Raw genomic sequence first — 65,573 nt, forward strand, 5'->3', positions numbered from 1 at the left:
TCTTTCTTTTTATGCGATGTATCTTTTTTTTTTTAATATTTATTTTTTAGTTCTCGGCGGACACAACATCTTTGTTGGTATGTGGTGCTGAGAATGGAACCCGGGCCGCACGCATGCCAGGCGAGCGCGCAACCACTTGAGCCACATCCCCAGCCCTATGCGATGTATCTTAAACTGAAACTGACCTCGCTATGGGCATCAGAAACTGTTTTCAGCAAGGAGGAAAACAATGAGCCAACTCTCTGGGAGCCATGGGGGCACACCCATTTGCCCTACGGTGGCAGGGCACTGGAACCTACTGCCTCCCAGGCCGTGGGACCCTGAGGAGCTCCTCAATTGCCAAAGGTCTTCAGGGGCCAACCCTGAAGGAACCTCCCCCAGGGCCAGTGCAGGGTGAGGTCATAAGCAGGCCTGCAGGACCCTGAGGACAGGCCAGAGGAGGCACATGGACCAAACTATCATGAGTCAGGACTAAGGTGATGACTCTGGCCCCCCTAGTGCTCTGTCTGAGAAGCTTCCCTCACTACTTCTCAGGACTCATGGCATTCATCCTACTGGCCAGGACGTGAGCTGCCTCCCCTCATCTTCTTTCTGGTTTACTCCCCAGTTCCCCTTTTTCTTTCTGGACTAACTTCCTTTCCAACTCTACCCCTCAATGACTTGGGGTGCCAAGTGATCCTCTGACAACTTCTCAGTCCTTCCTTTTCTCCTCAGGTGTTGCCTCTGCTGTGGAGAAGGTAGCTGTGCCCCAAGACCCAGGTGTGGAAGGCTTGATGTCCAGCCTGTGGCACTATTAGAAGGTGACAGAACCTTTAAGAGGTGGAGCAAAAGGGAGGTCTTCAGATCACCAAGGACATGACCTTGAAGGGGACAGTGGGACCCCAACTGCTTCCTCTTATTTTAAATGTTTTCTTTTTTGGCCCCTGGCCACGAGCTGAGCAGTTTTGCTGCACCATTCCCACCTGCCATGATGTGCTGCCTCATCCAAAGTAATGGGGCCAATTGATCATGAACTGCAACCTCTAAAACTGTAAGCCAAAATCAACCTTTTCTCTTTTTAAGATGATTATCTCAGGTATTTGTTATAGTAAGGGAAAGCTAACACAGACTCTGATTGTGCCTCTTGTCTATCTTACTTTAAGCTCTTGAGAGAGACTCTGATTTCTTTGGTAAACCTTCTCAAGTGAAGGCTGATGGGGTCTTTGAGAAAGGGATTAAAGGGCTGGGGTTGTGTTTCAGCGGTAGAAGGCTTGCCTAGCATGTGAGAGGCTCTGGGTTCAATCCTCAGCCCCACATATAATAAATAAAATAAAGGTATTGTGTCCAACTACAACTAAAAAAATAAGTAAATATTGAAAAGAAAAAAGAGGAGAAGGAAGAGGAGATGAAGAGAAAGAGACTGAAAAGGCACTCAAGTCCTCAAAGATCTAATCTCATCTCCATCTGTTCCTCTTCTCCCTGCTGACCAAACTGTTTTTTTTTCTTTTAGGCACAGAGATGGTTAATACACCATCACAAATTATTCCTACTCTGGTTTTTAGCTTAAATTCAGTGCTCAGTTTCCCAAACTTTGCCATTCAAACAACAACTCATCTCTTCCAACATTCCACACACAACAGAGGCTCACTGGATTTCCAACTGTGGTCTCAGCTGTGGATTTTGAAGCCTCTGCACTGAAACTTCTTTGTTGTGGGCCAGAGCTTCTCAGACTTCTACTGCTACTATAACAAAACATCTGAGACCAGGTAATTTATAAAGAACAGAGATTTACTTTTCATAGTACAAGACTGAAAAGTCCAAAGTCAAAGTCCTTCTTGCTGTGTCATTCCATAACAAACGATGGAAGGACAAGAGAGCACAGGGGTGGGGTAGGGAACCAGGGCCAAGCCATCCTTTTATCAAGACCCACTCTCAAGATCACAGCATTCATCCATTGGTACTTCACAGGTGAGTGAAATGAATCCTTACTTGAAAAGCAAAGTTCTAGGAAATTAAGTAACTTGTCCAGGTCACTTGACTCTTGACTGGTAGAATGTGGATATACATGCTAACCTGTCTGCTTCATTCTGGCCCACAGAGTCTACTGTGAAGTTGAATTAGCATAAGATTTGATTGTCACTGGCAAAACTGCCACCACACTATCTTGACATGGCAGGTGAAAAGTGTCACCTGTGTGTACAATGAACAATGTTCACAACACACATACATATATACATCTGTACACACACCTAATGAATCCACTGTCCCTCAGGTTAGGATCCTGGGATTAATGTGTCTGAACAGGCAGCCAGAGCAGCCCAGCCAGGAGAGATGTTCTGTGCCTGGCCCTGACCCTACTCACAGTCAGAGACCCCCTACAAAAAACAAGACCCCCTGGGACTAAAGGATGAACACTGTCCAGGGGACATAAGACAGCCACACTAGCTCTCAGTTCTATGAGGTTAGAAATTAGGAATTAAAAGGTGTTCCAGTTTTCAGGGCTATGGGCATGAGCTAACTCCTCAGGAGATGGGAGGCTGGGAAAGTCAGCTCAGCCTTCTGAGATCTGGTCAGTGGAAATGGAAAAGCAGGGTTTGCAGTATCCATAAAATATCAGAGATTTTCCCAGATGATAACGGCAATTCCAGGAAGTGAAAGGCAAACATATGTGTAGTCACCAAAGTGACCTATGGTTACCTTTAAAGCATTATTAGCGTAGCAAAATGCATAGTCCTGGGTGGACTTAGGATGGTTATGAGGCACGGCATATGAAGGAGCATGAGGAAGAGCAGCACAGGTATGTCTGAAGTCCCACTCATATATGTGACACCATCAAGAAACCTAGGTTCTTGACACCCTCTAGATGCCATTAAAACTATTCCCCTTTGTTCAAGTCAGTCTGGGGTTTCTGTCCCCCTGTGGCTCAGGCAGAAGCCCCCATTAATATGGACTTGGCTGTCCTTAAACTCTGTCCAAGTCCAGTGTTCATTTCTACAACTTTTGATTCAAAACCTAGATTTTGGTAACACAATATCCTAGCCAGGACTGAGCTAGTATACTACTGACTGATCAAGAATCTCCAGCTAATTACCAAATGTCACAAGGAGCAGAGTGTTAGTACAGTGATTCTCAAAATTTGTCCCCAAAACAGCAGCATCAGCTGTACTTGTTAGAAACCCATATGCCTGGGTCCCAACCCATACCTCTTCAGAGAGAAACTTTGCAATCCATACTCTAACATGCCTTCCAGGAGATTCTGAGGCCCAGGTAAAGTTTGAAAATCGCTATTTTTTGAAAATCTACTGCAAGAATTGGCCAGTAAACTCTGCCTCCCTTGGTGACAGCCCTGCCCTGGAGAGGATTTAGGCCAGGATAGTCTTGTTGCTAGGATACTTCTTGTATTGTCAGGCCCTTCCTCTGTTGATGGTGGCCATCCTCAGACGTGAGGTAAACCCAGTATCTGCACTCTGCTCCCCAAAGCCTCTGAAAGTATACTTGTTGTCACTGCCCAGGTGGAGTGAATTATAAGACCTGGCTCAACAGGTCTTGTTGATGTGTGTCTTATGATGTTCAGTGATTTCAAATTTCTTGTTTTGGAGAAAAAAAATAAATCAAATATTATAAGTAGGAGGTGGGGTTACTTTATACAGTAGAGAAAAGTGTAAGAGACTATTATTTTAAAGTAAGATAGCATCCCAATGAGGGGTAGCTTTTTTTCTTTTCTTGCAATATAATTCACAGACCATAAAATTCACTCTAAGTTATTAATTATTTGTCAAGAGAAACTGCTCCTTAGCCCTTATACTCATGTTTCATAGTTCAGGAACATAGGTTAGTGACAAATGTCTATGGAATTCAATCCAAAGAAATTCTTTGCATTCCAAAATCATTGGACTTAACTTTCTGACAGACACGAGTTTTCTTTATCTCTGCAGATCCTCTCATGGAAACATAATGAGAGAAATCTATGTGTATCTTCTTGGTTCAGCCACAGCAAACTTAGGGTGCCCAGGAAGGTTCCTCCAGCATGAAAGTGTGGCCAGAAGGCCATGCACCTAAGGCGTGGAAGCCATGACGCTGTCCTCAGTGCCAGGTTTTCCCTGGCTGATGGAGAAATGCTGATGGTTTTTCATTTAAAAACCAAGAGATCTTCCTGAGTAACAGAATATTTTGGCAATTTGTTTTTGCATGATGGTTTCATGGGTACATACAATGATCAAAACCCTTCTTTGAACCAAAGTATTAAGATCTGTTCGTTGTGTCTGTTTTATTGTATCTAAACTACATTTTAATCCTAACAACAATAATTTGAAAAGAAATTTGAAACAATTAAAATTTGAGGAATGTTTAGTAGTTGACTCAACAAAATTGTTTTCAAAATGATAAGAAAACAATAGGTCACATTTGTCTTGCAGTACTATTTTTTTTTTTTTTTTTGTACCAGAGATTGAACCCAGGAGCACTTAACCACTGAGCAACAACCCCAGCCTGTTTTTTTGCAGAAGGTGGTGGGCTGGGGGGGTGGGGGTTGAGGGATTAAATTCAGGGGCACTGAGCCACATCCCCAGGCCTATTTTGTATTTTATTTAGAGATAAGGTCTCACTGAGTTGCTTAGCACCTCACCATTGCAGACGCTGGCTTTGAACTTGCAGTCCTCTGCCTCAGCCTCTTGAGCTGCTGGGATTATAGGCATGTGTCACAGCACCCAGCTCTTCTATTTCCCTTTTTTGTTGATAAAGAGACTTCAGGTAGGTAAGCAAAGATATTTTTTTAAAAATTATTTTTCAGTTGTAGTTGGACACAATACCTTTACTTTATTTGTTTTTATGTGGTGCTGAGGATCGAACCCAGGGCCTCTCACGTTCTAGGTGAGCACTCTACTGCTGAGCCACAACCCCAGCCCAAGCAAAGACATTTTAAAACACCAGGTTAACTTGCCCTGCCCTACCAAACACCAAGAAATAATAGCAACTTCATGGAAAAATCACATTACTTGACGTAAAAGTAAAAAAAAAAAAAAAAAATGGAGTTTAATTTTTAAAGAGTATACCCACTCTCCAAATGAACAATATTTTATTATATATTATTAAAATAGGTAATATAATATATATATATACATATGTGTTAATAATATGAGATGTATAAGCAAGCTGGTTTTAACATTTTTGTAAGAGTTATAATAAAATTTGGGGTTATCCTTAATTTCATTTTAATTTTCATTTTAAAACTAAGGCAAATGATGCAAAAACACTACCAAAACCAAAAATCAGCCCTAGTTATAGAAAAAAAAATGTATATAATTACCTGGGGCAATTCTTTAAGCATAGGAGGAAAACATTACAAAGGATAATTACAGGAAAATTAATTTCATTATTTTTTCCAGTGCTGGGGATCAAACCCAGGGTCTTATGCATGCTAGGCAAACACTCTACCACTGAGCCACATCCCTAACCCTATTTCTACTCTTATTGCTATCTTAAGTACATACATTTAATTTCACTCTCCTTCCTGATTCAAACCACATAATAACCCTTTTGATTCTGAGATGTGTGTAATGTGCTAGGTGAATAACTGAAACATGAACATTTGCTTCTAAGGACATACATGTAGGTACAGATCCATAGATAATAATTTTATTACCATGTCTCTTCTTCATGTGAGATCATCTACAGTGCATATATGCAGGGTTTCTTATATTTTGCAAGTTATCTATGTAGGTGAGAGTGAGTGTAAGAAGCTTTTATCTACAAGCCTGTACATGTTCTCTTAAAGGCTCATAATCGCTACATTGTAAAACAAAGGTGAGCCAGGAGTCACCAGAGGTAGGTATGTGTGAATTGGAAACAAGCATTGCTCCCACTCTCATAAGAATTTAATCTTAAATACATTTAAGAGCTTTCTGCTTTATAGTGCTAATCATCCTTTCTTTTTTAAGAAAAAATGAAATATACATTGAACAACTATTACATGTTAGATACCACATTAGGTACTTTACAGTTATTATCTCATATAATTTTCACAACTAACCTGAGAGGTACTAATTAACCCAGTTTTATGGAGGAGAGCTCTGAGGCTTCTCTAAGCCAGCACTGTCAATGGCAGAGCAGTCTGAATTTATAGCTTGTAATTTCATTCTCTACCACAAAGTCTTAACTACAATGTGAGAGATTTTCTTCAAGGAAAATAAACAATGATAAATGAGTATTAAATTGGACCTCACTCCAATTTTTGGCCACCTGGAATGTGATTTTAACTTATTTATTGGGAAAACTTAATTCACATTTTATTTGTAGGTAAAAAGAGAATTATAGGTGTGGGGTTTTTTGCTTTATATTTCTTTTTTTTCCTGGTGCTGGGGATCGTGTTTGCTTAAGGCTCAAGCCATAAAGTTGAATGGTCTCTCTGGCTTTGGTTTAATTGCAAATTGTACCAGTCTCCCAACAGGGGAGAGCATTTCCTCCTGTCTGGGCTCCACCGGGTGGGTCTCTCTTGGTTCTCCTTCTCCTTCAATCCCCAGTATTCTCTTTCTCTGACTGCATCCTACCTGTTGATGTGGCTCTGGGTTCAGTCTTCATTTAACTACAGAAGCCCTTTGGAAGTGATCTCATCCATGTCCCTAATCTTACCACCCTTTTAAACTCTCTCAAAGTGTAGTTACCTATGGAGCACACTAGGCCTAACCCATTCTCTTCTTTGTCCACCCACCACCCACATTGTATTCTTTTCTCCTTATCTTTCTCTCTGCACCACTGCCCACCAGGCTATGCAGGTGAGAAATCTTGGTATCATTTTGGACATCCTCCAGCTATATCCAGTAAGCCTTGAGACTTTCTCATTGATTTCTCCTCAATTACTTTCAAATGCATCCCCTGGATATTGCTTTGATTAATCATGGCCCTCACTACCTGTCCCCTGGACTATGGGCAGCAAATGATCTCTGGTCTCCAACCAAAGTCCCTGTCAGTAGGAATCCCCAACCTCCCCCTCACTATAGCCAAAATCTCCATAAAACCTGTTCTAGATCCTTGGTAGTGGCAGAATAAGAGCATAAAAGACCCTACACATTTCTCCTACTAATTTTTTCATCCACCTCTCCCATCTCACACTCCAGTATTTAAAATTCCTTGCATTAAATTGCTTTCAGTCTAAGCATGAAGACATCATGCTATTTTATGCCTCTCTGCTTTGATAAACATGTGCCTCTGCTTCATTTGCCTTGCTGACTTCTGATTCTTAGTTTTCAAAGTAATTAGACTTGCTTAGACTTTTAGGGATCCACCTTCTTTGTGGTGTTTTCCTTTGTGTCAAGGGCTCATCTGTAATCTTGCTTTACTATCATAATATTGTATTGATTTGCTCATAGGAGTGTCTCCCTCCTGCACTGTCTGATCTGTGAGGCCAGCAAAATGCCAAGCATGTAGTGAGTGTTTAAGATGTGTATGACTTCTTGACTATTTAAATTACATTAAAATATGTCATTATCATTATTGCCCCCTTTCCTGCCCCAGGGTATCAGCTTGGCACAGGACCTCTCTTCCTCCCAAATCCGATGAACAGTAACTTCCATGGCCATATCCACACCATAAAGCCACTCCCCACCATTCAGGTTTGTATTTTAACGTTGAAAGTCACAGCTGTCCTTCAGGAAGCACTTTATGATTTGCTGTCCTAGATGGCCATGGCTATTCATTTTTATTTCTCTAAATGGTATCATATTCTTTAGAAACTTAAGCAAATAAAAACGTGCCTCCAAATTGCTACATGTAATCCTGGAGATCAACCATTGGAGATTTTCATCTGGGAAATTTGAAGGTGATAAGTAAGCAACAAAGGTTGGGAGAAGTAGTCTCAGTTAATCCTTTCAGAATTGCCATAGCCTCAAGCAAGAGCTAGATAACTTTTTATTGCCACGAAGGTGATAGGAATTTAGCCCTCCTCTTATTTTCCCATTACATTCATATGAAAAAAAATAGAAGCATTAATCATTTTCATCTAAAGGAGTTAGCAAACCTAGATAATTAACCAAGAGAAATGGAAATATGTGGCTACACAAAACCTTATACATGGCTGTTCATACAAGTATTCACCATAGCCAAAAGGAAGAGGTATTCCAATGTCCATCAGCTTGCAAATGGATAAGCAATATCTGATGTATCTATACAATGAAATAGCATACCTCAAAAAAAGGGATGGAAAACTGATAATATAACACAACAGGAATGACTCTTGAAGACATTATGCTAAGGTAGAGCCAGACACAATGGCCTCCTATCATGATTCCATTTACATGAAATGTGCAAAGTACAGAAAATCCATAGAGACAAAGCTTAGTAGTGTTTGTCTTGGGCTGGGAGTTGAGAGGAACAGAGGAATGATTGCACACGGTACAGGGTTCTTTTGGGGATGATGAAAATGTTCTGGAATTAGATGGTGGAGGTGGTTGTGCAACTTAACAAAAATCACTAAATTGTGTAATTTAAATGGATGAAAACTGACATTTGAAGCATATCATTTTTTCAAAATAAGTTAATGAAAAGCAACTTTCTACTTGATCTCTTTATGTTTGAGGACAGCAAAAGGGCATGTTTGGTTCAACTGCACCTTTAGCCTCCAGGTCACCACTGGTCCACATTCTGCAGGTTGCTGGCTCTGAGCCTCCCCTCCCTGATCCTCATTAGAGCATCACAGTTTGCACTGGCCTCTTTGGGGCCCATTTTAGCATGCCCACATTCCTGTTCACCACCAGAATCCCAGCACTTTCTCCAAGGCTAATCCTTGTGTGACTCTCACACCCCACAACCACTTCTTTTCTTCATGTGCTTACCGTCTCTTATTCATATCCCTCCAAATTTTGGTTTTGCTTATTGCTTTTACTGCAAGCAATAGATGATCAATAAATTTCTGAGGGGTAAATGAATTTAGAAGACAAGCTCACATAGAAATATACATGTGCATTATTTAAAAGACAAAATTTTGTGATTCAAAATGTTTTTCTGGGGCTGGGGGTGTAGCTCAGTGGTAAAGTGTGTGCTTAGCATGCATAGGACCCTGGGTTCAATCCCCAGCATCCCCCCAAAATTTTATATATATATATTGTACATTATATATATAATATATATATACATAGTATACATTATATACCTATATGTACAGATATCTAGATATGTGCATATATTATATATACATATGTATATGAGTGTTTTTCTCCCATAAAAATGTTCTCTTCAATTTAAATATACAGCTAATTTTTGAGATATCTTGTACAAATGACATTTTATTACAGATAATAATATAATTTACAAATCTTTATACATTCAAGGAAAACATTCTGGCATCATAAACATAAAAATTCAATATGTAATATTCAAATTTACAATAAACCAAAAAACTTATTTTTGTACTATGTAGTTATTGCTGCACTACCTTTAATTCCTTATCCAGAATCCAAAGAAAGTAGGTAAACCCTAAAAATGTAGCAGAAGCATTTCCGCACACTGGTATCCATAATCTAGTTTGTGCAGAAATGTTTCCACTAGATTCATAGAGTACTCTTTGGGAGGAAGAAGCACGGACCAGTCATTTGGTTGCCCTTCGGACCTTCTGCAACTCTTCAATAGGCTTCCACTGTTGATTGATTGTTATAAGCTTTAACAAAGGAAATAAAAATGTTTTAAGTATCTGCTCTTAATCCTCTCATCACTTTTTGGGATTTGTTCAGGTTCTTTTTAGGAAAAGCAGCATTATAGTATTTGTAGTCAAAGAACCACCTCTTCCCATCTCTAAAACATGCACCAAATAGTAACATGGTTGATATCTATTCACTCCATCCCTCCAAAAAGCCCTTGGATACCTACGTGTTATGAGACCAGAGAGAAAGGTCATACACATTTGCCCTACTTTCATTAGCACCATCCAGATTTTTTAGTTTGACAAGGTAGTATCTGAGCTTAAAATTCAAAATGCATCTGTTTCTCCTGAGTTATGTACAATGCTCCTCCCACAGGCCTCAACACATAGTAGGAGTTGAATAAAATTTCCTCATTGCAATTGCTTAATGAAGGCACCAATGATCTAAGAGCTGTGGACAGTTCTTGGTTTCCCAAAACATCACATTTATCCTCACAGGAGACCCATTTATCCTCACCGGTGTTCCATTACCCAAGAACCTAGGAGAGCTTTGCCATAGTCTTAAAAGAGTGGATAATTAATTAATTTCACTTGAGGAGAATGTGCTCCTTTCTTTCAGGAGTAACTGTGATTTATCACAATAGAATTTATATTAACTTTAGGTGAGTAATGGATAAAATGAGATAATGTATTGCAATAATGTTTTATTTGAGTGCTTACTGTGGGCTAGGCAAGTCTAAAAAGGCTCTGCATATTTTATTTTCTTTAATCCTTTTAACTCTGAGGTAGAGCCCTACTATCATGCCCATTTTATGGATTTTGGGCCTCACAGAGGCCAAACTGTCCAAAAATCACCTATGAATAATGGAGCACGGATTTGAATTTGATCTCTAGAACTCTAGAGGGTTTTGTTTGTTTTAGTATTGTCTTTAACACTACATAAAATGGCACTCTGTTAGATACTACATCTATTTTGCTTACAAAGGCGTGAAAGTTTGAGCTAAATGTAAATCACTTGTTTTTAATTTAGTGATACCTTTTGAGGTTCAGAAGGATCCACAGCTTCCCACGGTTCTGGATTTCTTTTTCGATCAAGACTAAAAATAAAAGAAGTCTAATTAAACATCAAAGTATGTGAATCTAAACCAGCATTGATTCTGGGTGTGCAAATAAGCTAGATGACAGACCCGATCTCCACACTTAGACATTCATCCCTTAGTTAACTACTAGAAACCACCAAGAGTACTAAAATTGATGGAAGATTCATTAAGGGAATTTCATGGTTTGGCTTAAACATTAAAGATCAATTCCTCTGCAGAGTAGAAGGTCTGTATTTTCTTTCTTGGTCTAGATTGCAGAACATTCCCAACAAACAACATAACTACTGAGATGGATTTGCTGGCTAAGGACAAGCAACAAGGTTCTTGCCTGATTTTCTGGGAGTGGCCAAGGGGTGGGACTTGAACTCTGTGGGTGGTAACTCCAGGGTTCCTGGGCTCCCTTAAGTGACCTCTCCAGCCCTGCAGAGGACACAGCCAGGTCCTCCTTTTATCTCTTCCTCATATTCCAGGAGACATGTTTGTTTGTTGTTGTTTGTTTTAAACCTTCTTGTATTCAAAGTTGAGGTTTAGGATTCACTGCAGACAACTGAATGTATGGATTCTGTAACACTTAAGTCTTTAAAGACTTAAGTTGAAATTTTAAAAATTAAAATTATTAAATTTGATTATATACATAATATATGTATGTATGTGTGTGTATGTATATATATGTATGTGTGTGTGTATATATATGTGTGTATATATATGTGTGTGTGTGTATATATATATTCCAATAACTTAAGAACTTTAAATTTAAAAACTAAAGGTTGAAAAAAATCAAATTTTACTTCTCTGCAGGAGAGTGAAATTGGAGGAGGGCTAATGAATAAAAGGACATTTATATACAGGAATAAATAAATACCAATGTCATAATTTCATAGTCTTCAGATATCAGGATGCTTTTCAGCCTTGACTCCAAGTCCACAATTTGACATTCTTATCCATGGGGGTAGGAGGGACACAGGAAACTGATGGCATGCATTTCAGAAATGAAAGGTCAACCAAACAATGCCAAAAATGTTTTAATAAATGAGACCTACTTACATCACGTCGGTTTTTTTCAAGGAATATATGGCAAAAGATGAGGCTCCTGCAGCTGCGAAAGTCATGAAAAACACTAAAGGAATGAGCTAACAGACAACAGGTTATCAGTAACTTCAATAGGAAAACTCTGTAACAAAATTGCTACAAATCACTTTTGTTTTTCAAAATCTACACCACCTTTTCATCTTTAAAAATTACTATTTTCAGTCAAGTTTTTCTATTGCTTTTTTTAATTTGTTTTAATTAGTTACACATGACATATCATACAAGTTTTTCTATTGCTTTAAAAACTTACTTCCTTCTTTTTCATCAAGGTTTGGAAAATTCCCATGATGACTTCAGTGTAGAATGCTAAATCTAGAAGAAGAAAAAAGGAAAAAAAAAAAAATCCAAGATAATCTATCAAAACTTCAGCCACTAGGGCCCAACCTGGTGGGCACCAACCCATCCAACACGCTCAAAAGGCCAACCGCGGGACGGCTCACCATCACCTTCCCGGAAAGGCGACTCACCTGGGGCGACACGGGGCACGCAGAAGATGCTAACGCCCAGAAACCAGCGGGTGCTGTATCCCGACCTTATATACTGACCACAACCGCTCCCGAAGGGCGGGGCTAGGACGTTCTGGTCACGCTAGCGGCGGGGAACTTTCCGACGGGCTAGGGCGCTCGGTGCCCGACTCCCGGGCGCCCCCTGCAGGTACGGCGCGGTCAAAGGAGAGTGCCGGGCGGGCTGTAGCTCACCAGGGTACTTAACTAAGGTGGTTAATAGCTCTGGGCCAACCCCAGACCCCCGCCTGCTACCGGTCCCGGAGGTTCACTGTGGGAGAGGGAAACCCAAGAGTCAAGGGAAGCGTTGATGGGATCCAAACAAAGGAGAGCAGAGCTGGGGGTCCCAGGGTTGTCCCTCCACCCAGAGTCCCATGGGAGACTCCCACGTGCAAGCGGATACCTTTAATGTGATTGAATTAATTAAAAGTTCCCAAATGTAATGCGGCGCACAAATAGAGATAATTGAAATTTATTTCAGAAGAACTCCCATGGTGTCCTGTTTTTTCCATTAAAACAAAATATTAAGGTTAGGATAGGACTGTGGTTGTAGCTCTACTGTAGAGTGCTTGCCTAGCATGTGTGAGGCAGTGGGTTGGATCCTCAGCACCACATAAAAAACAAATAAAGGTCTTGTGTCCATCTATAACTAAAAAAAAAAAAAAGTCAGGGTTAAAGATGAAGAATAAAAAGAATCAACCCGAGATGGTCTGTTTCTGCAAACGACCACATTACCTGGCTTGTCTTTGGGTCCCATCTCTCCTAACATGGCAACCTCACCTCCTCCCAATTTGCTTTGGAAATAATGGTATAAATTTCACTAAGCCAAGGGCTGTGTGCTAGACACTGAGTCTCACTCCTCTGACATTTTTGCAAGGTGGGTATTTATTAAGACTCAGAGATGTTCAAGTCACACAGCTTGTGAGTGGAGATGTAAGTTCACCAGAGAATGCAGATCTCTGGCGTCCCACACCTTCACTCTTTCTGCCCCGCTCTTAGCTACATCAATTAAGAGCAGAAACTTGGCTATTTAAAAACAGTTTGAAATTAATCTGTAAGTTAAAGTTAAAAGGGAAACATCTTCATGTTCCCTGGGAAGGTTCTATTTCAATTTATTTCAGCTGTATTTCAATCCCATCTTGATTAGAGATACAGGCTTTGCAGTAAAACAGACCTGAGTACACAGCTCACACCTGACTTTGAAAAACTACTTAACTTTTATGAGTCTCAGTTTAAGTACCTGCAAAACGGGGACAAACTTAGGAGAGAGTGGCATAAATGTTAGAATGTTGGTAAAGCTTTCCGCGTTCTTCCCTGCCTATAATGATCATTCAATGAATAGGTTTTGTTATTTGCAAAAAGATTTGTATTGAAGGGACCATAACCGTTATTTGTCAACCCTTGTATTTTGACAAGTGTTCTTATTGTGTAATCCCAGATCTGTAACCGAAGACATTTGCTGATTGGGTAGATCTACTCAAAAGACCTAAAAAAAAATTTGAAGTTGATTCTTCCTGGTTGTGTTATATAGAATTGGAGAAGTCTTTTAATGCTTCTCCTTAAGATTTCTAAGACTACTTTTGTCAGAAGGTTCAGAAGAAGTAGAAAAAGCTTTGTTTTGTTAACAATGTTTTTCAAGGAAGAAAGGAATGAGGAAAGGAGGAAGCAAAGAGAAGAAGGGCGAGAAGGAGAAAGGAATAAAGGAAGGAGAGAAAAAGGGTCATAGGAAAGGGAGGGAGAGAGAAAGAGGAAGAAATATTATGGGAATGAATCATGACTGCCAAATTAAAATTAAAATGTGTAGCCCTTGATGATTTTAAACTCAGAGCCCCACTTTGCCAATATCACTTCTTTTCAAAATTTAGTGCTATGCCGTAGCAGGCTAGGCATTAGTATGGGGATTGGGGCACCATAGAACTTAAAAGACAAGATATAAGGTGCTCAAAATAAGTACCTCAAGGTGTTGACAAACTATGTTTGTAAGTAATTCTAACCCTAGGCATGATTTTGTATCAAATACAGGTGATTTATTCTGATTAATTCTGGGGAGTCTGAGAAAACGTTTCAAAGGTGGGGGTACATATTTGACAGTACAAATAGACAAACCAACTGCAAAAAGACATTTGGGAGAAACTTAAATAGAGCACAGACAAGAGTTACTATTAAAGGAATACAAATACTCCTTAACTTACAATGGGGTTACATGTGGATAAACCACAGGCCAAACATGCATCTAATACACCTAACCTACTGAACATCACAGCTTAGCAATACAGTAAGCAGTAGAGAAGTTGAGTCTTTGTCAGAAGGTTCAGAAAAAGAAGATGGAGATGGGAGATACTGGCTGGGAGCTGCTGATGCTGCCCAGCATCATGTATCATACCACATATCAATCACATCTCAGAATAAGGATCAAAATTCAAAGTTCAAGGTAGTTTCTACTGAATGTATATCACTTTTGCACCATCATAAAGATAAAAAATCATGGATCAAACTGCTGTAAGTTAGGGACTGTCTGTATTGTGTATTGTGGATTGTTAGATGTGATAATGTCACAGGAAAGCAGGGAGCTGAAACTCCAAACCTTCCTTCTTAGGTTCCTACAAAAGTCAGACACCAAAAGTCATGCAAGAGAACTTTATTAGAAGTGAAAGGGAGGTGAAAATAAAGTAAAAGAAAAGTGAGGCTTAAGCAAAAAGCACTCTCAAGGGAGAGAGTGGACAGTCTCCAAGCAGAGAATGACAAAGGAGACAATACTTCCCAAATTTTATTACTGTTTGATGTTTACCAGGAGAATTGGGGACCACCCTCTGTACTCTTTGCCGATCAGGTGTTCAACTCCTACTTCAAGTTGGGTGGTGGAGTTTTTGACCTTAGTTGGTCCTCTCCGGAACTGTCATAGTGGCCATCCTATTTAGGGGGCTTCATTTACAAGTCAATCCCATGTTAATGTGGGCACCGAGGTCAATAGCTGGTCAGTTACCTTAGTGCACCTGCACTACTAAGGAATCTTCCTTCCCAGATGATTGGAGACAGTCATAATTCCTCACTTCACATCGACCTCAGTGGATCCTTTCCTCTTGACATGATTTCGGTTTATTTTCTAAAAACTAACTACCACCCTTGCTTTCTTGTCTACTTTGGAAGTAGTTTAAAGACAGACCCCAAAGTAATTTAAAGAACACTTTGTGTCAGGTGCAGTGGCACACACCTGTAATTCCAGCTGCTTGGGAGGCTGAGGCAGGAGGAATTCAAAGTCAGCCTCAGCAAAAGTGAGGTGCTAAGCAATTCAGTGAGACCTGACTCTAAATAAAATACGGAATAGGGTTGGGGATGTGGCTTAGTGATCGAGAGCCTCTGAGTTCAATCCCTGGTACCCACCCCTCATTCCCCCCGAAAAGAGAACACTTTATATCTTACCATGCATTTCACTGCTCACTGCTAGCTACTACCTAACAATAATGGTATTACAGTTATGTTAAGAATCCCTCTTCCACCTTTTTAGAGATTGTAAATGGAAATATTTAAGGGATAAAATATCGTGATATATGAAATTTACTTTAAAATAATAATTAAACTAAAATCCAAACTCAGCAAAATATTAATCATTCAATATATGTAGTAGGTATCATTATACTATTTCATTTTTATGTTTGGAAATGTTCTGAATAAAACATTTTAAAAATTCAGACATTACTTAATAGTTACAGATGTGTGCCCATATTAACCTTTAAGATCTGCTTATTTCTATTTGCAGCAATGAGAATTAAACCCAGAAAACCACACTTTTCTTCCCATTGCATTAATGACTAGGTGTATTAAACTTTTGGGAAATTCAAGGCTATATGTAATTTGTTTTGATCCATTTGGGACACTAACCAACATTACTCTTTGTAACTTCTCCAATGGCCTGTAATTCCTTAGGGAGCTTTGCCTCTCCACACTCAACTGCCAGAAACTTCTAGAACCTTTTCTAACTACCACCACCCAGATGTGGAGGCACATTGAGCCATATTGCTTAGTTCCCACAGAATTTGAACATAATCAGGCTAGCTCAGACATTATAAATAAAAATCATATATTCTATTATTAAAATTTTTTTGTTGAAATTCTTTCTGTCCAACCATGATAGTGGACTATGTTAATCCTGACACCCATCCTTCAGAGTTTTGTTGTTGTTGTTTAGTTGTAGATGGACACAATATCTTTTATTTATTTTTATGTAGTGCTGGGGATCAAATCCAGGGCCTCACACGTGCAAGGCAAGTGCTCTATCACTGAGCTACAATCCCAGCCCCCTTCTGCAAATCCAGAATTATAAACCTGGTGTCGTTATAAACCTGGGTGGGGGGGTTCTGAAGGTGGTCTATATTTTATTTAAGGTGGACTATTAATGTGGCCAGAAAGCAGTTTGAGCTCAGCACACAGAAAAAAAAATGTACACTTCCCAGTATACCAGTGATAGGATGACAAGTTCCCATTTCCCATATGTTGAAGATTAGATACTCAAGAAATGCAGAGGCAAGCGTAGAAAGCGAGTTTTATGTAAAGGAGAGATCAGAGATAGACTTCTCCAGAGCTGGGAATTCAAAGAAAGGGGGGCGGGAATGGTGTGTGTGTGTGTTTGTGTGTCCTGTCCCTTTTATATATTTTAGAGTTCTTTTGTTATCATGCCCTCCTTTTCCTCTTGCTTCTCTCCTCTCCCCATCATGCTCATGTGACCAGTGGACAAAAGATGAGCCAAAAGGTGGGAAGGATGCCTTCTAAGGTTATCTCTCCGTGTCTGCCCAGAAGGGCAGGAAAAGGGTCACCCAGGAGGTGCTTCCTTAACAACCTTTTCAGAGGAATAGTTCCCTGTAGGCAGGTAACCTTGGCAACAGCTTGAGGGGGAAGGGCTCTGGAGGAATTAGCATTTGATTCTTTCCCTTTGGAACCAGCCCCCATCTCCAGGTTGGACCCAATTATTTACACTGACTGTCTTTTTGCCCTGCCCCCACCAGAAGAGAGGTGCTTAGAAACTGAAGTGTTAATTTCCTTACAGATTAAAATACAGTTCTGGAAGTTTCCCAGAGCTATCCTGAAGTCTGATTAAAACTGAATCCAAAAAGATTCTTATCAGACTGTCATTTATTGGGCATTTCGATAAGAGCAGATATATGGTCATGGTTCTTGGGAGGCTTCCAAAGTTCAATTATGATATAATCAATAGTAAGGAATATTTTATTATAATTGTACTATAATGTACTACAATATTTCAGTTGTAATATAATTACAGTTTAAAGACATTTTTAAACAATTCAGCCTTGAACAAGTATGGGTACTAAATCTCTAACTTGACTACTAGCAATTTTTTCAAGGAAGAAACAAGGAGCCCACAGTCAGATATCCAAATTGAGGTTCAGGCCAGGAAGGGTTTAACAGAACTTGTATGTATGGCAAAGGTTTAATGGTTGCCTTGTTCTATAAGATCAGTAGCCTGTAAGGAAACTGGATGCTGTGGTGTGGTGTGAGCCCCTAATTCCAGATACTGGGGAGGCTGAGACAGGAGGTTTCCAAGTTCAAGGCCTGCCTAAACAGAAAGGGGGCTGGGGATGTGGCTCAAGCGGTAATGCGCTCGCCTGGCATGTGCGGGGCACTGGGTTCAATTCTCAGTACCACATAAAAATAAAATAAAGATGTTGTGTCCACTGAAAAATAAATATTAAAAATTTCTTTAAAAAAAAAAAAACAGAAAGAGCTTGGGATGTGACTCATTAGCAGACTACCCCAGGATTAGGTCTCGGTATTGAAAAACAAAACCAAAAACAACAATTAGTAGGAAATATAGTGAGAATTCTAGTAAGTTTTAAGGATTCTCCTAGTACTCAAAAGTGACGGTTAAAATAATTTTAATTGAATTATATTGTATACTTATAAGCCACATGATTCTTTCCCATTCCTGATAATCCTGTTTCCAATCAGAAACAGGAAACTTTTCAACAACTGCTTACTATTTATGACTTCATATATTTCAAGCACTGTGTTGTCATTGTGCCCTATTATTTCTGTGGCACTTCCCACCACTCTAATGAACTAACCTATCTGATGTGTCTGGGATGTCAGTGCCATGTTTGCTTTGTTCACTTTACATACCAGTACTGAGCATTGCACCTTGTGACTGAAGAATGGGCCAAGTGAGATGTTTATCAGATATCCTTCAGTGAGAGAAACAAGAGTTTTACAGTATCATTATTTCTAAAAATTAAAAAAAAAAATCTATACACAAAGGAAGCGATGGAAGATTAAATACCAAAGTATTTTCTCATGTTTATTTGTGTTTTCTAATATCCTTAATTACTTCTGTAATAAAGGAAAATAAAAATGTATGTGTAGGGACTAGAGTTGTGGCTCAGTGGTAGGGTGCTCACCTAGCATGTGCGAGACACTGGGTTTGATCCTCAGTACCACATAAAAATAAATAAAATAAAGGTATTGTGTGCAACAGCAGCTCAAAAAAATATTTAAAAATTTTGTATTGTATGTGCAATCATACAATATAAAAATATTGTATTGCAATCTATCTCCTTAAATATTACTTATAATTACAAAAGGAAAACAGTAGGTATAGAGAAACCATAAACAAGTGAACAAAACTTAGTGCAATAATACAGAAAACACACATCTACAGCTGTGGTACTAAGAGTACAATGCTACTCATGAGTGTTCCATTGGTGATATATAACCTAAATTTATCATAACAAAACACTGGACAACTCAAATCCATAGACCAATTGTTCTATAAAATAATTGGTCTACACTCTTCAAAAATGTCAAAGATAAGAAAGACTGAAGAACTGTCTAGAGACATAAAAACTAAAATGTGTGATCCTAAACTGGATGCTGTGATAGAAAAAAGTATTATATGGATTATTGGGGCAATGGAAGAAATTTACTGGATGACAGATTAAAATGTTGTGCCAATGTTAATTATCCTGAATTTGGTGACTGCACTGTAGTAAAAGAAAACAACCTTTTTAATAACAAATATACAATGAAGGGGATGAGGGGTAATGATGCATATATAGTCATATATCACACAACAAGCTTTCAGTCAATGATGGACCACTTATGATGGAAGATTCATAAGATTATATTGCCTTGTGATATTGTAACCATCTTAGTACAGGTATACTTCATGATACTCAGACAATAACAAAATTGGCTAATGATGCATTTCTTTTTTTAATTAAAAAAAATCTTTTTTAGTTGCAGATGGACACAATACCATTAGTTATTTTTATGTAGTGCTGAGGATCAAACACAGTGCTCCACAGAGCTATACCCTTAGCCCTCTAATTATGCATTTCTCAGTATGTATCCCCATCATTAAGTGATGCATGCCAATCTATTCTCAGATTGTTCAGCAAAATACTAGCGAGGAAGATGTGGCAAAATGTTAAAAATTGGTGAATCTGAATTAAGAGTACAAAGTATATGAGTTCTTTATATTATTCTTGCAACTTTTTTGTAAGCATAAAACTATTTCAAAGTTACAAAAAAGCAATTAGCCAAAAATAACTACTTACATACTTCTTTTTAAGTATGTAAGTCAACATACACACAAAATAAACATATGCTTTCTTCGAAAATTACAGTATTTTAATATAACTTTTAGAAGTAGGATAAGCCTTAGTTTATAAAGTGTAAATTTTTTAATTTTGTTTTTGCAGTGCTACAGGTTGAAACCAGGGCATTATACATGCTAGGGAAGCTCTACCACTGAGCTACATCCCCAAATCTAAATTTTTATTTATTTACAGAAAATATACACACAAAGTCTAAAAGTGTGAAGTTGGAAACCAAAAGCAAGCTCACACTTAGATAAATGTGAACAATTGAACAAAGATGTAATTTTTAAATATCTTCCCAGTTCGAAAATCCTTCTTTTTTAAATAAGTTTTCATATGAAGTCAAGTCCTTCTGATTTAAGGATGGTTTTACAGTCTTAAGTGATTGTAGAAAGTGTTCTTGATTCACAGAGGTTGCTTCCAGTCCATTTTCTTGTAGAGCCAGCAAAGCAGCCTATAAATGACAACCAACAGGAAATTGCTAATTTGCTCATTTTTAAAAAATGAATGATCTACAGTAATACTTTAAAATCTGAATGCAAAACCTCAGTCTCACTTCACAGAATTCCAATATTCATGTCATTAAAAACATTAAGCTAAAAAGTTAAAGGTAATTTAAAAGCCACTGAGTCGACCAGAGTTTCTCTAACATTAAAACTCCAGCTTGAAATGGAAAAAAAAAAAAAGCTGCAGAATAATAAATAATGAGTCCATAAATATTTATAAAGACAAGACAGTTCTTGATCTTGGAGTAGGAAAGTTTTAAGACTCAGAGATAATAAAAGAAAAGATAAAACACACAGTCTGACCCAGAAATTCTCCTTGTAAGTGTGTGTGTATGTGTGTATATATATATATATATATGTATATATATATATATATATGAAAGACATAACTACACACATGCACCAATAGACTTATACAAAACTTTTCATAGCAGCAGAATTCATAATAGTAAAAAAGTAGAAACCGAGAAGTTCAAAATTTTAAGAAAGGACAAATAAATGAACAATGTTCATATACTAGATTATAAGGCAATGGAAACAAAACAAACTATAGCTACACACAAAACTACAGATGAGTTTCAAACACAATCTTAAGTTAAAGAAGCAGACAGAAAACACTATATACTGTAAGGTTCCATTTGTATAAAGTTTAAGAGCAGGCAAACCAGTCTCCAGTGTTTTAAGTCAGGAAAGTGGTTCCCTTTTGGAAATGCAGGGAACAGAGGTGAAAATGGCCCAAAAAGAAAATTTTGGTGTGCTGATAATATTCATTCTATTTCTTGATATGAGTAGTAATTAAAAAGCGCGATCACTTTATATTAATTCCATAAACCATATCCTTATGATCTGTGCTTTCTTAATGTTACATTTAAAGCTGACCTGTAATGTCTTCTGCCTTCAAAATAAAACATAAAGGTCTTAAAGACTTGTAAGGGCCCATATGATCTGATTTCTGTCCATTTCTCCAGGTTTATTTCTTGTCTTTCTCCACTCCAAGATTCAGTAATGTCAGGTCATTTCTTTTCTGGGGGGTACTGGGGACTGAACTCAGGGATACTCAACCACTGAGCCAAATCCCCAGCCCTATTTTGTATTTTATTTAGAGACAGGATCTCACTGAGTTGCTTAGTGCCTCGCTGTTGCTGAGGATGGCTTTGAACTCATGATCCTCCTGCCTCAGCCTCCCCAGCCACCGCGCCTGGCTCAGGTATCTCTTAACTTTAATCCTCTTCACATTTTATGCCTCCTGCTTCAAATAATTCCCTCCACTTTTAGCTGGCTGATTCCCCAATTAGCTTTTCAACGTCAGTTTACATATCTTCTCTCAAAAGCCTTCCCTGATGTCCCAATTCTAGGCTGATGTCCTTCCTACATGTTCCCATAGCACCTCAACTCTACATATTTTCAATCTCTGCTCCCTCCCCTACTAATGTCTATCTACCTTCTAAGGAAAGGGGCCACCCCTGTCTGCTTCCTATTGAATGATATTTGTTACACAGAAGTCTTATAGTTAATGTTTTTGAGTGAATGAAGATTTGAATAGATGATGAAATGTTTTGAACCATACATTGATTACTTCACTAATTAACTTACTTCTTTGCAGAGGTTTCTAAGATCAGCTCCAGAGAAAAAACTGGTTTCTGCTGCTAGGTTTTCTAAGGAAACATCGGGTCCTATTGGCATGGTTTTTGTATAGACTTTTAAAATTGAAAGCCTGCCCTGGAACAAAATAAAAAATCTTATTAACATTTATGTTTGACACAATAATATATTAAAACATTTTGAGTTATCTATCATATATAGATAAAGTGTGTGTGTGTGTGTGTGTGAATCAAACAGTAAAAAAATATATATATATATCTTTACTTCTGAAGAGTAAGAAAAATTAAGTCTTCAATGGTCCATGTGACCATGGTAAAAATAATCACTCATAAACAACTTTAATATTTTTATAATATTATAATATTTTATAATTTTAAAGTAGCCAACTGTAGACAGATCTCTTTAAGATATAAGACAAATCTCTCTTGGGTACAAATAGTACAACTATAACAATTTAAGATAAAAATATATGAATTGTCAGATAAAATTTAAAAGTATTACAGACATTTTAATTTTTAAAAAATTTCTTCAAACTTGATAAAAGCCCAAGGGGGGGGGGAATAAAAAACACTTCATTCTGAGTCTTCTGCCATTCCTTATCAGTGGTTCTAGATGCTAAGGGCAAAGGATTTACTGACTTGACTGTGGATGCATTGCATAAGCTCTGTAATCTTAAAATCTCTCCTCTGTGAAATGAGGATGCTGACCCAGATTATCTCCAAAACCCTTTTAACCTCCTTTCAACACACTAGGATTCCTCCATTCCAGTTGCAAAATAATGTTGAGCAGATTCAGGACTCAGCACCCAGTCTGCCACAACACTACCACCAGGTAACTACCTTACTTTTAGGCTTATCTTTCTCTGAAAGCAGGGCCAGGTATCCACCAAGAGCAGATCAAGATTATGATTTTATGAAGGGCCATCAGGCAAGGAGATATGTGAGGAGGACACTATGTTCAACTATGTTCAGTTTGGAATTCAATTCTGCCAAGCTCTTGAAATGTAGATGTTGATGTGGTATTCAGAATGTTCAGAGTAAACATCTACAGTGAGTACCTTCTGATCTGGAGGGGGAATATAGATGATCTTATCCAATCTTCCAGGTCTTAATAAGGCATCATCTAACACATCAGGTCTATTTGTTGCAGCAACAATCATGACATTTTGATTAAAAACTTCTTGAAACTCTGAGGGAAAACATATGACACAAAGTAATACCAATAAATTATTCTCTCTTTTTTTTTTCCAAGTTATGCATCAGAAGGTCCATTTGTTTTTAAATAGGGATATCTTTTTCTTTGGACCAGAATGTTTATACCTCCTAACCAGACCACTTTCTTGGTATCAAGGTATTCCAGAAACATATCATCATCAAAGAGCCACTTTGTGTGCAGGAAGAGAGTGGATAGTCCTGAGAAACTGTTTCTCCATGTGAGAACCAATGAAAAGCCTCATTGCCCTACCTGGTGACCTGAATGTACTTGAACCCTCAATGATTACAACTTAAATGGACTACCTGTAATGACAGAAGCAAATGACTCAGCAAGTAGAAATGTAAGGCTCTGAAAATTCTTGGTTATCTATCCCCAAGGGGATTTACTTTACTTCTTATTTTTCTTTCTAGAGACATAAATAATGACAAATAACCTAAGCTGCATGTAAATCCTGGATGAAGAGAAGAAATGTCTAAAAGCAGACGAGCAAGGCCTTGTATACAATGATCAATTAAAATTATTTGTTGAACTGAATAATCGGAACTGTTCTTTGGTGATCTAATCCCTCCAAGCAGGGAGTTCCAAGTACTTTAACAGAGGCTGGGTGAATACTTGCCAAATACTATATGAAGAATTCCTGTATTCTTAAGATTTGGTTTGATAATCTCATTGGTGCCTTCTAATTAAAAAATTATCTACTAAGGATACTAAATAGAAATCAAACTCTAGCTGGAAAAGAGAATCAGAAAACAATATTTACATTCATATACATCAAAGATAATTATAAAATTTACTTCACATTTCCCCGCCAAATCACAATTCCCACCAGCCCTTTTAAAATCTCATTAACATTTATGTTTGACACAGAGTCAAAATGAAATTACATACATCCCTCTAAATAAATCAGCACATGTAAAGCAAGAGCATGGTAAGAATTCTATTTAATGTTGGTCTGGATTTTTTATGTGCTCTGGCTAATAAATACCTCTTCATTTTTTTCAGCTCCTGGTATTTACCCTGTAGATTTGATTTACTTCCTCTTCTTTCTATTGTCTTAAGTCCCACACCATCTAACTCATTCAGGAGAACGGAAAGAACTCGCTCTTGAACATCACATCCTGTTTTGCTAACTGAGCGAGACCCCAAGATTGAGTCAATTTCATCCAAAAACACGATTGCTGGAGTATTTGCTCTTGCTTGTCGAAATACCTAATGTTGGAGAAAAAAATATTAAAAAGCTAATGTTATACACCATTCATGTGAATGTACATTCTCTGCATTACTACGTTTAACTTTTATTTTTATTTTAAACCCAATACTTTGTGCATGTTAGGCAAGCACCTACCACTGAGCTCATCCTCAGCCCACTATAATTTTTAAAGTACAAAAAGGAAGATTCTAAATGCCTAAGAAACTGGGAACCAATAAATCAAAGAATAATGGAGTATTATGTAGGACTTTAAAGTCATATTTTGAAAGGATATTTAATATGAAATTTCAAAAGAGATATGTTAACTTAAAAAAGCAGGATAAAGCTGTAGAAAGATAAGACCTGACTTCTATTTTGCTTTTTTTTAAAAAAAAAAGACAAAGGCAATTCAACAAAAAGTTAACAGTAGGTAGAGGGATTATAAAAGGTATCTTACTTAAACTGCTCTGTATTTTCTAAATTTTCTATAAACAAACATGTAAAACTTTTATGATTTAAAACACAACTACTAATATTTTTTAAAATAGGGTTTATCTAATAAGATATGAAATAAAAGATAAAAAGTATACTTAAAGGCATGAGAAAAGTAACAAACCTGAGACAAAACCTTTTCTGAATCTCCAACAAAAGGTGAAAAGAGATCAGCTCCACTCACTGAAACAAAAGAGCAGTGACAGCTTGTGGCCAGGGCCCTCACCAGGGTGGTTTTAGCACATCCAGGGGGCCCATAGAGGAGAAGGCCCTTTGGTTGTGTCAGGCCCATCCTAATAAAGTCCTGAGGGAATTTCAGAGGCCACTCAATGCTCTGTAAATATGCAAAAAGAGATTTAAAAAATTGTTTTAGTATAATAAGAAAACATAAAATAATTCAGTAAATTCATTCAGTTCACTCAGCAATTCTCAGTTATGTGTTATGAGCTGAAATACAGTCTGTTCTCTACATAGTAGCCAACGATTTTAGAAACTAAGTCAGGTCACATCACTTCCTGCTGAAAGCGCTTCAGTGACTTCTCACAGAACTGGCATAAAATCCAAGTCCAAACTGCCTACTTCCACTGTTACAAGGCCTTACATAATCTATCTCCCAAACATCTGGCTTACTCCTGTCTCAGAGCCTTTACTTTACTCTCTGATTGAACCTCCCAGAAGATTTCTGTGTGGCTATTCCTCACCATTTGGGTCTCAGTTCAAATCCATTTCCCATGGAGAGGTCTTTTTTAACCACCCTAGCCAAAACAGAACCTCTTCCTCATTATTCTCTATGTTGCTACCTATATTTACTTTTAGAGCACTTATTTGCTAATATTTTTCCATGTTAGGTCTACTGTTCTGTTCTTAGTGGAATATAAAAGCAAAGTTCACCCACCCCTAAATCCTCAACACCTAGAATGACCAAGTCCCAAGCAGGCATTAAACAAATGTACCAAATAATCAATGAGTCCTGACTGTCTCTAAGATAAATGGTTTTATTATCATAATTTTACAGATACAGAAACTCAAGCTTAAAGAAGTTAAACTTGGAGCTGGGGTTGTGGCTTAGCGGTAGAGTGCTTGCCTGGCACATGCGAGGCTCTGGGCTCAATCCTTAGCACCACAAAAAAACAAATAAAATAAAGGTATTATGTCCACCTACAACTAAATAATAAGTAAATCAAGTTATTATGTCCAACTACAACAGAAAGAAAGAAAGAAAGAAAGAAAGAAAGAAAGAAAGAAAGAAAGAAAGAAAGAAAAGTTAAACTTGCCCACCTCTTATTGCTAGTGATGAGGCAGAAACAAGTCTGATGCCAGGAATATAACTCTAGAGCATTCACTCTTGTTCTTAATTACTGATATATAACCACTACAATAAGACAAGACCCCTGAATTCTGAACCTCAGGTACACACATTCTGGTTAGGGAAACAGGATTATTAACTAACAGCCAGAAAAGAGCATTCCAAGGGGAAGGAACACTACAAGATGTGCCTGAAACCATCTAATTTATTCCAACATTAAGCAGAAGCAGTGGAGAGGATGGGAGAAAGCAGAAGCAATGGAGTTAAAGTGGAGGTAGAAGTCAGAACACAAATGAGAGTTTTTAAGTCTACACTAAGAAAGGAGCATGAGAAATGCATTGGAAGGAACTAAAGCTAGAGGTAGGGAGACCAGTTAGAAATTTCTTGCAATGATTTTGTCTACAAAAATTACAAGGCTGGAAATGTCAAAGTAGAAATGGCATGGAAGGGATGGGTATTTGAAACATAAAAAGTTCTGGCCACTTGCTCTTAGAACGCAAGTTCTGACTAAGGGATGGGTAGCCTGCTGCTTTCACTGAGACAGGGAATTCAGTCAGTTAGTAGTTGACTTACTGGATTATGAACACACTGATTTTGAGAGCCATAGGATTATATATAGACAGGCCAGTCAATAGTCCCGATAACCAGAAGAAATGTCTACTGAAATATAGATATTTAGATAGACAGATAGGTAGATAGATAGATTGATTTTTGAATTAACAGGTTTCAAGGGATAGTTGAGACCTTGGACTCACAGATTTCAAATAGAAGAGCCCAGGAACCTCTTGAAGCAGCATTTAAGGGAGGAGAGAGGAATGCTCAGAAAGATAAGAAAGTTTAACAACCAAGCTAAGGGAAAAGTTTCCAAGAAGATGTGGCTAATTTATCTCATTCATCTTATAAAGATTAAATGAAATAAAGAGTTATGAAAAACTTGGGGCATATTATAAATGCTCTCAATCATGGACTTAAGGATTCTAGTTAAGATGAATAAATTCTAATTGATACTTATATAAGTCAGACTTTCATGTACGTACCTACAGAAAACTAGTTCCTTTAGTCAATACAGGCAAAAGGACCTAGAGAGTTGTATCCTTCATCCATATGTGAAAATCAGTAACAACTATGCCATACTGACTGTTTATTGCAATTTTGTGTTTTTACCAGTTCCTGTCTTATGGCCATGCAGATCAGAGGTCAGAGGAAACTAACACCCACTGTCCCTATTTTTAAAACCCACAAACTAAAAACAGTTTTAACATTTCTAAATCTTGGGGAAGTCAAAATAAAATAATATTTTGTGAAAATTATGGTTTCAGTGTTCATAAATAAATTTAACCAGAATACAATTATGGTATCTACAGAGGACTAACTACCAAAATCTAAGGATGCTCAAGTCTCTCATATAAAATGATGTTGGCTGGGGTGTGTAGTTTAGTGCTTAGCGCTCCAAGACTCTGGGCTCAATCTTCAATACCAAAAAAGAGAAAAAGCATAGTATTTGTATACAATCTACACATCCTCCATGTACTTTAAATCGTCTCTAGATTATTTATAATGCCTAATACAATATAAATGCTATATAGATAAGTGTTATGTTGTATTGTTTAGGAATGAAGACAAGGAAAAAAGCCTGTAAAGTGTTCAACACAGTTACAATTCCTCCCCCAGAATATTTTTAATAGTGATTTAAATCCACAGGTGCAGAACCTGTGAATAGAGGGCTGACTGTACTCATTTATGTGTTGTCTATGGCTGTTTTTGCACTACAGTGATGAAATTGAATGACTGTGACAGATACTGTTTGGCTCACTAACCTTAAAACAAATTGCTATCTGGCTTTTTACAGAAAATCTGTTGAATCCTGTTTTAGATTTTAAATTTGGGGGGACTGGGGTTTGCAGGTATTAAGGATGAACTCAAGGTGCTCTACCACTGAGTCACATCCCCAGTCCTTTTTGTTTTTTATTTTGAGATAGGGTCTTGCTAAATTGCATAGGGATTTGTTAAACTGCTAAAGTTGGCCTTGGATATGTTATCTCATCCCGCCTCAGCATCCTAAGCCACCATACTTAGCTAGATTATAAACTCTTTAAAGAAAAACAACAAAAGTAGGGTTGAGGGGGGAAAGTAGAAATTTAATTTGATGTCTACAAAAGTCCACTTAAACAAAGAAAGAAAAGTGATTGTTGGATTTAGGTGTCAAGATCACATTAGTGATCATAACAAGAGCAATTTCAGTGCAGTCTATTTTCATCGTAAAAGCACAGAATATTAATCTCTAATATTCTACTAGCTTAAACAGATTGTTACCTGTTTTAACTTCCGTTTTACATCTTCAAGGCCACCAATCTGCTCCCAATCAATAGGCTTGATGTCCATCAATCCAATAACACTTCGAAATGATGAAGGCTGAATCTTCTTAAAAGCTTCAAGGAAGTCTGTTTCATCAATCAAAGGATTGTCTTGGTTCTGAAGAAATACACACAAAAAAGCAAAATCAAACCAAAAATTAGGTGACCCTTTTTTGTGGTAAACAAGCACAAATCTTTTTAAAAAATACTTTTTGGAATTTGTAAATCTATTTTGTTATCATTATCAAAGAAACTTATACGCATAAAACAAAAAAAACTGAATGTCTCCCCAATTCCTACTAGTATTCATCCCCAGAGAATGTCAACATTTTCTAGTGTATTTTTTAGTATGTTTAATGACAATAAGCATATGTACATCCTATTAAACAGATAAGCAAACTGAACCATTATATATATATTTTTTTCTCTTGAGATTTTTCTCATGTCAATTAATATGATTCTGTTACTCTTTGTGACACATAATACACTATTGAATAAACACATCATAATCATCTTTCTGACAAACATTAGGTTATTCCTAGTCTTGTTATTCAAAAAGAAAAACAAGCTTCAACTGAAAATCTTTATGGTCATATTCAAGTATTTTATATAATAATTTCCTTAAAGCAGAATTATTGAGTTTAAGAGTATGTACATTTACAATTTTGACAGCCATTACCAAACTGTTCTCAAAAGAAAATGCATCAATTTATTCTCCTTTAGTAATATGAAGCTATTGCTCTCTTGCTACCTCCTCAACACTATATATTACCAAACTTTTAAGCTTCTCCCAGTGTGACAGGAAAAAATGGTACTTACCACTGTGAGGGAATGATGAAATCAGTCACCTTTTTTGCAACTTTCATTGTAAAGGCTCTTTTGGCAAGAAAAAGATACTACATCTAGGGATGTCAAAGTCTGATAAAGAGAGGATATTTGCATGCCTTAAAGTATCTCCCCACAAATTTCTCAGTGGCTACACAGTGGAGAAATTTAGAAACCACCTTGATCATTAATCAAAATTAGCATCACCAATGAGGAACCAATGGACATGTATGCCTCCATTTGTGGTACTTTAAAAATATAACATCACTTAATTAGTATTGCTAACAGAGATGTATACTCAGATTCTGACCATTTAATAAAATAACAGACCTGCATCACTTATGTCAAATGTCTCAGCCAAAAAACCATTGTAAGCTGGAAGTAGTGGTGCACACCTATAATCCCAGAAGCTGAGGCAGGAGGATGATGAGTTTAAAGCCAGACTCAACAGCTTAGCGAAGCCCTAAGCAACTCATCAAGACCCTGTCTCTAAATAAAATTAAAAAATGGGCTGAGGATATGACTCAGTGGTTAAATACCCTGGTACCCTCCCCTCACAGGGAAAAAAAAAAAAAAAACAACCCATTGTGATTTTTAAAAGACTAAAACTAGATTCTGTTTGAGAGAAAAAAAATGCTGGAAAGATTGGGAGAATCCAAATGAGACTATGGACTATAGATCTGATAATATTTATATCAATGTTAAATTTCCTGAGAATATTAACTATATATGACTATACTGTGATCATGGCAACATTCTTATTCTTAAGAAACAGATAGTAACATATTAAGGAACAAAAGGTATGCAATCCATTCTCAAATAGTTCCCCTAAATTAAAAAAATAGATGCACAGATACATGCACACACACTCAGAAACTAAAAGTGAAGACTTTTCATGTTTACTGGTACTCCTTTTATTGTCATTTACCTATTTTATTATCCATTTTCTCTTGGATTATTGATCTTAGCTTATTGATTTATAAGAGTTCTTTCTATATCAAGGAAATTGGGATAAAAGTATTTCTCTTAGTTTTGATTGTGTTTTTAGGCCTGTCGTTGACCAAAATGTTGCTATGCAGCACATGACTATAGCTTTTTTTTTTAAAACTGTACGGCAATATTAGATATTGGGTACCCAAATACTAATTAATTTTTAGGTAATACCAACATTTGAAAATCTTATTTGTAGATCTAGAACACTTGATTCTCATAACCTTTTCAGGCATATAAATTCTTTCCTCTGGGTGTGTATTTAACATTTCTAGTCCTTTAACAGAAATTCTCCACAAAAGTTTAACCATCTTTAACAGATCCCTTGTCTGCCCTGACACAGACAAAGGCAGCAGTAGAAGAAAAAGATGGAGCCAGTACCTTCCCAGATGTCTCTGTCCCTTCTTCCTTTTTGCCTTTCTTCCTTCCACTTTCCCTGGGTTGTTTCTGAACTCAGCCGTCAACTGTGGTAACTATGCTTAGATAGGCCCCTCCTGAAGTAGCAGTGGGCTCCACCCTAGGACGACAGCAGCTGACTGGTCCACCTAAGCCAGAGGTGCTTAAGGTCAAACATGGAACTCTAAAGTAGATGAAATCTGAAATGTAAATCTCTCTTCCCATCCCCTGGTATTGTTACCTGTCTCTCAAAGGACATATATTCTCAGACCTTTACACATGGGACTTATTAAAACTTTGAGTAGTTTTGGCTACAAACCCATAAGTTCACATAACTTCTTCCCACATTCAATACAAGAGTAAAAATAAAGGAAAAAGAATTAAGAAAGGATATAAATTATTTAGATAAAAAGGTTTCTCAAAATTCAGGTTGATAAATCATCCTTATGAAGTTTAAGATCAAAGAACAATCTTGATGTTACAATTGAAGTCAAAAACTCTTAAGAATCTTCAGCCTACTGAAATTATTTTTTCCTGAAGAGGTTAGAAAACATACTTACCACCTTTTTGAACTCCAAAATTAATTTATTATATTAATAAAAGATTAACGTAGAGGGTAATCAATATTTCTTACCTTCTCACTGTGAAGGAGAGCGTGCATGGCCGCCTCCCTACAGAGTGCTGTCAGGTCGGCACCAACATAGCCAACTGTCATTTCTGCAAGGAGACCCAAATTGGCATGACTGGAGATGGGCATCTTTGAGGTAATAACCTGTAGAATTTCCCTTCTTTGTTTAAGTGTGGGAGTCCCAATGATAACCTAAAGACAATACAAAAACAAAAAAATTAACTTTACAGCTTCAATTTTTTTTATCTTCACCAACTTGTACAATAATAAGCTAAAAGTGTGCAATTATTATTCCACTTTAGAGTCTAATACAGAACTGAAGTACTACATAATTCCTAAGCTTCAAATTTCTTTGGTAGTGTCCTGGGATTGAACCTAGAGGTGCTTAACCACTGGGCCATATCCTCAGCCCTTTTTTATAATTTTATTTAGAAACAGGATCTCGCTGATTTGCTTAGAGCTTCTCTGAGTTGCTGAGGCTGGCTTTGAACCCATGATTCTTCTGCCTCCCGAGCTGCTGGGATTAAAGACGTGAATCACCTTGCCTAGCTAGATATTTAACCTTAATGGCAACTCAAGGAGCAAATGTACACTGTATGCTGGTGTCCTGATAAGGAATGAATAAATCCCAATGAGTTTATGCCTGCTTTGATTTAGGTCTTTTTTGCCTTTACCCTTTTTATTTCAACACACTTTTGAAGTTATCCTGCCTGTAGGTTGTCCTTTCAAATGTACTAGCATTTAATACTTTCGTAGCAGACCTAGTTCCCTTAAGAATTAACATTGCCGATTATAGTACTGATCTTCAGGAACAGTACAGCAAAAATAACCCCAAATGGATTCTGGACAAAACAGGTCCTGACTCACAGATTACTTAAGGGCTCATTGCAAGACGTCCCAGTCGAGCCTCTGACTCCCAAACCTAAGAGGCAAATGCTTCGACGCACCCAACCAGGCAGGGCAATTAGAGACCAGAGTTCTAGGGACAAAAGGGCTAACCGGTCCAGCCTGCTCACCTCTCGGTCAAATCTCCCGGGTCTGCGAAGTGCTGGGTCTAGCGCGTCTGGCCTATTGGTGGCTCCCACCACAACCACCTCGCGGTCCCCGCAGACGCCGTCCAGGAGCGTCAACACCTGGGCCACCACGCGGCTCTCGGGGGTCCGGTGTGCGCCGCCCCTCCGCGGACACAGGGCGTCCACCTCGTCCAGGAAAAGCAGGCTAGGCCCTCGGCTGGCCAGCTCCCGGGCGCGCTGAAAGACCCGCCGCACGTTCTCCTCCGTCTCCCCAGGCCGGGAGCCCTGCAGCGCCGGAGCACTCACCGCCAGCAGCTCTGCGCCCGCTTCCCGGGCCACCGTCCGCACCAGCTGGGTCTTGCCCACTCCAGGAGGACCCACCAGGAGCACCCCACGGGGCACAGCCAGCCCCAGCGCGGCCAGGGTGCTGGGGTAGCGGAGCGGCAGGCGGAGGAGCTCCCGCAGCGAGTCGGTCGCCTCCGAAAGGCCCCCTAGGGACACCCCGGGCTGTGGCGCCGCCGCTGACGGAGGCTCCCGGCAGAGAGCGATGCAGGTTCGAGGGGTGACAAGCCCCGCTGGATCCGGGTTGGGTGTCCCGCCGATGATGTGCAGGGCGGTCACAGGGCTTGGGTCTCCCGGCGGAGCGGCCACCACGTGGCCCTGGGAGACCGGTCGGTTCCTCAGCAGCTCCTGCGCTGCCTCCAGCACCGCGGCTGGACTCGGGGCACTCGGCGCGCCTGCGGGCATTCGCAACACTGGCCACACAGAGAGGCGCCGCAGGGGCGGGCAGGGTACCAGGCTGAGGCGGCTCAGGCTGAGAGTCCCCGGGGAACCCCGCTCCCCCACCGCCGCCCCGGGACTTGCGCACTGCAGGTCCAGCTGCACAAAACCATCAGCTCCATCCCGCCGCGGCCAGGCAGTGCAGAGGCAGGAGCCACCTTCGGGCAGCAAGATCCTCACTGCCGAGCCCACACGCGCACCCAAGGTGCGGAAGGCGGCAGGACCCAGGCGACAGCGCTGGGTGCCCCGGTCCCTAGCATCTACAGGTAGCAGCTTTAAGAGGGGCCCTTCAGGGAAGGGACCTGAGTCCGGGACCATGGCGCGTGAAAGACTCAGTCCTAGGAAGCTGGAGCAGGAACTCCATCCGGACGGAAAGGCCAAACACACCGCGCTCCCGGACCGGAAGCAGGCTGCGCGCATGCGCTAAGGATGATGTTCAGTAGCTAGCGGTTGAGTGAAGATATCAAGGAAAAAGAGACAACGTCTGGGCTCTGGGGAATTTTTGGTCCAGTTTGATGAGGTTGAGCAGCCCAGAGATTTATGGAGGTGGTGTTTACAGGTGTCTGGGAGACAACGTAAGCTAACCATTAAGTATGGCCTTGGTACCTTGGGAGTCACCAGCATTGCATGTTCTTTTTCCTGGCCCTGGGACCGCGGCATTACTGAGTAGTACAGGAGAGGCTGGACACCCGAGAAATTTTCAGGAAGCAGGTTTATTGACTGCAGGGTTCAGAGGTGGCGCTGATCAAATATATGGAAATTCTTTTAACATTATACCCAGTGGGGGGGAGCACTTGGAGGCTCACATGACAAGTACTTTCTGTTCCTCTAGACCAGACACAGGCTTCACAAGTTTGTTTGTTTTACCAAGAAAACGAGATAATTTTACCAAGAGATAATATATTCTGTACAGGCATACAGACTAACTCTGTCACGCCTTTTGTGCGCAAACCTGGCGTTTATAGGAAGGAGGAAACTACCAATCACAATAACTTCTGTAGACATGTTGCTGATTTGACAAGAGGAGAAGCTTAATTATGGCAAGGGTCTTTGGAGTGAGGATACCTGGTCTGCTTCATTACTATTGCGGCTATTGGAGTATCAGCCTACAGACTCGTTTTTTTTTTTTTTTTTTTTGTAAAGAAACTCCCAACTGTCCCCCATGGGAACAGTATTTAGCGGGTGTCATATTGCTTATGTCTTAGGTAACTCGGATTAGCTGAGTTAACAACCTTGGCACCTTCCATAACCGAAATTCTAACCTGTTGGGGTGATCCAGCCTTTCTATAGAAAAGCACCAAGGAGAGGAGCACAGTGTGACATTTAAAATCTCTTGGAGAGACAAATAGGCTGGTTGTAAGGCAGAGAAGTCTATGGAGCACAGGCTGGACTCCCAGGAGTGTCAGAGAACTGAGTAGGTGGCAGTCTGCACTCTGTACTGTTGTGGAGATTGTTCTGTGGCCTTTGAAGACACCTCCTCTTTGGTGATAGGAGATTGGGTGATTGGCATCAACTAATACCTGTGAAGAAATCTGCACCCTGTGGCCCGTGGTGACATAGAGCCCTCCAGCTGCCCGGGTGGAACTGCAGATGCATGATAAAGTTGCAGAGATAACAACACTGCCTAGAGAGTTAAGAGAAAAACTCAAGACAAGAAAAATCCAACCAGTGAGATTCAGGGTCATAATAAAAAGTGTTAAAATATAAATAAAAATAAAATAAAATCCCTTGGAGAGGGGAAAGAAGGAAAGCTAGGCTATCCGATGTATTTGTAGCATACTAGTACATTTGTTCCAATTCCTGATTTACTCCTTTGAATGTTCTTTGGCATTAAAAGGCTATTTGGGACATAGCACTACTAAGTCTTGTACTGGATTAGAGACTATACCTGTCTACATTATTAAAACAACGGCCTACTCTTCATTTTCCACCTACTTTCTGCGTTTTCGCAAGTAATTACTCTTTTTAGCTGAAATTCATTTCCTATCCCTTTTAATTTTCATTAAAAGGGATGACATATTTAAAGGCAAGAAGCTATGCCTTTTTTTTTTCAACCAGGGATTCAATCCAGGGGTGCTTTAACCACTAAGCCACATCCCCACCCCTTTCTATTTTGTATTTTGAGAAACGGTCTTATTAAGTTGCTTAGGGCCTTGCTAAATTGATGAGGCTGGCTTTGAACTTGTTATCTTCCTGCCTTGATCTCCCAAACCTCTGGGATTACAGGAGTGTGCCACCATGCCCGGTAATATGCCTTGTTTTTAATCCTGCTCACATCTTCCTACCTCTATTTTTCTCACCTTCACTGAAACCCAAATTTGTGAAATAACAAAACTGATTGCAAACAGAATGCCTAAATGGCTGGGATGCAGTTATATAGTTTCTATTGCAAATAATCCCAGATTGAATATTATCAAATCAATGGAAAGTATTCTTGGATCTGGGACCAATGCTAATTCCTGGTCTCATTCTATCTAAACTTAATAGCAAACAGTATGAAAGACTTCTAGACTCTACTGTAACTTATCTCTTTTTTACTTCCCCAACTCCAGTGCTAGAACAACTTAAAATGCACCCAAAAAATAGCACAAATAGCAGGAGGAGGTCCAGAAACGGGTAATTCTTACATTCCTTTAATTTCATTAGCCTCTGTCCTCTTTGGCCTTCAGACTCGGCTCTCCCCACCCATTCCCCACCAACATACACTGGGGATTGAACCCAGGGATGCTCTTCTGCCACTGACCCCAATCCTTTTTATTTTTTTTATTTTGGAATAGGGTCTTGCTAAACTGAGGCTAACCTGGAACTAGCTATAATCCTTCTGCCTCAGCCTCCCAAGTTACTGGGATTACAGGTGTGTGCCACAGTATCCCAGCTGCTTTCAAGCTTTTCAATAATTGTCTTGCATATTCTCAAAAAAAATCATTTTCCTGACCCCTAAAGATGTGAGTAAAATGCCTATTAAGTTATTCATCATGATGCCTGTACCTCAAAGAAGATTCTTTAATTCCAGTTCCAAGTAACTGTGAAGATCTAGGAAAGAGAATGAAGACTTAATAAGGACATGATAACTGTCTTAAGTATGTAAAGGGCTGTCATGTAAAAGAGTCAGCATATTTAGGAATATCTATAATATAGAAGAACCAGGAAATGAAAGATCAGTGGAATGAACTTAAGATATTTCTCTACTTGTATTTTGAGTATGGGCATATGGAAGATACAGTTAAGGGACATGACTGAAGCCAATTTAGGGGAGCAAACATAAGAAGGCAAATAAAGTTAACTCAACCTTAGCGTTTTCTGAAATTAGGAATATGATGTGAAGAAAACTGCATGTTGTTTGTGTTAATCTGATGGGTTGGTTTTCATACAGGTCAAACTAGAATCCTCTGCCCTTGTAGGACCCATATAGCCAGGAAATGTTCACTTCACCCTCCCTGAAAAGGTGAGTCCTCACCTTAAGTCTCAAACAAAATCAACAAGGGATCCTGTTCCTGGACTTTTAACTTTCTGTTCCTTTGGGTCAGACCTTTTTCCAACACTATTATTTCAACCATCTGTGATTTCATATTTATAATACCATTAAATTATTTAATCTTCTTTGGGAAAAGCATTCTAATAGGAGTTGAGTGGTTCTTTTGCTTATTTGTTTTCAAGATCATCCCAAATTTGGCAATTCTATGACTAGAAGAGCATCAATTAATGCACAAAAATGTTGAGCCACTAGAGGGAGTCCAGAACCATTTAAACCTGAAGTCTGCCGGATTGTCTAGAGATTGAAAAATGTTCTTAACTGTGAATTCCACTAGGTTTTGCTCAGAATTCTCAGATGTAAAAAACATCCTATTGTCTCTATATAGTGTCTTAGTCTGTCCTGGCTGCTATAACAAAATACCATAAGCTCGGTAGGTTATAAACAACAGCAATTTATTCCTTATGGTTCTGGAGATTAGGAAGTCAAAGTTCAGTATACTGACAGATTTGGTGTCTGGTAAGCATCTACTGTCTGTTTATAGACAGCACCTAGTTGCTGTATCTTCACATGGAAGAAAGGAGTAGCTAGTTCTCCAGCTTTCTTTTTTAGAGGGCTAATCTCATTCAGGAGAGCTCTACTCTCATGGCCTAAACACTTCCCAAAGGCCCACCTACTAATACCATCATCTTGAGAGTGAGAATTTCAACATTAGATATGTGTGGTGGGTACAAACATTAGAATTACAGCAGTAACTGACTTATTCTTACACAATTTCTACATGTCTCAGCCCATGGAAATCCCAGTTTCCAAGTTAAAACTTAATTTCTGTATTAAATTTAAAAACAAGACTCTCCTCAGATCCAAAATTTAGTGGTGGATCAAAATCTAGACAAATTGAATTTATCTTGCTATAGCCTAGAAGCATTTCTAGGTTTAAATTGTTTCAAACAGGTTTATTATACAAAATATTTCCTGAGATTTTTCTAAAGTGATACATGTAAGAAATAGTTTCTCTTGATTTCCATTGCTACATTCAAAGTTACAATTTGTCAGTCCATGGTGGGATTATCTGTTAATTTCAGTGACTGGGGAAGCCAAAATAGGAGAATCACAAGTTTGAGACCAGCCTGGGCACTTAGTGCGACCTTGCCTCAAAATACAAAATAAAAAGGGCTGGGGCTGGGGGGGCTGGGGTTGTGGCTCAGTGGTAGAGTACTTGCTTCATATGTGTGAGACACTTGGTTCTATTCTCAGCAACACATATAAATAAATAAAATATATAAATAAAATAAAGGTCCATCAACAATTTAAAAAATGTTTTTAAAAAGGGCTGGAGGGCTGGGAATGTGGCTCAAGCGGTAGCATGCTTGCCTGGCATGTTCGGGGCACTGGGTTTGATCCTCAGCACCACATAAAAATAAAGATGTTGTGTCCACCAAAAAACTAAAAAATAAATATTAAAAAATTCTCTCTTTCTCTCTCTCTCTCTCTCTCTCTCTCTCTCTCTCTCTCTCTCTCTCTCTCTCTCTCTCTCTCTCTCTCTCTCTCTCTCTCTCTTTAAAAAATAAAATAACATAAAAAATAAAAAGGGCTGGAGATGTAGCTCAGTGCCAAAGCACTCTTGGGTTTGAGCTCCTATACCAAAAAATAGTAACTATTTTTAAAAACCACACACAAAAGTTAAACTTAGTGTAATAATTAATTTAATTGATAAAAATCTCAATTAATATACCTAGAATTCAGAAGAAGTAATTGGAACTTGTTTATTTTTAGGATAATGATTATACATGAATTTTGTACCTTTAGCATCAATAATAATATGTTAAATATATTTCACTACATGAAACATACCATAATTATGAAAAAGCTAAAGAAAATAGCTAAGCCATCAGCATGAGTCATCTGTAGAAGAATGGATACTAATTTTTCTGTTTTTCCATTTTCTTGTTATATTTAACCCTAATATATTTGAACATTAGCAATGATTATAAATTATAATAGATGAATATAGAGATCCATTTAACCACACTGGAAAAAGCATGATTTGCAAATGTTTTAATCTCAACATGTTCATGCTGATTTGTCAAGTGGCCTCATGTGCCAAACAGATGATCTTTTTTTCCCCCTAAAACTGGGGATTAAACCCAGTGACGCTCTACCACTGAGCTATATCCCCAGCCTTTTTAAATCTTTTAGTTTGAGACAGGATTTTGTTAAATTGCCAACGCTAACCTCAAACTTGTGATCCTCTTGCCTCAGCCTCCTAACTGGGATTACCTTTTCTTTAATAAGATACAACATCTTTTGACATGTCCTTATCTTAAGATATGTAATGAACACCACCCCAACATATGACATGATTAAAATTCTCCTTTAGAATTTCTGTCTTTATTCTTTCTCATATATCTAGGCTAGATTAAGAAAATACGGAGTTGTGAAAGTAGGGAATGAAAATATTTGCAGTACTACAAAAGATTTGCAGGCTCTAGGTGACAGAATTCATTCTGAAAGTGTTTTTGTTTTTTTTTTTTTTTCAGGTTTTCAGGAAATTACTTGATTCATCTTTTTTTTTTTTCAATGTTAGGGATCAAACCCAGGGCCTCATGCATACTAAGCAAGTGCTTTACCACTGAGCCACATCCTCAGCCCTAAAAGTTACTTTTAAGATAGTTTTTTTCTCAATGATATTGGTTCACACTTTTCAACTAATGATATTTGTGTATTTATTAAACAAATGTTAATTGAACATTTACTTCATACTAGATTCTGTACCGGAGACTGAATATATGCTGGTCAAAAAACAAAACAAAACAAAAACATGTTCTTGTCTTTATAAAGCTTAGTCTACTGTGGAAGCATTAAATCAGTAACAAGTGAATAAACTGGATAATTAAAAGGTGATGAATATTTCTCTGAAAGAAATAAACAGAAAAGTGTTAATTTAGACAGATATTAAGAATGGGGGATGGATTGATGTGTTTTTTCTAATTTCATAGGCCATTGAGTCACTCAGTGTAACACTTCTAATCCCAGATGTCTGGGAGTTTTTCTCACACACCAAGTAATTCACCAGTAAACAGCTGGGTGTACTCCAATTCAGTTTGGTTCTGACAATGTCCACATGCAAACAGCATTAGATCCAACAGGTTAACTGGTTCAGTCCCTCAAAACTACCCCCAACTTCAGATGCCAATCACAATCCCAGATTGTAACCTGTGCTTCTCACCCACCAACTGTAAATTGGATATACCACTACCCTCTTCCCTGGTTCTATTAATTTTCTAGGACAGCACATGATCTTGGGGAAACGCTTTATTTACATTTACCAGATTATTAATAAAGAACATAGTAAAGAACACAGATGAACAACCAAATGAAAAAATACAAAGGGCGAGGTTTAGAATGGTCCAGAGCACAGGAAATTTTGTTTCACGAAGTTGTGGTACACCAACTTCTGAGCATGTGGACGTATTCACCAACCTAAAAGCTCTCCACACCCCTCTCCAAGTTCAGGGAAGATTATGGAGGCTTCATCACATACGCATGACTGATTATTAACTCCATTTATAGCCCTCCCCTCTGGAGATGGGGTAGTAGCTGAAAGCTCCAAGTTTACAATCATGGTTAGCCTTTCTGGTGATTAGCCCCCAACCAAGAGCTCAGCAAGAGTCACCTCATTAGAACAAAAGACTCCTATTACTCAAGGAATCTCAAGTGACTTAGAAGCTCTGTGTCAGGGACTGGAGGCAGAAATCAATCTGTATACTTCTTATTATTTCACAGCAAGGAAGGAAGGAAAGCCTCACTGAGGCAGTGACATTCCAGCTGTGTCTTGATAGATAAATTGGAGTCAGGCAGAGGAACTAAAGGAGGAAAGTGTAGGAGTGAGTGGGAAAAGCCTTGGCTAATTCCCTGAAATTGGAATATGCATTCTGTGCTTAAGAAATTAAAAAAAAAAAAAACTGAGCATGGTGGCATGAATGTGTAGTCCCAGCTACTCAGGAGGCTGAGACAGGAGGATTGCTTGAGCCCAGGAGTTTGAGGCCAACCTGGGCAACATAACAAGACCATCTCAAAACAAACCACCAACAAGAACAGAAAGAAATACAAAGATGCCAGTTTTTTTCTTTACCATACTTTTGGCATTTATTTTCTAATAATATTTTTTAAATTTTGTTATATAGAGATAGATATATCATTACCCTGGGGACATAGTTAGCTGTTTAAGAATAGAAACTAACTTTAAATATATTTAATGTTTTGTATATTATATATGAATACATATATATTATATGTATATATTATATGGCATACTTAACACAAATCTAGTGGTATACTGGAGCAGAGTTGATGTTTACTAAATACTTGTTTCTTACTATCTTCACTGTGTGGTCAAGTTTATTTTCCAGATTGTATACCTTGTCTTTACTATCTGATGTTCTTTCTTCCAAGTGACCTAGTCTGTTGGTTATGCTTTCTATTGAGTCTTTTATTTGGTTTATCCTTCATTTCAAGGATTTCTGACTGTTTTTTTCCCAGAGTCTCTCTTTCTTAAAGTAATATTTTGCTAACTGTATTTGCTCTCTTATCTCTTTGTTGGAGTGATCAATTTTTCATCAACTTTACTGTCCATGGGTTCTGTTATTGTAGTATGGTTTGTTTGGGGCACTTTCCTCCCTGGTTTTTTCATGTTGTCTCTGTGTCTTCCTTTCTTGCAGTGGATCTGACACATTACAGTTTCTTCCCAATATTCTTGTAGTACCCGTACAGATTGTCTGTACCTCACCTTGATATTGGGCTTCCAGACCCTGCTGGTGTCCCTCATAGTATGCTACTGCAACTAAAGGTGGTGGCAGCAATAGCCAAAGTAACATGAGATAATAATGGAGGTGCCCCAAGATGGATGTAATGTCTTACAGAGAAGAGGCCAAAAGGGTGGGCCTTACACTGCCTTTGGGATGCCTGCTTTGAAATGCAACTGCTTATAGGCCCTGTTTGTTGTCAAAAAGGTAGGAGCTACTGTGTGGGGAAGGTTATGGTGACGTCTACAGTGTCCCAAGATGGAAGTGGGTTAGGCTTGGGTTCCCAGGTGGGGGCGGGGGTGAGTAGCACATGGATCCTTCTCTAAAATAGACCATATATTATGCCACAAAGCAAATCTTAGCAAATATAAAAAAAGTAGAGGTATTATTCTGCATTCTATCAGATCATAAAGGAATGAAATTAGAAATCAATGATAAAATAAGAAATAAAAGCTACTCCACCACCTGGAGACTAAATAATATGCTACTGAATGAACAATGGGTTGTGGAAGACATCAGGGAGGAGAGAGAAAAAAATTTTTAGAGATGAATGAGAACACAACATATTGAAATCTCTGGGACATTATGAAGGCAGTTCTAAGAGGAAAGTTCATTTTATGGAGTTCATTCCTTAAAAGAAGAAAAACTCAACAAATAAATGACTTAACATTACATCTCAAAGCCCTAGAAAAAGAAGAACAAATCAACACCAAAAGCAAAAGCAGGAAATAATTAAAATCAGAGCTGAAATCAATGAAATTGAAATGAAATAAACAATTGAAAAATTTGACAAAACAAAAAGTTGGTTCTTTGAAAAAACAAATAAAATTGACAAACCCTTAGCCATGCTAATGAAGAGAAGGAGAGAGAAAACTCAAATCACTAACATACATGATGAAAAAGGAAATATCATAACAGACACTACAGAAATACCGAAGATAATTAGAAATTATTTTGAAAATCTGTATTCCAATAAAATAGAAAATATCAAAGTCATTGACAAATTTCTAGAGTCATATGATTTGCCCAAATTGAATCAGGATGATATACACAATTTAAACATCAATTTCAAGCGATGAAATAGAAAACGCCATCAGAAGCCTATCAACCAAGAAAAGCCCAGGACCAGATGGATACACAGCCAAGTCCTACAAGACCTTTAAAGAAGAACTAATAACAATACTCTTCAATTTATTTCAGAAACTAGAAAGAGGAAGCACTTCCAAACTCATTCTATGAGGCCAATATCACCCTGATTCCAAAACCAGGCAAAGACACATCAAAAAAAGAAAACTTAAGACCAATATCTCTCATAAACATAGATGCAAAAATTCTCAATAAAAATTCTGGCAAATTGAATCAAAAACATTGTATCAAAAAGTACATTATGATCAAGTGGGATTTGTTCCAAGATTGGTTCAACACACAGAAATCAAAAAATGTAATCGATCACATCAATAGACTTACAGATAAGAACCATATGTTCATTTTAATAGATGCAGAAAAAGCATTCAACAAAATACAGCACCCCTTTAATGTTCAAAACACTAGAAAAACTAGGCATAACAGGACTATATCTCAACATCATAAAGGTTATCTATGCTAAGCCCCAGGCCAGCATCGTTCTAAATGGAGAAAAACTGAAAGCATTCCCTCTAAAAACTGGAATAAGACAGGAATGCCCTCTTTCACCACTTTTATTTAACATAGTTATTAAAATACTAGCCAGAGCAATTAGATGAAAGAAATTAAAGGTATATGGATAGGTAAAGAAAAATTCAAATCAGCACTATTTGCCGATAACATGATTCTATACCTAGAAGACCCAAAAAATTCCACCAGAAAACTTCTAGAACTAGTAAATGAATTCACCAAAGTAGCAGGATACAAAATCGACACCCATAAATCAAAGGCATTTCTGTATATCAGTGACAAATCCTATCCCCTGAAAGGGAAACAAGGAAAACTACTCCATTTACAATAGCATCAAAAAAATTAAAAACTTGGGAATCAACGAAAGAGGTGAAAGACCTCTATCATGAAAACTACAGAATGCTAAAGAAAGAAATTAAAAAAGACCTTAGAAGATGAAAAGATTTTTCTAGTTCTTGGATAGGCAAAATTAATATTGTCAAAATGACTGTACCATACAGATTTAGTGCAATTCCAATCAAAATCCCAATGACATTCCTCATAGAAAAAGCAGTCATGAAATTCATCTGGAAAAATAAGAGACCCAGCATAGCTAAAGCACTCCTTAGCAAGAAGAGTGAAGCAGGTGGCATCATTAGACCAGACCTTAAACTACTACAGAGCAATAGTAACAAAAACAGCATGGTATTGGCACCATAATAGACTTGTAGATCAATGGTACAAAATAGAGGACATAGATACTAACCCACATAATTACAGTTATCTTATATTTGACAAAGGCACCAAAAACGTACCAAAAAGAGAAAAGATAGCCTCTTCAACAAATGTTGCTGGGAAAATTGGAAATCCATGTACAACAAAATGAAATTAAACCCCTTTCTCTCACCATGCACAAAACTCGACACAAAGTAGATCAAGGACCTAGGAATTAAACCAGAGACACTGCGTCTATTAGAAGAAAAACTAGGCCCAAATCTCCATCATGTCAGATTAGGCCCCAACTTCCTTTAGTAAGACTCCTATAGTTCAAGAATTAATATTAAGAATCAATAAATGGGATGGATTCAAACTAAAAAGCTGTTTCTCAGCAAAAGAAACAATCAGTGAAGTGAATAGAGAGCCAACTATTGGGAACAAATTCTTACCACACATCAGATAGAGCACTAATCTCTAGAATATATAAAGAACTCAAAAATCTTAACACCAAAAAAACAAGGGTGGGAGGGAAAGGGAGGATGCAGGGGGTTAGCAAGGATGGTGGAATGTGATAGCCATCATTATCCAAAGTACATGTATGAAGACACAGATTGTCAACATAAAGTCAACATACTTTATATACAACCAGAGATATGAAAAATTGTGCTGTATATATGTAATAAAATTATAATACATTCTGCTGTCATTTATTTTTTAAAAAATTAATAAAAAAGAATAATAAAAAAACAATCAATAAATGGGCCAAGGAACTGAACACTTCTCAGAAGAAGATACACAATCAATCAACAAATATATGAAAAAATGTTCAGCATCTCTAGCAATTAGAGAAATGCTAAGAATTCATCTCACTCCAGTTAAAATGGCAGTTATTGAGAATACAAACAATAAGTTTCGCAAGGATGTGTGGGAAAAGGCACACAGATACATTGCTGGTGGGTCTGCAAATTGGTGCAGCCAATATGGAAAGCAGTATGGAGAATCCTTGGAAAACTGGGAATGGAATCACCATTTAACTCAGCTATCCCACTTCTCAATCTATACCCAAAAGATTTGAAAACAGCATACTACAGAGACATAGCTACATCAATGTTTAGAGCAATACAATTCACAATAGCTAAACTGTGGAACCAACCTAGATGCCCTTAAGTAGATCAATGGATAAAGAAAATGTGGAATATACACACAATGGAATATTATTCAGCATTAAAAGAGAATAAAACCATGGCATTTGCAGGTAAATGGACAGAGCTGGAGAATATAATGCTAAGTGAAGTAAACCAATCCCCCCCAAAAAGCAAATGTCGAATGATTTCTCTGATTTGAGGATGCTGAGTCATAGTATGCTGGGGGGGTTGGGGGGGAGATAGATGGAAGGATTATATGAACTCTAGATAGGGCAAAGGAGAAAAAGGGAGGGAAGGGAACAGAGGGGGCATAGAGGTAGGAAAGACGTGATATGCGATGGTCATCATTACCCTAAGTACATGTATGAAGACATGAAGGATGTGACTCTACTTTGTGTACAACCAGAGATATGAAAAATTGTGTTCTATATGTGTGATATGAATTGTAATGCATTCTGTTGTCATATATAACAAATCAAAAATTTTAAAAAATAGTTGGCTATAAGCCCCTTATGAAAATATTACTGTGTAAAAATATTAGAAGAAATATATGTCTTTTGATTTTAAAATATGATTATGGGCTCTTTTTGCTCTTTTTATTAATATAATATCAATATGTTAAGATTAGTATAATGACACCATTGTTAACATAAAGTAATGACTTTGAGTTTTCTATTCCAAGAAACTCACTAAACTCATTGGCAAATATTGTATGTTCAAAATTACATTTTATACATTAATTTAAAATCATTAATTTATCATTTGTAGCAGCAACATTCAAATATACTAACCCCACTAACCCAAGTTATCCGATAACAATCACTTATACTTTTTTTATCCTTCAGAAGGTCAATAGAAATAGATTTTATATTTAAAGAACATATCTTTGTGATTTTTAAATTAATTTTATTTAGTTCTTCGTGAATATGAAACATTTTGATTTACAGATAGTAGTATAAATTCTACTTGAAGCCTAGTACTAAAATTAAGCAGATATTAACATTTGGGTATTTTTTTTCAGATCTTACTGTTTTCCTTTGAAAAGAAATAAACCATATCAGGTATATCCAAAGCTTCATCTCTCTTTTTCTTCCCTTTCTCTCTAGAATTAATGACTACCCCATAATCAGGGTTGCCTATTTCCATGTATATTTTTATGCTTTAGACTTTTATGTGTGTTTGAGTATGTGCAAATTTCATGTGATATATGTTGCATAGTATTACTCCATGTACTATGACATATATACTATGCATAAATGTTTGATATATTTTTAAATTATACACAAATGTGTTAGATATAAACCAAGTAGACATGCATAACTGTATACATTAGTATCATCTATGTTTTAAGCTTTTACAAAAAAAAGTTTCTTATTATCTTCTTTTAAGGCTTGTTTACTCAATTATTTTTGTCTTGGATATTGATTTTTATTCACGAAAATCTAGTTCTTTAATTTTTTATGATATAGGGAGTTTCCCCATGTATAAACAACATATACATCCCCCCCCAAAAAAATTTAATAACTGTCTTTGATCCCATTCCCTCCTCCAAGATGAGAGTTTGTGCTCTACATTTCTTCAATTCTCTATGCATACCTCTCAGCAATTACCATACTGTATTATAGTTGTTGTATCCTTGTCTATCTAAACTCCTTAAGGACAGAAAATGGGTCTTGCTCTTGTTTGAATATCCCGTACTTGCCACAGAGCCTAAAACAGTTAGGTGTAAAATAAAAATCTGTTGAGTGAATGAATAAGTATTCATTCAGAGGCTGGATTGGTCATGGAAAGTCCTCAGTGCCATTTCATTTTGTTCATTCTGTGTGCCTGGCAATGCACTGGGAAATGGGAGGAAATGACATCCAGAGCTCTAAAATGTAAAATGGCTGAGAGGACAGAGTTAATGGCATTCACTCTAAAAACAACAACCAACCAACCAACAAACAAAAAAACCCTTTACTCTAGTCCATTCATTTACAAAGCCTCAACATAAATCTAACTTCTTCCAGATAGATTTCCTTTAGATCTTTGGTTTAAATTTCTCTTAATTTAATCTGAGATCTTGTAGTACCATCCAAACATTTATGCATCTAATTACATTCTGTTTACATTATTAGGCAATTATTTAAATTGGCTTTGTATTCTCTCTCCAATGAGAGCTTACATGATTTGAGAATGTAACCCCTTTTTCCTAATGATTTATAATTTTTGTTTCCCACCCCAACATTGAACAAAATGCTTGGTATTTAATAATTAAATCTGGCTGTTCCCTCCTCAATTACTAGAGATTTGCTTAGATTTTATTTGAATTAGGAGGATGAACTTGAAAAATCTCAAGACAATATGGTTTGGATATTATACCTAGGTAAATTAGAGTCGAGAATTTTAGTCAATCATAATGACCCCTAGAGCTTTTGAACCCAGGTTTGTCAAGTAGTTGGCCTAATATTATATAAGGTCTGATCTTGTAGGCTAAGCTAGAGTCAAGGTCAACCTAGAGAAAGGAAAGAGACTGATATTTTATAGTAATGCCCAGATATCTACTTTATCAGAGTTTCCCTGAGTGCTTTGCTACACCCCACTCAAAAATGGGATGAAATCTTTAATATCTACTTTCTTAGGCACCAGAATCAAGCAAAGGAGAGAGAAATAATTCTTTGATGTACCATTATATTTCACTGATTAACAAAATCTCACTGGAACAGTCCTGAGAGAGGAGAGAGGAGGATATGGAAAGGGGGAAGGAGGGAGAGAAGAACTTTTGGCCTTAAAATGGGAGAGCTACCTCCAGAAGAAACCTATCCATGGTTGCCAAAGTAGCAAAACTAAAAAGGAAGGGAGCAAGATTTATGTTCTGGATCCTCTCAAACTGAGCAGATAGGAAACTTTTCTTTAGAATAATCACATTGTTCATATTATACTTGGTACTGAATGTTCCATTTGTCCGTGTAATGAAGGTCAGTGTTCCTCTCCCACACCCAAAAATGTGTAGGAGTGGCCATGAATGCCCAGGCATTTAAAATAAATTTTTTGTCCCACTTTTTTTTATGTTGCTACTCCCAGGCCTTCAAGCTTTTCTGATTTCAAGTAAACTCAGTATGTTCGAGAACCATGAATTGGTGTCTGATCTGCTTTGTATTGGAGTCTTGGCAAACATATCACCTCCAGATGGAATTCATTTATTCTTCCACTGGTTTTCCTCAGCATATAACCTACACCCCTTTTAGTGCTTGGCTTCCTTCTGCCTTTATTGAGTTAGTTGTTTTCCTATCAGTCATGACTTGAATCCCTCCCGATTTAAAGAGTCATATTAGTTCATCTTTCATGTCCTGTTCTATCTTTTCCCAACAGGCGTTAGCATTGCTACAGGGTTGCTGTGTGGTCTTAAACAATTAATTTAACTTTTCTGAGCCTGACTCCTATAATCTGCAATAATGGGTTATTATGATAATTAAGTGACATACTTTATATTAATTGTAATTATCACCTACCTTGTAAGGATATTATGAGATAATTTATAAAAATTTATTTTTAAAAGCAGAAATTCTATTGGCACTTAATGTAAGATGCTATCAAACAATAGTAGTTACATATATAGGTGCCAGGGACAGTGCTAAGTGCTTTATATGTGTGATTTCATTTAATCCTCTCAGTAACCTTGGGAGGTTAGAACTATATAGATGAGAGAACTGAGTCACAAAAAGGTTAAGTAACTTTCTCAAGTTCACACAGCTATTAAGTGAGCTAAGATTCAAAACCAAGCAGTATGGCTGAGCCCAAAGTTCCCACTCTGAACCACTACACTATGCTATACTATAACTGAATTTGGATTTACAAACTAGGTCCATTGATTAATTGTTATGTGACCTTATGCAAAGCTAAAAATCTCTATATGTAATCTTAATCATTTATAAAATTGAGGATAAACCTAATACCTACGTTGTAGTTTCATTTATCCAACAAATATTTGTTGAGCTTCTACCATATGCTATATGTGGAGAGGACTACAATATTATGATAATTATATTCACATAATGCACTTGCTACATTTTCAGGCACATATTTAATAGTGTAAATTATTTTAATTAATAATAGTAAGCCAATAATCTCTCAGACATATTTCCTACTTGGCTAGAGATTATGTATATGTCATCACCATGTAGCTGTTTTATATGGTATTTGAAATATTTCTGTGTCACCAATCTAAAGGATATTGTCCTGCTATTTTAGCAAAACAAAGAAGAAATAAAAAACAAGAAGACAAGTATCTCTTAGGACTAAATAGAGAAAATGCCTTGAAGTGGATCTATTACATGGTAAAGGCCAGGTCAGGATGTGAAACATTCTTCCTACCAAGGAGCTTGAAGCAAATATGGTAGATGTGAGGATACCGAGGTAGTCAACTATCGTGCTTTCAGGAACTGTATGGTGAGGTCAGCTTGGGAAACAAAAATGGGCCCCTCATTACTTTTCTGTAGCATGTTAAAGAGTCTAGCAATCACATCTCAGAGTCCATAGAGAAATGAATGGCTGTGGTGCTCTTCTGTGCTGGCCTATGGCACCCTTGGGGTATGAACTTGATTTAAACCCACATTGTAAGAGTCAAAAGTATTTGCTAGGTCTAATAAGAGACTTTACATTTCTAGGTTGCTTATAACAAATTAGATGATACATATGAAATCATTTTGAAACATTATACACAAGCATGTACACATACATGCAATGAAGAGTTTCACACAAGAGTATTGTCATCATGCATAGAGAATGCTCAGTGTAAGAACCAGATGTGGAAAATGCTTTCATTCCCATTTCTGAAGTTGCTCTGCATCTTCTTTTTCTTAATGTAACTTCCTGTCCTGCTCAGTTCCTCTTCTCCCCATTTCAGTTCCTAATAAGAATAATAGCAATGATGACTAACATGTAGTGAATGATTTAAATATTTTACATGTAACAATTCATTTGGTGGAACATGCCTGTAATCCCAGCAATTTAGGAGGCCGAGGGAGGAGGACTGCAAGTTCATGGCCAGTCTCAGCAATTTAGCAAGGCCCTAAGTAACTTAGCAAGACCCTCTCTAGAAAAAAAAAAAAAAAAAAGAGAGGGCTGGGCATGTAGCTCAGTGGTAAAGCAACCCTGGGTTCAATCCCAAGTACCAAAGAAAACAAAATAATTCTATGAGTTACATACTATTGTCATTCCTATGACATTGAAGAAGCTGAGGGACAGAGGGCTTAGATAACTTATACAAGGTCATACACCTAGTAAATTTTAGGGTCAGGCATCTATGAAGTTTAGCTCCAGAGCCCTCACTCTTTGCTACCCTGCTAGACTGTTACTCTGTGTGGCAATGCTTGCCATGGGCTTACGTACACATTTGCTTTGCTAAAACCTTTCTCACAGCAGTCAGCAGTTTTCCTCTTCACCTTTCACAGTTTAATTAATGAAGCCAGAGTCATATTTTTATAAAACCAACTCCAACATAAAATGTAATATATGTGAATCAGTTATGAGAAATAGCAAATTTACCAATGGATACAATTCTTATTACAAAACTTTATTTTGTAGCAATTATCTGAAGAAAATAATAATTTAGCAATGCTGCACAATATTAACTAAGCAATTAGCTATCTTGAGACCAGAAACATATCTATTCAAGAAATTAGGTCAAAAAACTCAGCTGTTTATTTCCTGCCAGTTATTTGGTATAAGATAACATTCAAGTTGCTACTTGCTGAAGAGTAAGGCACAAAGTTGGCAAAATCAGCTTTAATAATCGCATTATAAAAAGAGGTCTTGAAATGTCTCCAAAATGCTTTTCTAAAGTATCAGAATGGAATGGTGAAAAAACTAGGACTTGAAAGAAACCGTGGGAATGAACTAATTTGTGCAGCTAGGCCTGGAGAGGTTAAATGACTTGTCCCAGGTTGTTCAAGTAGTTAATGGCCAAGCAGTGTCTAGAATTCAGGCATTTGGGTTGGCATGCATGATACACTTCCCTCAGCATGGCCTCTCCTCCTGGAACTACCACAGACAGATTGCTGTCATGCATACAGTGATGTGAGACTCCTTCCAGCTGCAAAACCTTGTATTAGCTTCCCTAATAAAGACACTACCATTCTTTCCGGAATCATATACTTCATTTTATATTTAAATATATAGATTACATACATCATGCTAGCTTAATTTAAAAACAGCTCTAAGGGTTTGGCTGCTGTGACTTAGATCCTGAAGGACTGACAAGCCCACCCTCTATTTATGTGAAATAGTAACAGAAGCAATCTCATTGATGCTGTCCTATGTTATTGTAAGATAAGAAGCTTCAACTTCTAAAAGTGGGCCTTCTCTCCACCAAAGTGATGATTAAAAGTAGCTTATTATCTTTTTAGGATGGTCGAGAAAGTATTTTACCATCAAAGTATTTTAGCATCAGAAGAACCATGGAATCAAGGAAATTTTTGCCTTAAATGGTAGTTCTCTTAAGGAAAACAATTCCCCTTCCTTTTATTGGTTTCTTTTAGAGTAATATTTTTTTTATTTGTGTCATCTAGATATTTTTTGTTTTTCCTAAGTTCATTACCAAATGATTTGTGTCTATTCAAAACACTTTGATGCCTAAGAAAAAAGCTCTGTACTACTCAGGAACTCACTGGACCTGTTAGCAGCCAGACCCTATAATGTTTGGTATGTTGGGTCCCCTTGGTAATTGCAATCTGCAGCATGACATTGCCTGAAGAGCTATTAGAAATGCAACTCTTGGGCCTAGATCAGAATCTGCCTCTCAACAAGCTCCCACCTATTCAGATATGATTTTGTGTGCCATCCTAGATATCTTTGTGTGAGCACCTCCTCCATAGTCTAAGTAGGGCAGACTGCTGCATCCCACCCCGTGTAAATACCTCAAGTTAAAAACAAGAAGTTTTGGATTACATGGGGAAATCACTTGGTTGATTTTGTTTGATAGTTATTAAGTACAGAAACTAGAATTGGAAGAAAGCTTAGAAATCATCAAATTCAACCATCATCACTACTGTGAATTTAATAAAATGGTAATTTTTTTCTAAGAAGGTTAAGTTGTGTTCAAGATACTCTGTTCAAGAAAGTAAAAGCATTTGATTAATCTAAGAAAGGCAGCCATAAAAATTAGAGAAGATTACATATATTTTTATTTTTTTGGTACTGAGGATTAAACCCAGAGGCATTTTACCACTGAGCCATATCTCCAGTCATTTTTATTTTTTTATTTTGAGACAAAGTCTTGCTAAGTTACTGAGAGTGGCCTCAAACTTGCAATCCTCCTGAATCTGCCTCCCAAGTCACTGGAATTACAGATGTTTACCACTGTGACCAGTTTACATATTTTTAAAACAGTTTAGTAGTTAAAGAAATAAGTTTCTGATACCGTGAAAGCTTAATGATATGAAATATCTGTGCCATGATGGCATGCCCTAGAGAGATTTTTAACTTAAACTCATATTCCCACATTTTAGGCTTTATATCTGCCAAAAGTTGCTGTTTTGTGCAATAATCATTTTAGTGTGACTTTCCACAAACTCAAACATTGCTATTATTTATTAAACTAAAATTTCCATTAATAAATTGGGGAGAAGGGATGAGTCTCCCTCACAAAAAAATACCACCCTTTCCTCCTTCAAGTTGGTCTTAATGACTCACTTCCAACAAAGAGTATGAAAAGGAAAAAACACTAACTTTACAGTCAAGAAATCTGGGAAGCAATACCTTAACCAAATAATCAGGGTTACTTTCATTAGTCATGCAAGGATATTATACACTCCTGGTATGATGTGGTGAACTAGGAGCTTTATTTCTGCAATATTCTTTCCCCAAACCTACAATGGCAGCCTAATTATGAGAATAACATAAAACAAACCCAGTTTGAAGGACAGTGCAAAATACATAACTAGTATTCCTTAAAACTGTCAAGGTCTTGAAAAACAAAGACAAAGAGATTGTCACAGAGCAGAGGAGATGAGAGGAAGACATTATAACCAAAGGTAATATGGAATCCCAGATTGGAGTCCAGAACAGAAAAGGTACATTGGTGGCAGAACTAGTAAAATTACAAGTTTAGAGTTTAGTTAATAATAAAATTTAAAATGCTGTTTCCTTAGCTTTGACCAATTTACCATGGTCATGTAGGATGATAACATTAAAGGAAACTGAAACAGGTTGACAAGTATACAAGAACTCTCTGTACTATCTTTGTAACATAACTGTAAATCCAAACACTTCAATAGAAGATAATTTTAATATTAAAGTACAGATAGGTATCTTCATCATTATCATCAATCATCATCATGTCTTTCACAAGTTTAGAAGGCAGATTTGTGCAAAATGCCTACTTTAAGACGTCCACATTTAATACCATTTTGCTAAGTCTGGAAGTTGAAGGTTTTCAGATTTAAATTACCAGAGTGTAAAATCAAAGTCCAGTTTTCCGAAGTCCACATAACTCTTGAAAAGAGAACTGCTCTTAGAATCTCATTACTGTTTGATGAATTTGAATGGGCCATTTTGCCTTCCTGGGCCATGGTTATTCCAGCTACAAAACCAAGTCTGTTCCAGTTCTAAAATTATAAAAATATGCCTTTCTCAAATGTTTTAAATATTGTTTTAAAGCATGATGTCTATTCTAAGGACAAAATAAAAATTTGATGAGGTAATTAGTTCCACAAACACATATAAAGCAGCAATCTTTGTTGTAGGCACAGTAGTGATAGCCCTTGCTCTTCAGAGGTCTCAGCTTGATGAAAGAGACATATCCATAAACAGCCTGTTCAGCTATGTGATAAGTGCTATAAAAGAGCTATTAACGAGGTGCACTGGTGCACAAGAAAATATCACTTCACTCCTCCTGTAGAGGTTAGAGAAGCATTGAACAGAAGAAACTAGAAATACATGAAATAGGCTGGATGCAGTGGCACAGGCCTGTAATCCCAGTGGCTTGGGAGGCTGAGACAGGAGGATTGCAGGTTCAAAGCCAGCCTCAGCAAAAAGCGAGGTGCTAAGCAACTCAGTGAGACCCTATCTCTAAAAAAAATACAAAATAGGGCTGGGGATGTGTCTCCGTAGTTAAGTGTCCCTGAGTTCAATCCTGATACCCCCCCCCCAAAAAAAATAAGTGTCCCTGAGTTCAATCCTGATACCCCCCCCAAAAAAAAAGAAAAAAAAAGGAAGAAAGAAAAAGAAAGAAAGAAATAGTACTATTTGATTTAACCAGAGTCAGTGAGGAATCAGTGCCATAAATATTTATCTTAATTGGTTGCGTATGAAACTTTGGTAATTATTGTATTTTTCCAGCAATACATTGGCTGCCAAGTCAGAAATTTGGTTGCTACCAAGATGAGCCAGAAAAGTATAGTGTTTCATGTTGCAGACACACTCTTATGGGAATGTTGGTATGCATGAAATCTGTCCCCTGAGGTGAGTTAATTGCTGACACATGAACAACATAGCTTTATAGAAAAGGCAGTCTGTTGGCTATCATAGTCTGTGATTTCTAAATCAGGCCTTCCTTAAAAACAAACAAACAAACAAAATAAAAACAAAAAACCTCACACTTCTCAGACTATACCATTTCCATTTTATGGTATATCTGGCCCAGGCTTTGCCATATGCAGTCTTGGTTATTTGTTTTTTGAATAACATGGTAGTAAAGAGAATTTAGGGCTCCCAAGCAAAAGTTTAAAATTTTCTCCTATTCTGGTCCTAATCTGGAAAAGGTGGCTGAAAAATTCTAGAGGAGTAGTTTGGGCTTTAAGAATGAAATGAGGGACAAAATATAGGGACAGTTGTCCTTCCACCACTATGGTGTCCAAATAATATTTCCTACAAATCCAGGAATTGTTTGTGGGTAGAGGCATCTTTACAAATTTATCAATTTTGAGTAATTCGATTTGATCGAGACTTTCTTTAACAGATAGAACATTACTGTGGTAAAAATTTAAGTGATCACAGATGTAGGGGATAAATACTTTCTGTTGGAATGTTGCCCAAGACAAGTAGGACTATTAAAGAGTGGTGTTGAACACTTGCAAATGTTGATTCTCCGTTTCCCATGACCCAACAAGAGAAGTGCCTTTTGTTGAGAAATTTTGAAAAATTCCTCATCAGCTACAAGTGAGATAGACAAGAGGGAAATAGCAAGCACAGATCTAAGCAGACCCTGCAAAGTGTACAACTGAGAGACAGACAGAAGTGCCTTCCCACGCTAATCTCCCTTTCCTACCAGATCAGTGTGAACATAAGAGGAGCCAGGTGTCTGTGGGAGGTTTTCTCCCAGAGCGGTGTCTACAGTTTTCTTGGGGGCAGAGTTGCAAGGGAAAATAACTGTGACAACAAAAGTTCTTTCTAAACAGACACAAGACCCTTTGCTTTCAAAAAAGTTAGCATTTAGTTATTTTTTTCCTTCTGATTATAAATGTAATAATTATCATACAGAAAAGTATACAAGTTGCATAATTTTTTTTAAAAAAAGAATGTAAAGATTATACCCATTACATCTCTATCCAAAGATAAACACTGTTATTGAAATTTTGGTGAATTTCTTCCCAGGATTTTATTTGCATGTGTATTTGACATTTTTGAGAGACTACTGTATATACAATTTCCCATGCTATTCTTTTTATCTTAATACCATAAGAATTTTCCTAGGTTTTTTAAAAACATCTTTGTAAACATTCTTTTTAGCAGCTGTGTGTTCCATCCTATGATGAAATTTAAATATTCTAAATCCTAAATTTATTCATTCACTTGAGAAATATTAAGAAAAATTTATTTATTCATCTAAGAGCCAAGAACTTTGTCAAACACTGAATATATTGTAATTTTTTTAAATTGTTGTCAATTAAACAGATTGGTCAATCTGTTTCTTATTTTATAGCATTTTTTTAAAGATGTAGAGCAGAAATGAAAAATAGTAAGTCATATTGGAAAAGGTGGCTGAAAAATTCTAGTTTGGGCTTTAAGAATGAATGGGAGACAAAATCTAGGGACAGTGGTCCTCCCACCACTGTGGTGACCAAATAATATTTCCTGCAAATCCAGGAATTGTTTGTGGGTAGAGCCATCTTTGTGGCACTGATTGTATGAAACATAATAATAGAGATTCACTAATTTCCATATGGTTTCTGGAATTGTACAATTCACCTTCCTCACTCTTAAGCTCTGTCTAGATCTGACTCACCTTCCCTGGCCAGCACTACCAGTACCAGGGTGTTGGATTAAGAAAAGGAAGTGTGCCAACTTAGGGAGAGACTTGGGGCACAGCTTCTTCAGCAGGGTGGATGAAGCTATTTTAGCTCCTGCTAAAAGTCTTATGGTTGAACTCAAGTGGGGTGAATATGTAGTGTATTTCCAAAGAACTATCCCAATGGAACAGACCCTTCTGGAACATTCTTCTTCTTCCCTTATTTGATTGCAGTGCAGTGATTTGACTACCCATACTTAAATATCTTTTCTTACTTCATAGAGTTTTCAATAGAACATCCAGGCCATTCCTGAGTTTGCTCAGAGCCCCCACACTATGTTCTGTTCTCTATCTTTAGCATTCAGTTATAACCTACATAAGTTCAGTTTACCAAAGTACAGTATTATCCTAAGAAAGAGAATTATTTGATAAATAGCTCCTGTAAGAAAAACTCAAAGATAAACAGTAGCATGTGACACAGCATGAAGCTTACAGGAGAGGATCTAATATTGGGAGTAGCTGGACTACATACACACACACACACACACACACACACACACACACACACACCATGCAACAGATATTCCTCAAGACAATTTGTGGGAGTATAAGTGGCATAGAAGTTAAGGGCACAGGTTTTTTGTATTTTGGCTCTATCAGCCACTTAGCGGATTTTTGGCTTTAACAACTTTTTTCAACTCTGAAGGCAGTTTCTTCATCTAAACAAGAATACCTCATAGATGAATAAATATAACATTTGGGAAGTTATGTTAGTCAGTGGCTGATGGAAAATTGTTCAGCTCATGGTAACTGGAAAGCAGTAGAGCGGGGGAGCAGGGGACACGAAATAACTTCACAGGGCATGTTGGTAACCTACTTGCTCTGACCATGCCCCACTTCCTACAGTTTCCACCACCTCCTTGTAGTCCATTCAATTATCAATGGATCAGTCCCCGGATGAAGTTAGAGCCCCCATGATCCAATCACTTCCCAATGTTCTCTGAGCATTTATTGATTGGGGAGCAAACCTTCAATACATGATCCTTTGAAGGACTTTCTAGATCCCAACCCATAACAGAAATCCTTGTCTGCACATTGAAAGTGCCCAGTAAATCACAGCAAGTACAGACCCTCTTTAATTTGTGATGGGGTTACATTCTGACAAAGTTGAAAGTGCTGTAAGTAAAAAATGCATGTAATACATCTAACCTCCCAAGCATCATAGCGTATCTGCAGTATCCTGTCAAGGTCAGTTGTTTCCTCTGTGGATTCAGTGGGTGATAGGGAGTTGTGGCTTGCTGCCACTGCTCAGCACACCCCAGCATATCAGACTGTATATCACTAGGGAAAGAAAAGATCACGATTCAGAATTTGAAGTACAGTTTCTATGGGTATGCCTATTGTTTTCATACCATTATAAAATCAAAAATTGGTAAACTGAACCACTCACAGTCAGGGATTATCCATCATTAAGTACAGTGAAAGTGTACTTAATTATGGTAAAAAAAACAAACAAACAAAAAAAAAAAACCCAAAAAAAAAAACATTGAGACCCAGCTGTGTTCCTACTGTTAGTCTTGCGGTTGTGGCATCTCTAGCGGTGAAGGCCCACCTTTGGGGCAAGGAGGAAGCAGAGCGCGAGATCCTCCGTTTCTGCTTCTGTTTCAGCCCTGAGCTCCAGGTGGATGCCAAGGCCACTGCCCGCCCAGGCCCCTGAGAGCGGATACTGAGCCGGGTGGTCGCCTTGTTCCCCCGCACGGCGTCCGGGCGACTTCCAGACACACTACTTCGATGAGGATGGAGACTGGGTTGCATTTTCCAGTGATGGGGAGCTGACAATGGCCATGTCCTATGTGAAGGATGACATCTTTCGCATCTACATTAAAAAGAAGAAGGAATGTCGGCGATACCACCTGTTCCCCAGCCCCTTTGGGCACCATTCTGGGGGCTTCTTTCACAGCCGCTGGCTGCGGAAGTTGAAACACGGGGGCATTTCGAGTGGCCAGGCTGGGAGATGGGTCCACCAAGAAACTGGGGCCCACGTCCTCCTTGAGCGGGAGATACCCGCCCCCACCCCACAGCAGAATCAGCTTCTGGTCCATGGGAGGATCCCAGAGTGAATTTCCTCAAGAATGTAGGGGAGAGCATGGCAGCTGCCCTCAGCCCTCTGAGTATTGAAGTTGATGTTGATGTGGAACATGCAGGGAAAAGAAGCCGCCTGACACCTGTCTCCCCAGAAAGTTCCAGCACAGAAGACAAGTGTAGTTCTCAGCCAAGCAGCTGCTCTTCCAAACCCAGCAAACAAGATGAGAGTATGGCACAGTCACTGGCAGAGCAAATGAAAATTATAGCCCTGGAGTTGCTGGGGCAGCCTGAGGAACAGATGGAGTCTGATAACTATTCTGCAGGAAACGAGGACTGAACTTATTTGTCTTCAAAAGAAGTGGACCCATCTACAGGTGAACTGCAGTCTCTACAGATGCCAGAATCAGAAGGGCCAAGCTCTCTGAACCCTTCCCAGGAAAGATCCACAGGGATGTAGGAAGCTGCTTTGTACCTATGTCTTCCACCAGAGGCTGACCTCCCCCGACCCCCTGCTGATTGAGTCACTCTCTCAGATGCTGTCCATGGAGTTCTCGAATGAAGGCAGCTGGCTCACCAGGCTTCTACAAACCCAACATTACAACACTGGGGCTGCTCTGGTTACTATCTAGTATTCCAAACACCCACCGCCATTGTGACAACATTTGTGTCTATCCCATACTCCTTTTTTGTCTCATAGTTGAGTTAGCAGGGCCTCTGAAAGGGTCAGTTTCTCAGCATTCTTCTTCCAGAATCTATGGGTGGAGATGCGTGAAGACGTTCAGGGCAGTGGGACAAGTAACATGAAGGGAGAGTTCCAAGTGTCTGAGAAGTACCAGTTTCCCCTGTCCAAGGCCTTGCCCTGGCTGGGGAGGGCAAGGACATGCCTGCATACTCCTCTCCCTGCCATCACACCAGCAGTTCAGAATATGTCTTGCTTAATGGCTTTCTGCTTTTTCTTTAAAAAAAAAAAAAAAGATTAATAGTATACTGACATTTTTTTTTCCCAACAAATTGGAATGTTGTCAGGGAGTGAATGGAGGAGGCTCCTACAGGAGTACCAGGGAGGAGGGGCAGTCAGGCTTGTGGGTTTCCTGCTTGGGGCTGGAGAGCTCAAAGGGGAGGTTTGAACTGTGGTTTTCATTGGGCTGCCTCCTTGTGTCATGACTACTTTGGTTTTTTTATTTCCAAATGTGGTATTTGTTTTTAAAGTAAGAAAATTCCTCTGTAGCCATCTGTTATCTGATTTTTTTGTTTTATTTTTTTAATTATTTTTTTATTTATATATGACAGCAGAATGCATTACAATTCATATTACACATGTACAGCACAATTTTTCATATCTCTGGTTATATACAAAGTATAATTCACACCAATTCATGTCTTCATACATGTACTTTGGATAATAATGTCCTTCACATTCCACCATCATTTCTAACCCCATGCCCTCTCCCTTCCCTTTCCACCTCTTTGCCCTATCTAGAGTTCATCTATTCCTCCCATGCTCCCCCTCCCTACTCCACTAAGAATCAGCCTCATTATATCAGAGAAAACATTCAGCATTTGGTTTTGGGGGATTGGCTAACTTCACTTAGCATTATCTTCTCTAACTCCATTTATTTACTGCAAATGCCATGATTTTATTCTTTTTTATTGTTGAGTAATATTCCATTGTATATGTATGCCACATTTTTAAATCCTGTTATCTGATTTGTAAACAACCTATAATTTAATGGTACAAGCACTTTATTTTTTTTAATATTTATTTTTTAGTTCTCGGCGGACACAACATCTTTGTTTGTATGTGGTGCTGAGGATCGAACCCGGGCCGCACGCATGCCAGGCGAGCGCCCTACCGCTTGAGCCACATCCCCAGCCCTATACAAGCACTTTAAAAAATATTGAGCACTATTATAGAGTAGGGCTATGTGGTAACACCCCCTCCCCCCATGATCCCCACCCCACATACAGAGACTTTCATAGTTTATGTAAACTGAGTTTTTCTGTATGGGTTAATTTACTCTAAAATGATAATATTACCTTTTTCAGAAAGGTGGATTAGATTTATTGCATTATTGATTGGTTTCTAAGTAAGTCTCAAAGGCTCCTCCAAAATACAGGAATATTGGTGATAGTATCTTTTACAAGCCCATTGTTTCTTTTAGAGTGAATTATATTTACTTCACTTTTATTTACTCTAAAAGAGAAATTCCTCTTCAGTCACATAGCTCTGATGATACATTTCATAATTTTTTTAAAAAAATAAAAGGCTGTTTAGCCACAGTGTCTCTTGCAATGTATTTAAATGAGTATTCTCCTTTTGTAATTTTAAAGAAATATTAATTTTGCCTTCTTTGAAAGAATGATGTTAGTTCCTGAAAATACGCATCAGTTCCTCCCTAAATAAAATCTTTCATTTTTTCTCTCTCCTAAGATTGAGGTAACAAGAAATATGTACAAATAGCCAATAAGCATACTTAAAAAATGATCAACATCAGTAATCATTAGGGAAATACAAATCAAAACCTCAATGAGGTACTACTGTACATCCACTAGAATAACTGTAATCAATATAATCAAAAAGATAGACAATAACAAATACTTGAAAGGATGTAGAGAAATGAGAAGCCTAAGACATCACTAGTAGGAATGTAAAGATGGAGCAGTCACCTTGAAAAACAGTGTGGCAATTCCTCAAAACATTAAAAATGGAATAGAATATGACACAGCAACTTCCTTCCTAGGTATATCTCCAAGAAAAATAAATAAAAACCTTTAAGCCAGGTACTGTGACTGAAGGTTTAGGAGGCAGAGGCAGGAGGATCACAAGTACAAACCCAGACTCAGCAACTTAGCAAGGGCCTAAGGAATACCTGTTGCTAAATAAAATATTTTTTTTTAAATTTTAATATTTATTTTTTAGTTCTTGGCGGACACAACATCTTTGTTGGTATGTGGTGCTGGGGATCGAACCCGGGCCACACGCATGCCAGACGAGAGTGCTACTGCCTGAGCCACATTCCCAGCCCATAAAATATTTTTTTAAAGGTCTGGGGATGTGGCTGAGTGGTTAAACACCCCTAGATTTAATCCCCAGGATCCCCACCAAAAAACTTTGTCTACACAAAAATTGGTACATGAATATTCATAACAGCATTATTCATAACAGCCAAGAATATAGTATTTTCGCCAACTAATGAGTAGATAACAAAATGTGGCATGCCCATATCATGGAATATTACTGGGCCCTAGAAAGGAATGCAGTACCCAAGCAAGCTACAATATGGATGAACCTTAAAAACACATGAAGCAAAAAAAGCCAGACCCAGAAGGCCACATATTACATAGTTCCATTTATGTGAGATGCTCAGAAAAGGTAAATTAATTGATAAAAAGTAGATTACTGGTTGCCAGGGGATGGAGGGGGGTGTCTGCTATTAGGTAGAACATTTCTTTGAGGAAATAATGAGAACATCCTAAAATTAGCTGCACAACTCTGTGAATATACTAAAACCCACTGAATTGTGTACTCTTTTTTAAAATTTTTTTTAGTTGTTGATAGACCTTTGTTTTATTTATTTATATGTGGTGCTGAGACTTGAACCCAGTGCCTCATACATGTTAGGCTAGCACTATACTACTGAGCTACAACCCCAGCCCTGAATTGTGTACTCTAAAGGGAAAACATCATGCTATGTGAATTATACCTCAATAAAACTGGATTTTAAAAAAAGAATGAAATGAGGCTGAAACAAATGCATTAACAAAAATTGCCTACCATGTACTTTGATATCAAGACAATATCAGATGAGTTGACCTTTGCCTTAGTTTAGGTTTAGTTAGGACCTAAAAAGGAGAATAGTGTTTAGTGTTTTTGAATTCCAGAAGAGTGTCTGAAGACTAAAGAGAAAGATGGTCTGTTGGAGCCGACTCCATATGTTTCTTCCTGTTTTCTTGAAGTCAGATCAGTTTAAGTGCTGAGTTAAACTGAAATTATATTAAATACTGGAGAAAGCTGGGTGTTAATTTGGCTAGAACTACTGTTTTTGCAGTTGCCTTCTGATGAAAGAATCTACCTTGTTAAGAAATGCTAGGCAGTAAAAACTTAGCTGTTCATAGCTAATAAAATCCTTAAAAGTATTTGTAAGGAGACAGTGCTGTGGCCACTTGCACAAGATTTTATAACTCATTTGAAATCAAAGATGGCAAAATATCAGAGGGAGGTCTGGGCTTAAGGAGCAGCAATAAAGGACTGAGTGAGATCTCTGCTTTGTCAGGCACTATGCTAGGTGTACAGTGTTCCTTAAGGAGCCAACGTCTCAGTGAGAGACTAGCTATTAACAAGAGACAAATGATTAGCAAGCAATTCCAGGGAAGTATGATAAGTACAATGACTAGAACACAAAAGGGTTGTAGGAACAGACAAGTTCCGCAGCATTTCAGGTCCAGAAAGTAAATTTTATCGTTTACCCAGAATTGATAATGTTAACGTTGATAATGTTCTCTCTTCCCTGCCTGCCTGACTAGGCAGGCAGGGAAGAGAGAACATTAAGAGAAATATACTTGAGAGAAAGGACTGAACTGAACTACATTTGCCAAACTCCTCAGACTTTGAGAGAGAAGCTAGAATACTGATTTGATTGTCAAATGAGGACCCTATCTTTCCAGCCACCAGATCACTGGCCTGCAGGATAAATCCATGCCAAGGTTCCCAGGAATGAGGTTACATAGTGAGCTCAAAATTTGGAGGAGGTCAATGAATAGTCTTGAGGGAGATTTCATCAAAATCCATGACATTATTTTTGTCCTCGGGTTTTACATTTCCTGGGACTAGAATATTCTGATGCCATCCTTAGAGTTCAATTAATAGACTGATAGATTGATAAGGCACTCAGGCTTCCTTTTTAAATTCTCCATATTGATAGCCACACCTCCGATAATGCAGTCCATTAAATATGTTTTTGTTTATTTATTAGGTAATTCATTCAAATGTTCAAAATCCAAAGGTACAATAAAATTTATAGTAAAAAACTCACCCCTGTCCCCCAGCCAGCCAGGTCCCTTCCCCAGAACAATCTATGTTATTAATATCTTGTGTATCTTTCCAGAGATATTTTATTAATGCAGTCCAAATAATACCTTTTTTAAAAAGCACATCTTTTTAAATGTATATTCTAGTCATGAGGATATATTTTAGCTACATGTTTAATTTTATTAATATCTTTTTTTTCTGATTTGTACATATAGTGTAAGAGACAGGATATCCTGTCTCTTACACTATAGGTACAAATGTGTCTTAGAATCGGTGATTTCTGCACATAGCTTGTATCATCCACTGAGTGCATATATCAGTTTCACAGACCATCTGTATCTCTAACTGCTAGAAATACTTAACTCTCTTCATTTGCCCCCTATATACAGGTTCTGATGTCAGTCATGAAATGAAATAGTAAAAATCTTACAACAGGCTCTCTTGTTGTTCATTTTGCTGACCCAATGACTTTATTAGTTTTTCTTCTATTTTAATATTAGTACACATTTCATAAAGTCTGAATTTTGCTGGAATCTGGTAGAGTTTGGCATATATTTTAAGCAACAGTGATGAGAAACTGAAAACAATCTTTTCCCATGCTTCTGCTGTGTTTTCTGTTCCTTGTTCTTTTAACCTCTCTTATTCTTCACTACCTAAATTATGCCTTTAAATTAACCTACAAGGGTACACTACTATTAGATTTGAATACGCATAACCATCAAGTATGAGACCACCAAGATCCTAAAATTATTAGTTCAATCTAAGTTATCGGGAGAATGGAAGGCAAAGCAAGAAAGAGTTCACACTAGTCCATTTCTTCTAAATAAGGCAGCAACTAAAGATCAAGGCATTTTCAAGGCATTGTCTGTTATCTGTAGCCTTCCCTTATATCTGACTCATATTTGTCTCTATTTTCACGATTTAATTTCTCAAGCCAGGGGCACATTGCCAAAGACCATTTGAAACCACAAGAGTTTCAAAGAACACCCAAAAGGCTAGTGGGTGCAGAGTTGGCCCCAGTATTAGGCAATCTACCCAATATGGAAGACTTGAGCTTTCATTTGATGAAGTCATTCCAAAAATTGTTACAGATTTTTTAAGAACAAAAAATAAAATATAAAGGAAAAGGATGAGGGGAGTGCTTTGATTTGCTTTTATAAAGTAGGACTGTTTTGGTGTCTCTATCCACACATTTATTGCTGGATTTTAAGAGGTTAAGAGTAGCTGTATGGCCATTATAAAAGGGTTTGTTGTTGTTGTTGTTTAATGTAAATCTAATGACACCCTAGCTTTATTTTTACTCAGTATTCCTGGTTCTTATTTTTGCAAAATTAAAATAGTGTCTTTAATGGGTGACATGAGGATTTCTCCTATCTCAGACAGATATGGTATAGGGGAAGTCAGAGCCTTGTTTTGTATATTTACCATCTTCATAAGTTCATTTTACTGAGGAGGAGCTCATCTCTGTCTACCCTAAGGACACTAAGAGAAGCAGACCTCAGAAGTGGCTGCATTTTACTGTTGGGAGAGGTACTTTTTAAATTTTGAGAAATGTTAGTGGTTTCCCAAAGCCCTCACTAAAATAAATGTTTAGAAATTCGGTTCCAGGTCACACAGCATGTTAGTAGCAGAGTTAAGGTATAAACCCTAGACTTACTGGCTCCTTTCACAGTATTATGACATTCATTAGAGTGGTAACATATTACCTCATATTCACATAACTCTTAGTGCTATACCAGTTTCTGCTTGTACAATCTCTCATTTAGGCCCTCCACAGCCCCATGTACTAGGACAATAAATGCAATTGTTCTCACTTTGAAGATAACAAAATGGCAACTCAAGAAGACGCTCATAGTCTAGGACAGCCAAGACTAAAACCCAATTCTCCAAATTCCTTCTCCAAGGCTCTTCCCACCATGCCATTCTGTTTGGTGCCTTCCATCAATGAACATAGGAAAACAAGTTTGAGACCCCAGGTGGTTGAAAATAAAACAGGTGGTTGAAAATGAATAGTTATGGGGCTGGGGTGGTGGTTCAATGGTAGAGTGCTTGTCTTGCACATGGGAGGCACTGAGTTCGATCCCCAGCACCACATAAAAATATATAAACAAAATGAAGACATTAAGTCCATCTACAACTAACAACATTTTTTAAAAAAGAAAATGAATAGTTACATATTTGTAAGTACAAAAATGAAATATTTGAGTCTCTTGTCTCTTCTGCTGTTGTTCTCTAACACATTTCCAGCATTAAGATTTTGCTCTGTGAGGGGACTAATTT

The 65,573-nt window shown here is 37.9% G+C and overlaps 2 protein-coding genes, 1 long non-coding RNA gene, 1 other non-coding gene and 1 pseudogene across 6 annotated transcripts; 2 read left to right on the plus strand and 3 right to left on the minus strand.

Moving 5' to 3' along the window:
- Positions 1-8,981: 8,981 nt before the first annotated feature.
- Positions 8,982-9,053, plus strand: Trnaa-agc (transfer RNA alanine (anticodon AGC)). The gene has a single exon. It is a non-coding gene; the product is annotated as a tRNA-Ala (tRNA).
- Positions 9,054-9,225: 172 nt separating this feature from the next.
- Positions 9,226-12,415, minus strand: Coxfa4l3 (cytochrome c oxidase associated subunit FA4L3). Its single transcript, XM_040275456.2, has 5 exons — positions 12,264-12,415; positions 12,047-12,108; positions 11,752-11,837; positions 10,644-10,704; positions 9,226-9,625 (listed from the first exon to the last, which is right to left on the minus strand). Exons 2-5 carry the CDS (start codon positions 12,080-12,082, stop codon positions 9,557-9,559), a joined length of 252 nt encoding a protein of 83 aa, XP_040131390.1. The 5' UTR covers positions 12,083-12,108; positions 12,264-12,415; the 3' UTR covers positions 9,226-9,556.
- A 6,160-nt stretch (positions 12,416-18,575) lies between these two features.
- On the minus strand, positions 18,576-33,604 carry Afg2b (AAA ATPase AFG2B). Of its 3 annotated transcripts, XM_078049676.1 has the most exons (9): positions 32,426-33,603; positions 31,416-31,601; positions 28,530-28,688; positions 25,035-25,244; positions 24,215-24,438; positions 23,663-23,667; positions 23,072-23,202; positions 22,006-22,131; positions 18,576-20,360 (listed from the first exon to the last, which is right to left on the minus strand). In XM_078049676.1, exons 1-9 carry the CDS (start codon positions 33,518-33,520, stop codon positions 20,193-20,195), a joined length of 2,304 nt encoding a protein of 767 aa, XP_077905802.1. In that variant the 5' UTR covers positions 33,521-33,603; the 3' UTR covers positions 18,576-20,192. The 3 variants fall into 3 exon arrangements, 2 of the variants coding, with proteins under 2 accessions (XP_077905802.1, XP_005316583.2); XM_005316526.4 differs by lacking the exon at positions 23,663-23,667 and having other exon boundaries at positions 24,246-24,438; XR_013438797.1 differs by lacking the exons at positions 18,576-20,360; positions 23,663-23,667 and having other exon boundaries at positions 32,426-33,604.
- A 16,016-nt stretch (positions 33,605-49,620) lies between these two features.
- LOC144377521 (uncharacterized) lies at positions 49,621-57,716 on the minus strand. Its single transcript, XR_013438523.1, has 2 exons — positions 57,389-57,716; positions 49,621-49,861 (listed from the first exon to the last, which is right to left on the minus strand). It is a non-coding gene; the product is annotated as an uncharacterized LOC144377521 (long non-coding RNA).
- Positions 57,717-58,014: 298 nt separating this feature from the next.
- On the plus strand, positions 58,015-58,926 carry LOC101958344 (sequestosome-1 pseudogene; annotated as a pseudogene).
- The last annotated feature ends 6,647 nt before the right edge of the window (positions 58,927-65,573 follow it).

The sequence above is a fragment of the Ictidomys tridecemlineatus genome, chromosome 5, assembly GCF_052094955.1.
Source record: "Ictidomys tridecemlineatus isolate mIctTri1 chromosome 5, mIctTri1.hap1, whole genome shotgun sequence".
Taxonomy (NCBI): domain Eukaryota; kingdom Metazoa; phylum Chordata; class Mammalia; order Rodentia; family Sciuridae; genus Ictidomys; species Ictidomys tridecemlineatus.

Coding starts and splice junctions, on each gene's coding strand:
- Coxfa4l3 (XM_040275456.2), bottom strand. CDS start 12,082: ATGGGAATTTTCCAAACCTTGATGAAAAAGAAGGAA. Junction 11,838..12,046: donor CCTTGATGAAAAAGAAGGAA/GTAAGTTTTTAA, acceptor GTTGTCTGTTAG/CTCATTCCTTTAGTGTTTTT. Junction 9,626..10,643: donor ATCCTTCTGAACCTCAAAAG/GTATCACTAAAT, acceptor CCTTTGTTAAAG/CTTATAACAATCAATCAACA.
- Afg2b (XM_078049676.1), bottom strand. CDS start 33,520: ATGGTCCCGGACTCAGGTCCCTTCCCTGAAGGGCCCCTCTTAAAGCTG. Junction 31,602..32,425: donor CCGGGAGATTTGACCGAGAG/GTGAGCAGGCTG, acceptor TATTGTCTTTAG/GTTATCATTGGGACTCCCAC. Junction 25,245..28,529: donor TAAAACGGAAGTTAAAACAG/GTAACAATCTGT, acceptor GCATATTTACAG/AGCATTGAGTGGCCTCTGAA.